Genomic DNA, 72,089 nt, shown 5'->3' with positions numbered 1-72,089 from the left:
GACTTGAATCTTCCCTCTGGAACTTCACAAACCAGGCCTCCATCATCTGCATTTTTCTCAACACTAACCTTCCACGTTCCCAGGGAAGAGCTCACCAAGCTTTGAACATTCAATAGATTTTTCTAGCCCCCAAAGTTCCAAAGTTATTTTAAAATCCTCCACAAAGTGGCACAGTCAGGTCTGACATATTGGTAACCACCCTGGTTACCTTTTATGTCTTATATAGGGTTACTATCACTGTGAAGAAACATCACGACCAAAAGCAACTTGAGGAGAAAGGAGTTTATTTGGCTTACACTTCCTCATCAGTGCTTATCACTGAAAGAAGTAGAATAGGAAAAGGCTAAAAGCTGTAGGCAGGAGCTGAAGCAGAGCCTGCTTACCCACTGGCATGCTCAGGCTGCTTTCTTATAGAACTCAGGACTACCAGCCCAGGGATTGAAAGGGTTAGACTAACTTTGTAACCTATATGTCTTTTAAAGCCTATAGTTTTGAGTTTTAGGTCCAGGTTAAGCTAAAGCCTCTTAGTACCTTTCCAGAAAGTGAAGGAATGTGACCCTATCTGTGAGGACAGATATAAAAAAAGGACAAGCAAGCAATGACCTTCACTCAGCAAAAGAAGGACCAGACCCTTGTCCTTGAGATAGCGTTTCTTAGCAACGAACCTAGACTTCTTTTGAGTAGGTTTTGACCTCCGGCCAAGAGCCCGCAGCCCTAATCTTTAAGGATGAGCTAACCACCCCCACCTTAAAGTGCAGCTGCATCCACACTTGGCAGGACTGGCCAAGCTTGAGCACCTAAGACTAACCAATTATCTTACTTTATAGCTTCCTCATCCAATCCTAAATTGCCAAAACTAAAACTTCAAATTTCCCGCAATTTTTCTTTTAAAAACCTAAAGGCCTTTGTCTCCCGGTGCCACTCTTTGCTGACCAGCAAGGGTGACCCCGTTGTACAATGGTTAATAAACCTCTTGCTTTTGCAACGAGTCTTGGTCTGGGGGAGTTTCTGGGAAGGGCACGATTGAACTCCTGAGCTGTGAGACCCCAGGTCTTACATTTTTGGTGCGTTTGGCCGGGAAAGGGCGTGCCCCTTCCCCAACCCTCATCAGACTGAACTCAGAGGTAGAGCTCGGAACAGGTTAGTCTGTTTCTGTCTTACCAATCTGTTTCTTGTCAGAGATGGCTGCCATGAGGCAGCCTCTCAATTAGATTTCTGTGGTACCAATCTGTTTCAGTTTAGGCACCTATCTGGACATTTTTGGTCATCTGATCAGTCATTGCGATTGACAGATGTGTCAGAATATCACTTGACTGGGAACTGGGGACGCCCACTTTCCGTTTGGGAGGTTGGATCTGAGACGGTCCTCCTCCCGTCTGATTTTCGTAGAGAACGACCGCCACCAGGCAGCCGTTCTATCAGAGCACTGTGGTACCACTCACAAGGGTGTCCTTGTTTGATTACTTGCCTGATTCTTTGTGTTTCTGTTGTTGTTGCCTCTCTGACTCTTTTGACAGGGAGATGGTCTAGCTTGAGAGCATCTGTAGAAGGGGTTCAAGTCCCCTGAGTGGTTTGAGGCCACTTGCCTGGAACGGTTTCATTAAGGCAGACAGACATGTCCTTAATGCCAAGTCCATGGGACATCCTGTAGGACACTCAGCTTGCCCCTTTCTGTGAACAGGGAGGAGCAGAGAGTTTCTGCTCCCCCAGCAATTTAAATCCTGTGTTTCTCATGTATGTATATATTTTTCTGTGTCTGTTTCTTTGTAGACTTGGACTGATAAAAATTTGGACAGAGGATAATTAAAATTAGAACTTGGCCCGGGAGTGCACAGGGCTGCATGGCAGGACACCAAGCAGTGTGCTCTCCCTCCCGAGGGAGCCAAGGAGGGAGTGCTTTCGGGTGGCTGGGGAGACATGTGGAGCTGGGGCTGGAGCTTGGGCAGGCAGTGCTCAGGCACTTGAGCGTCTGTGGAATAACAATGCACCCCCAGCAGGGCATGGGCTTGATGTGGCCCCTTGTTGCGATGGACGGCCAAAGAGCACGGGGGAGGGGAGAGGCCCAGCCAGGAAGCAGGTTCAGGACCTGCGGGGGAGGTAAGCTACAGTAGAGCTCACAAGGGAGCCAAGGGAGCAGGCAAGGCTCATGGGCTTGCTGGGTGGAAGTCCTTAGACATGGCTAGGCGGGGATTGGCACCGTAGCTGCTCCATGATAGGAGCTGCTCTGGCTGCCGAGAGTGAGGAAAAACTCCTCCCCCTTGCCTTCATGCCAGCTTAGCAGAGAAGTGAGCAGCAAGAGCTCACCACGCCCTCTTGCTCCTCTCTTCCCTCCTCCCACCTAGGGGGCTTGCAACTTACAGATCAAACAGTAATTTAGAAAAAAAAAAACTGCACTTGCTGTAATGTTTAGAATTACAGCTGAGTCTGTCTGTTTAAATATATGGCCATTATACAATTGTTTTCAACTGGTCTTCAATGGTAGATATGATAAAAAAAAATAATTGGGTATGTTTTAAGGTTAAATTCAAATTCTTGTTTTAAACATGTATATGTGCCTATGTGTTTGTAGGGTCTATAAATGCATATGTTTAAATAACAACAATGTAAATTGCCACATGGTGTGGCTCAGAAAAAGAACAAAGGTTACAAAATCTCTGAGTCAAAATGATTTCCTTTTAGGATAAGAAGAAAGTCTTATTCTAAGTTGATATTGGTTCTGAAGATTGGGTTGTTTTCACTGATAAATTTTGGTCTTAAAATCTGGTTTCCACTTTTAAAATTATGGTTATGCTTTGTAAATTCACTCCTAAAAAAGATACTTTGCTTTGATATTGCAGAGACGAGTTTTAAAAATTGTTTAGATGTTTAAGAGGATAAAACATTTACAGTTTATCAGATTTTTTAAGCAATAACTCTTGGGCAGTCCAACAACGAACTTAAAACAGTTTCCCAACCCTTGGGAAAAAAAAATTAATTGGAGTTTTTCTGTTGTCTAAAAAAAAAAAGAGAGAGTGAGCAAGAGATATTAAAAAAAAATAGCTTGTCTAAAACAAAAATGTCGGTTAAGCCAGAAAAAGAAAGCTAGGAATCTGAAGGTATATAGGATGTTGCAGAAGGTTAGTGGATGTATTATATAAAGCCTGAGAGTTAATATGATTTAAAAAAAAAAAAAACAACTGTATTTAAATATGTTATAATTCATTTAAAAGGCTGGTGATTCTTCATTGCAAAATGTTTTTTATGCTCTTTTAAGGGGAAAAAATTCTGGCTGATAGGTTTGGTATGGCTAAAATAATTCATACAGTTTAAAAGTGTTCTGTATTGTTCTGTTATGCAGTTGGTTCTAAAACTTATTTGATCACTATGTTAAAACTTTTGGTTGTGGGGGATTATGGATGCTCCACAGTGTTTGCTGTATCATCAACAGCACCTAATGGCTATTTTTGGTATTGTCAGTCACAACCTGTGCTAACACATGGCTAGCTGCCATGATGGTTCAGAGATAGAGAGCATATGAAGCTGTAGTTTTGCTGCCATATTTGTTTCGGACTTCCAGCTGAGTTCAGTTACACCTGGCCAGCCGCCATGCTGGTTCAGAGATAAAGAGGGTGGAGACATGAGTTTACCACCATTTTGTTTAGGTCTCTCAGTTATGTTCAGTCCTCTGATTAGTGTTAAGTGCAAAGCTTTTTACTATTCAATTTTAATACAAAGTGATAGGATCAGCAAGATTTGCTAGCCCCTCTATAAACTGTATCTAATTAAAATGTTTGCTTTAATTTTAGTTCAGAAAGAGCAGACTTAAAGCTATGCTAACGACTGCAGTTGGTTAAGATGTTGAGCTCTACCTAGTGTCTTTGTATAGGTTTTTTTTTTTTAAGGTTAAGCCTAGGATGGGTAACTATAAGGTTTGCCTATTTGTCTTAAAATATATAGTTCTAAAACATGCATCTCAAAAATATGCTAGAACTAGATTAAATAGCATTCTGTTTTATAGGACACAGTTTAAAACAGATGATAAAAACAAAGAGTAACTCAGATATGCTGGCCCTCAAGCTTATCAGAGATCTGATGAATATGACATTTTAACATATGTAAGTTTATTGTGACAGAAAGTCCCAAAATCCTGACAGTAGCTCCCCAAGGTCTCCGAGAAGATTTGGACAATGACAGATGACTGCAACTCTGGATTGTGGTATGCTAACCACTGGGCAATACTGCCCCAACTGGCCCACTGCTAGGGCCCAGCCTAAACTGTGGACAAAGCCGGGGACACCTGAAGAGCCATTGTCTCTCATTGTGAGAGGCAAGGTGAGGTCAATCTCTCCTGTTCCTCTTTCCACAGCAGCAGTTTCTCATCCTCTATGCCTGATGGCTGGACTGCCTCTGCTCAGAAAGCCAGGAGACCACAGGAGCCAGAGACACTGCCTAGGTGATGGACTAACTAGTCATCTCTGTCATTTTGATTGGTACATTTACTTAGCTCATAATTTATCCTTCTCAGGTCTCTGATCACATTGACAGCTAGGCTGAAAGGCTAGGCTTAGTTAACAGTAACTTGGCAGTTAAAGAGCAGACAGGTTCACTATCAGCTCATTGGACAGTTCATTAGTTAGTTAAAACTACTGGGTACTATATCTTTTGTATAAAACAAAACAAAACAAAACAGGTTTGCCCTGCTCACAGGCTTTACATCAGTTGCCAATGTCTTATATTAATAGTTAAATAAAAAAAATATAAGGTTTATATAGGGTCTGAGGATATAGGAGTTCAGGTTATAAAAATCTAAAAAATGTTGGTCTACATACTGATCAAAGTGTCAATTTAATGGACGTCAGGTTAACACTTAAGTAAAAAAAAAAAGTACAAGCAGTTTCCCACGCAGACAATTTTACTTAGCCAAAATATAGGAGGGTTTACTCAAGGTTACACAGAGCCTGCTGTCTGGTTACTATGGTTGCACGGAGTTTCTCAGGGTCAGAGCAGTCCACTGTAAGACCACCAAGGTCAGTCTGTGAGAGACTGGACTTTAAAAAATAGCCAAGAAGCTGAGTTCCGCTGCTCAGATGCCGTTAACTCCAAAAAGGCTGCCACATGGACACACTTAAGTTGTTTATAAAAGATATAAAACAAACAGCTGACTGGTACCAATTCTGTTGGATACAGTTTTTATCTGTTACTCTCAAAATGTTGCTGTATTAGATTTGCTGATATGTTACTTTTCTGAGTTTCCTTTTGTGTACCAAAAATTTATATGAGGTTATAATAATCAAAAGGTCATAAGACCTAGATCTGGCATAGCTCAAATGGATCCCAGAAGAGTTTTTCCCTGGTGTTGGGATTCCTCACTTTTTCCATTTAACAGACAAATCTTAACTTCTGTCTCTAGTCTAAATTTGTCTCAGCAGATTTTCACCTGGTTGACTCTGGGCTGCAAACTAAAATCTGGACTTGTTGGAAGCTGACATGACTGCTCCCTGTCTCTTCAATTGGATCAACTAACCAGAGACTGTTAAGGACTGCCTCATTGACCAGCCTTTGACTGGCTCTTAGTAATCTTTACCCATGTACTCTCCCCAACTTTTGACCAGCATTTCAGCCTCTTTTAAACTGAGATTTCAACGATCCATCATCAGCATAAAGAAATTATAGAAGACGGATCATCGGCCCATTGTCCCATTCTACAGGCTGAAATGTTGAGTCAAAAAAAAATTTTTTTTTCTTAAAATAAAATTCTCACTCTACAGCTGCTTCATGATTGAAGCAGTTACAAGGAGAAGGGGGAAATGAAAGGGTTAGACTAACTTTGTAACCTATATGTCTTCTAAAGCCTATAGTTTTGAGTTTTAGGTCCAGGTTAAGCTAAAGCCTCTTAGTACCTTTCCAGAGAGTGAAGGAATGTGACCCTATCTGTGAGGACAGATATAAAAAAAGGGCAAGCAAGCAATGACCTTCACTCAGCAAAAGAAGGACCAGACCCTTGTCCTTGAGATAGCGTTTCTTAGCAACAAACCTAGACTTCTTCTGAGTAGGTTTTGACCTCCGGCCAAGAGCCCGCAGCCCTAATCTTCAAGGATGAGCTAACCACCCCCACCTTAAAGTGCAGCTGCATCCACACTTGGCAGGACTAGCCAAGCTTGAGCACCTAAGACTAACCAATTATCTTACTTTATAGCTTCCTCATCCAATCCTAAATTGCCAAAACTAAAACTTCAAATTTCCCACAATTTTTCTTTTAAAAACCTAAAGGCCTTTGTCTCCCGTTGCCACTCTTTGCTGACCAGCAAGGGTGACCCCGTTGTACAATGGTTAATAAACCTCTTGCTTTTGCAACGAGTCTTGGTCTGGGGGAATTTCTGGGAAGGGCAGGATTGAACTCCTGAGCTGTGAGACCCCAGGTCTTACAGGATAAGCACACCCACCATAGGCTGGGACCTCACTTCAATCACTAATTAAAAAAAATCTACAGGCTTGCATACTGCTCGATCTTATGGAGGTGTTTTCTCAATAGAGACCCCCCTATTCTAAAACAATTCTAGGCTGTGTCAGCGTGACATGAAGCTCGCCAGCAGCTACTCTTTAGCCCAAGATATACTGGAAGTCACAGAAATTTTTCGTCAGGCTTCCAAGGTCTAGGTTTACAGGCATGCACCCCTGTAAGATGTACATTTTAAAATCATCATTGTTGGGGGAGGTGTATTGTGTGTGTAGCTGTGCATGCACCACAACACATATGTGTAAGCTATAGGACAACTTTGTGAAGTCAAGTGACTCCTTTCACCTTTACATGGGTTCTGGGGATCAAACTCAAGTTATCAGACTTGTGTGGCAAGTACCTCAACCCAGTGATCCATCTCTGGACAGGAAACACTTTGACTATGGAAGAAAACACTCCAAATACTTGTTACAAATTTTTTTCTGCATCCACTATAGACACCAAGTTTAAAAAACTTCTACCATGCATGTTGTCTTTTAAGCTGCCAATTTGATGAACCTTTGCTCTCCTACTTACTACCCTAGCCTTAAAGAACCTTTCTAGGCTGGGTGTATGGCACATGCATTCAATTCCAACACCTAGGAAGCAGAGGCGGGCAGATCTCTGTGAGTTCAAGGCCAGTGTTAACATAGTCAGCCCAGGACACCTAAAGCTACTTAGAGAGGACCTGCCTTACAAACAAAATTATTGTCTTCGATGGGCTGCAGAGAAGGCTCAGCAGGTAAGAATACTTGCTGTTCTTTTTGAAGAAGATTTTCCTTTTTTATTTTATTTTTCCTTTGAGACAGGGTTTCTCTGTGTAACATCTCTGGCTATTCTGAAAACTCACCCTATAGGCCAGGCTGGCCTTGAACTCAGAGAGGTCTGCCTGCCTCTGCCTCTCCAGCACTGGGATAAAAGGCCGTGTACACCACCACATATGTCATGATTTTTCATTTGTATTTTCTTCATGTTTATAGGTATTTTGCCCGTGTGAATGTGCATGTACTGTGTGCATACAGTGTATTTGGAGTCCAGAAGAGGACAAAAGATCTTTGGGACTGGAGTTACAGACAGTTGTAAGCCACCATGTGGGTGCTAGGAGTCAACTTTTGTCTTCTGTAAGATCACCAAGCCATCTCTCCAGCCCCGACACTGGCTGCTCTTGCAGCAGACCCTGGTCTGATTCTCACCACCCACACAGCAGATTATAACTGGTTTTAACTGGTTCTAGGGGGTCTAACACCTCTTCTAGGCATCCCGGGTACTAGGCACATATACATACAAGCTACTAGGCACATATACATACAAGCAGGCAAATGCTTCTACACATAAAGAGAACTATTTTTTTAAAACAGAATATTCTTGTTGGGCATGATGGCACATGCCTTTAATCTGAGAACTCAGTTTGAGACCAGCCTTGCGTATGTAGTGAGTTATGGGACGGCCAGGGCTACAAAGAGACTCTGAAAAGAAAAGGGAAGAAAAAGAGAAGGGAAGGGAAGGGAAGGGAAGAAAAAGAGAAGGGAAGGGAAGGGAAGGGAAGAAAAAGAGAAGGGAAGGGAAGGGAAGAAAAAGAGAAGGGAAGGGAAGGGAAGAAAAAGAGAAGGGAAGGGAAGGGAAGGGAAGGGAAAAGGGAAAAGGGAAAAGGGAAAAGGGAAAAGGGAAAAGGGAAAAGGGAAAAGGGAAAAGGGAAAAGGGAAAAGGGAAAAGGGAAAAGGGAAAAGGGAAGCATTTGCCTGCTTGTATGTATATGTGCCTAGTAGCTTGTATGTATATGTGCCTAGTACCCGGGAAGAGGGAAAAGGGAAAAGGGAAAAGGGAAAAGGGAAAAGGGAAAAGGGAAAAGGGAAAAGGGAAAAGGGAAAAGCTTCTCTTAATTTCTAGCACAAGGTTATCTTTTAGTTCTCACTCCATTTCTTCCTGATCATCACTTTTACCACATCTTACAGATCTCTGGAAGCTCTAAACGCTAGGGTAAGCACGGTGATATTTATGTGATGAGTTATTTGTATTGGTTATCAATATGATCACAGTACGCTTATAAGATCACCAGGAGGCAAGATGCAGCACTGATTGAGACTAGACAGTTCAAAGACATTTTTAAAAACAAACTAGTTGAGTATGAATTCTAGAAGTTAAGAGCAGAGGCCACAAGTTCAAAGTCAGCCTTTATCTATACAATGAGTTCTAGGACAGCCAGGACTACATAAAAAAGCCAAAAACTAGTCAATCATGGTGACACACATCTTTTAATCCCAGCACTAAGGAGGCAGAAGCAGGCAGATCTCTATGAGTTAGAGGCCGGCCTGGTCTATAGAGTGAATTCCAGGATGGCCAGACCTATACAGTAAGACTCCACCTAAAAAAAGAACACACACACACACACACCTATAAAAATGAAGCAACAGCTGAAGAGTTAAACAATGGCCCAAGACAAGAATCAGATACTTTAAACTGGTAATAAAGTCAGACATCCAACATGATGCTGTTGAGAAAATGTGATGTTTACTCTTAAATTTTTTGCCTAGGACAATGGGTGAAAAAAAAAAAAAAGAAAAGTCAAGTTCCAATAATTCTCCTGCTTACCTGGAGTCTTCCTGCTCTGGCACTGGAGACTTATCTAAATCAAAGAAAGAAAGAAAGAGCGTTAGGAAACATCATAAAATCTAGTGGCTCATGTCTTTTACTCCTGAAAACTAGCTTATAAATTACAGCTAGTAAAATTTACATTTACCCAAGACTAGTGACATAGGTCAGGTGTAGAGCACTTGATTAGAATACCTTGGACTCAATGTCCAGCAACAAAGAGAAAGACAAAGAAAGGAAGGGAGATAGAGGTAAGAGCCAAAATAATCTGTTTCCTATGAAAGATAGAGAGGAAATGAAAGACCCAGGAACCAAAAGGGGGTAAAGAACATTTAAAAAATGAATATATTCCTCTGCTCTTGACAGCAGAGAAATAAATTTCAACAACCCAGAAAGAACACTAGAAGGTGCCAAATATAGGACCAGATGAATCCAAGTGTCCCAAATTTCATATCAGTCATCTCTACAAAGACATTTAATATATGCACCCTCCAATCAAAAGAAGGCTCTACTTACAGTCCTCAAACTCTTCACTGCTGCTGCTTATATCCATGTTAATAATATAACTGGAAAAAAAAAGGAGGATTTTAAACTGAGGCCTACCAACAACACAGGCAATTAAATATCAATGTTCTCAAATAAATGCCGGCAACAACCAGTTTCCAAAATGCAAGGTCAGAAGTAGCTTTACGTGCTCATGTGTGTCCAGTTTGGTCTCAATAGCAAGACCTTACCTCAAAACTAAGAATAGTGTCTTAGATTAGATTCTGGGCTGGCTTTAAACCCCCATGTAGTGGAAGGTGACCTTGAAGTTTTTATTCTCCTGACTCTCCCACTTGAGGGCTGGGATTCACAGCAGTGTGTCTGCCATTGATTTATGCCGTGTTGGTGTCTAAGCCAAGTTTGATGCAGGCTAGGCAAATACTCTACCAACTGAGCTACATCTCAGCCACTATATGTACTTCTCTTTGAAAAACATTTTTTGTTTTTAATTCTATCTGTCTGGCTGTCTATATATGTATACATATATGAGCACATATGTGTAGATATATGTCTTGATAGGAGCTATGTGCTATCAAGAATGGAGTGGAAGTCATATAACAGTAGGCATGAATTTCATCAGAGTGACTTTTTAGAAATTACCCATACTTAATAAGGTATTGTGTGCTTCATGTAATTATGAGCTTCTGCCTACTAATAGAGATGTATAGGGGTGTGGAATTCTAGAGCCTAAGATCCTTGTTTCTTTATAATTCATATTTAAGACTAACCAAATCAATACAGTTGAAATGGCTCATCAGTAAGATGTGTTTGCCAGCAAACCTAACAATCCGAATTTGATCCCAGGGACCTACATAGTAAAAGGAGAAAACCAATTGTTGCAAGTTGTGTAATCTCTGATCTCTATACACCTACCATGGCACTTGCATGTCCAAACACAAAACATAAACAAATGTACTATATATATATATATATATATATGGTACATTTGTATATATATATATATATATATATATATATATATATATATATATATATTAATTAACTGAGAAAGTACGGCATAGTGGTTCAGACCTGAAACCCCAATACACAGAAGGTAAAAGCAGAAGGATCCCAAGTTCAAGGCCAGCCTGGGCTACAAAGCAAGTCTTAGTTTCACAAAACAATATTCCCGGTGTTGGTTTACAACTTTAATACCAGCACTCAGGAGGTAGGGGCAGGTAGATCTCTGAGTTTGAAGCCAGCCTGGTTCCAGGACAGACAAGGCTAAACAGAGAAACCCTGTCTGAAGAAAAAAAAAAACCCTAATAAATCAATTAAATGAAAGAAAGAAAGAATAAATGAATGAATCAGAAGGCAGAGGCAGGCCATTCTCTTAGTTCGAGGACAGCTTGGTTTATAGACTGAGTTCTAAGCCTGAGCTACACAGGAAAACTTTATCTAGAAAAAAAAAAAGCCAAAAGCATGTAGTGGACCCTTTTATCTACTTCAAGTGTCACATTAGTGAGGTGTAAAGACAAGTACAGCCCTCAATTTAACCTCCAGCATTCTTTCGACATGGACTAGTGTTTAATTATTAATTGTTCAACCCCTATTCTGAAAGCTGCTCTCCCAGCCTTGTACCCACAGCCAAACTCTCCCTGCAGTTCCAGCTGCCATGACTGGTGGTCTAGTCTGGCCCAGTCCTTTGGAATGAGCTACACCAGGCCTCAACACAGGAGGCTGCTGGCCTTACCAGCTCCTTCCACTAAGCAAAAGCCCCCTCATCTTCCCATTGGCCACTCAGCCAGGGGCTCTCCCAAGAGTCCAGTGATATTTCCCACCTCAGGCCACCCCTCCCCATGAGCCATGCCCCATCCCATTCTCCCACCTACCCTGCCTGGCTCTGCCCTCTCCCACCACCGTCCTGTCCTCACGCCCACCCTGCCCTCAACCATTAGCCCAGCCCTGGCTCCACAGCTCCAGCTGTCAGCTCTGCCCACCCTGTCTGGCCCCACCATGCCCACCACCCATTCTCCTGACCAACCTGCTCAGTCTGTCAGCCCGCCTAACCCCGCCCCCTTCAAGTACTGTCTCAGGATCCTGGCATCTTCTAGAAACAAAACTGGAGCTTTGCCTTTTGGGCCTCTGGGAGCTTCCACCAATCAGGCTTTAAGACCCCATCCCTCCTGCTGGGCCGTAAGCTAATATCCTGCCCATGGTGGCCATTAGTCTCCCCTCGGCCATACAAGCCCCCCTTTTTAGCAATCCTAAGCCCCAGGTTACTAGCTAGTCCTCCCAGCACAGCAACCTTCTCCTACCCCCTTGGGACATCCCACAGACATGCAGACCATTCTCCCACGGCCCATGAAGTCTAGGCCGAAGGCTAGGCCCCTGTCCACCCTTGTCTTCTGTCCTGGACCCAACCTCCTCTTACTACTACCCTACCCGTGTCCTGTGCTCCCTGTGTAGGGACCAGCACCGCCTGAAACTGCCTGGTTCCCCTGGTAACGGCCAAACATTGGAACCTTCTAAAGCGCCAGTCCCTGGGTTCAGGGTTCACAGCCGCCATGTTCCCCGCCGCTCCCTTCTCCTCGCCATCACCCCCTCTGCTTCTATAGTCCTCTGTGCCGTCCATGTCCCGCCCCTAACCCCATCAGAATCCTGGCCGTTTGTTCTTTTCGGCAGCGCCTGCATCCAACCCAGGGCCTTCTGCACGGTTGCTGAAGGCTTCGGCCCTGATCCCGGCCCCCATGGCTCTTTTTCTCTGTAGGGGGAGGTGTCTTACCAGATCTCCGTCCTCCTGATCCCAAGTGCCAACACGGAACCCGGCTACTCCAAAGTGGTGTTTCTACTTAAACCCGCGACACTCAAAGGAGACCGGGCCCCCTTAGCCCACCCTATACACACCTGCTTGTGTGCGTGTCTGGCGCAGGTCCCAGCCACCCCACGCTCCTCTGTTCCTCTGGCGAGCCAGCAAGGGATGTGTGCGGGCAGCGCCTTTAATAGGGCCAAGCCCCTAGGCACCATGGGAGTAGAGGACATATTCCCGCCTTTTTGGGCTCCCACCTCTCAGGAAATGCCCGTAACGACATTTCTGAATTTTCTAACCATGAGTTTGAGATACCTGCTCCAGTGCTTCTAGAATTGGACATCCCTGTTGAGATGCTACTTCTCACAGAAGGGCACCATTTCAATAGAGAGCTGTACCCAAACCGGATATTGCGGCTAACCCTCTCTAACAACCCCCTTCTCCGTGTAGTTTTTAAGAGCTGGTCCTTGTAAGCCCCGGCTGGCTGGAACTGGCCATAGTCCCACCTTTAACTTTGGAGCCCGGACCATGCCCGGTTTCTAGCAAGTTTTGGAGTTCACAGGAAAAAAAAAAAGTCTTTACGTTTATTTTTTGATGTTATTTTTGGTTTTTTTTCGAGACAGGGTATCTCTGCATAACCCTGGTTCTTCTGGCACTCACTCTGTAGACCAGGCTGGCAAATAACTCAGAGATCCACCTGCCTCTGCCTCCACCGTGCTGAGACTAAAAATATGTGCCACCTATATCTGGCTCAAACTAAATTAAAAAAAAAAAATTCTATCTATATGAGAACCTGAAGTCTTCTACCTTTCTTAAACTGCCAGAATGTTTTAAAAAGTTCGTCTTCATGGTGTTCCAGCTACACTGAGCCCTGGCAGAAGACCATTTAGTCCCCTACAGAAGAGAAAGGGGGTGCAACCGCAAACCATCTAGCAATACTGAACCGTGGCGCTGGCATCAAAACTTGTCAGATCCTGGGGTGGGGGAGTTGGGTACTTTAAGCTTTCTGGTGCCTGTTCTAAACACAAGAAAAAAAAAAAAAAACAAAAACAAAAACAAGCAGTTACACTGTACCTTTCTCTTGCAGACTTCAGTGTACTTCTGATGCAGTTGATTTTTTTATGGTGGGCATTATTCCAGGAATTTTGTGTGGGCTTAAAACTGGCACCTTAAAAAGTTCAAGAGTGGACATAGATGTGCAGGCCTTTAAGCCTTTAATCCAAGGATTTGAAAAGTAGAGGCAGGCAGAACTCTGACTTAGAAGCGAGTCTGGTCTACATCATGAGTTCCTGAACAGCCACATAGTGAAACCCTACCTTGAAAAGAAAAGCAACCCACAGGTACTTCAGTCTCCATGTGGGTCCCAAAGTTAGGGGAATAGGGGCTGCCTATGTCATAACTTAGGTTGTCTGCTCTTTGGTCACTTGCCCCTGGCGATGTGGCCTTATCAAGCCACAGAAGAAGAGGATTCAGGCAGTCCTGGTGAGACTTGATAAGATATGGGTTAGATGGCAAAGGAGGAGAGCTCCTCCTTTCAGTGGACTAGGGAAAGGGGGGATGGGAGTAAGAAGAAGGGAACAGGAAAAGATGAGGGAGGGGGATACAACCAGGATGTAAAATGAATTAATTGAAAAAAATAAAAATTTTAAAAGAGGAAGGAGTGCTAGGCTATAATTCTATATAGACATGCTGGTACCAGATTTATCTACCATGAAACTAAGATAGCTTAAGACACCTCACTGCCTGATCTGTTGGTAATGCTGATAAAATATGTGTAGCTGTACTTCCAAATCATCATCTTTACTTATATTTAAAGAAATTGGAAATAATGTCAAAATAAAACATTTTTAAAAGCTGGACATAGTGGCACAAGCTTTAATCGCAGCACTTGGGATGCAAAGGCCCAATCTCTATAAATTCCAGAATGGCCAGGCTATACAGAGAAAATGTCTCAAAAAAAAACAAGAAGAAAAAAATACAAACTTGACATAGGAGTTGTGGCTCACACCTGTAATCTTGGCACTCTGAGAGTCAGAGGAAGGGGGATTTCTGTGAGTTCTGGGCCAGGGAAAGCCTGTCTCAAAATAAACAAACACTTGTTCTTGAAGAGGACCAGGATTCAATTCCCAACATCCATACAGTGGCTCACAACCATCAATAAATCGAGCTCCAGGGAAATCAATGCTTTCTTGTAAACTCTTCAGGCACCAGGCACACACATGGTATACACACATACACATTGCAAGCACAACCGCATACATGTAACTCATAACTAAATGAAAAAATTTAAATCTAAAAAAAAGTCCTTGAGCCAGACACAAAGGACACTGGTATGCCTCCCTAATCCCAGAAACTTGGGAAGCTCAGACAAAAGAAAAGCTTGACCCTGGGAGCCAAGGAGACTATCTGGACAACAAAGTAGAACCTACTTTCTGAAAACTGAAAATTCAATGTTAGGTTGGGCATGGTGGCACATGCCTGTATTCCCAGCACTCAGGAAGGTAGCTCGGCAGACTGATCTCTGTAAGTTCCAGGCCAGCCTGGACTACAAAGTAAGCCAAGAACAGGAAAAGCTACAGAGAAAACCTATTGCAAAAATAAAATAAAAATTATTTTAAAAATCACTTGTTCTTATAGAGTACCTGGATGCAATTCCCAGCATCCACACAGTGGCTCACAACTAACAATAACTCCACTTCCAGGGAATCCAATGCCTTCTTCCAACCTCTTAAGGCACTGTGTACACATGGTGGACAGACACAAATGCAAGCAAATCCTCATACATATAACACAAATCTAAATAAAAAATTTAAAAATAAAGAAAAAGAACTTGAGCCAGACACAAAGGGTACTCATATGCCTACCTAGTGCCAGCTACACGGGAAGCTAAGGCTAAAGTATGCCTTCTGTCTTGGAGCTAAGGAGACCACCTGGACAACAAAGTAAAACCCTGTTTCTTTTCTTTTTTGTGTGTGTGTTTCTTAGAATTGTTTATTCCAATTTTAAAGACTTTTCCTGTCAAATGACAAATTGGTTGGTTTTGTTTTTTTTCCATATGAAACTTAAATAAGGAACAAGCCAACCTGTTCTGGAGTGCTATGGTCTCTGATATATTGTTTTCTTTTCACCCAAGATCAACATCACAGGAATGTTTTCTGATTTCTTGTTCCAGAGGCCCCATTTTATCCCAGAACACAAGAAAAACCTGGGGGGGTCTTGTGGATGTTGGCCCCAGACCTAAGGGAGCTTGCCTTACCCCAGCTGCTCAATTTTCTCATTATGTCAAAGAAAGAGACCATTGAATTCATTCTTCTTGAAGACATACAGGTTCTGGGAATACTTCTGTAAAAAAATCATTGCATCTAGTCAGATGGTTTCTCTCCCTTTGGCTTTTGTAGTTCAAGGCGACTTGCAGTCCAGAAGGCTTTTAGGCTCAGGAGTGCCAAGTGTGCAAGCAGGGTCACCTCGCTTAAGGTCACCCAACTTGCATTTATGGATTTGTTGTTTATGGCAATCTCCTGTTTCTTAACAGTTAAAGTTCAGTGTTATGCTGGGAATGGTGGCACATGCCTGTAATCCCAGCACTCGGGAAACAGAGGCAGGGGGATCTCTGGTCTAAAAAGTGAGCCCAGACAACCAAGGTTACAGAGAAACCCTGCTTCAAAATAATGAATAAATTAATGAATAAATAAATAAATAAGAACTTGTTCATATAGAGGACATGAGTTCAATTCCCAGCACCCATATAGTGACTCACAATCACCAATTCCAGTTCCAGATAATCCAATGCCTTCTTCCAACTACTTCAGACACCAGGCACACACTCAGCGAGGCAGAAGCAGGTGGATCTCTATGAGTTTGAGGCTAGCTTGTTCTACAAAGTGAGCCTAGGACAGCAAAAGCTATACAGGGAAACTCTGTCTCAAATAAACATATAAATAGAATAAATAAATACATATACTTATATAAATAAATTGCTAAATAAAAAGAAACATATAAATAAAGCACTTTTTCCTATAGAGAACCTGGTTTCAAATCACAGAACCCATACAACCACCAATAATTCCAGTGCCAGGAAATCCAATGCCTACTTCTAACCTCTTCAGGCTCTAGGTGCGTACATGGTAAGCAGACACAAATGCAAGAAAAACCACACATATGTAACACAAACCTAAATAAAAAAATTAAAATCTAAAAAAAACACACAAAACAAACAAACAAACAAACAAACAAAAACCCTACTTCTTACAGACACAAAGGGCACAGGTATGCCTTCATAGTCCCTGCTACACCAGAAGCTCAGACCAAGAAATCAATTGAGTCTGAGAGCCCAGACCCACTTAGAAAACAAAGTAAAATCTTGTTTTTAAACAATTAAAAAAATCAGTGTTAGGCTGGGAATGGTGACACATGTCTATAATTCCAGTACTCAGGGAGGCAGAGGCAGGTAGGTCTCTGTGAGTTCAAGGCCAGCCCGGTCTACAAAGTGAGCCCAGGGCAGCTAAAGCTATAGAGAAACCCTATCTCAAAAATAAAATGAAAAATTTTTATAAAAGCACTTGTTTGTATACAGAACCTTAGTTCAATTCCCAGCACCCATACTGTGGCTCACAATGACCAATAACTCCAGGTCTAAGAAATCCAAGCCCTCTTGTAATCTCTTTAGGCACCAGGCACACATATGGTACACAGACATAAATGCAAGCAAAACCTCATACATGTAACACAAATCTATGTAAAAAAAAGTCCATGAGCCAGACACAAAGGTCACTGGTTTGCTTCCTTATTCCCAGATATTTGGGAAGGTCAGACCAAAGAATCCCTTGACCCTGGGAGCCCAGGTGCTCATATGGACAACAATGTAAAATCTTGTTTCTTTACAATTATAATTTCAATGTTAGGCTGGGCAAGGTAGATTGTGCCTATAATCCCAGCACTTGGGGGAGGCAGACAGATGTGAGTTCCAGGACAGCCTGGTCTATAAAATGAGCCCAGGACAGCCAATGTTACAAAGAAACCCTGTATCTAAAAGCAAAAAAAGGAAAAAAAAAATATTTAAAAAGCACTTGTTCTTTTAGAGGACCTGGGTTCAGTTCCCAGGAGCCATACACTGGCTCACAACCACTGGTAACTCCAGTTTCAGAGATTCCAACGCTGTCTTCCAAAATCCTCAAGCACCAAGCACACTCATGGTGCACAGACACAAATGCAAGCAAAACCCTTATATGCAACACAAAAGTTAATAAAATCTTAAAAACAACTTGAGCCAGACACAAAAGGTACCATTATGCCTACGTAGTCCCAGCTATTCTGTAAGTTGAGGACAAAGGAACCTGGTAGCTCACTTTCACAAACAAAGTAAAATCTGCTTCTAAAAAATAAAAATTCAATGTTACACTATGCATGGTGGCACTCAGGAAGGCAGCGGCAGTGGGATCTCTCTGAGCTCCAGGCCAGCCTGGTCTCCAAATTAAGCCAAGGACAGAAAAGGCTACAGAGAAACCCTGTCGCAAAAATAAAATATATTTTAAAAGTCACTTGTTCTTATAAAGGAACTGGGTTCAATTCCAATCACCCATACAGTGGCTCACAACTACCGATAACTCCAGTTCAAGGGAAGACAATACCTTCTTCCAACGTAATCAGGCACCAGGCACACACATGGTTCACAGACAAAAAATGCAAGCAAATTCTCATACATATAACACAAATATAAATAAAATATTAAAATCGAAGAACAAAAAACAAAAAACCTTGAGCCAGACACAAAGGGCATGCCTCCTCCCTATGTGCCTTCCTAGTGCCAGCTACAGAGGAAGCTAAGGCTAAATGCCTTCTGTCTGGGAGACCAGGAGACCACTTGGACAACAAGGTAAAACTATGTTTCCTAACAATTAAAGTTTAGTCTTAGGCTGGAAACGGTGACACATGCCTGTAATCCCAGCACTCAGGGAGACAGAGGAAAGGGGATCGCTGTGATTTTATGGCCAGCCTGGTCTACAAAGTGAGCCCAGGATAGTCAAGCCTACATAGAAACCCTGCTTCAAAACAAATAAACAAATCAATAAAGTTATTTTCTTACAGAAGACCTCAGTTCAATACCCAGAATCCATACAAACACCAATAATTCTACTTCTGGGAATCCAATGCCTTCTTCCAAACTCTTCTGGCACTAGGAACACACATGGTACATAGACACAAATGCAGGCAAAACCTCATACATGTAACACAAATCTAAATTTTAAAAAATTAAGATCTAAAAAAAAAGTCCTTGGGCCAGACACAAAGAACACTAGTATGCCTCCCTAGTCCCAGATACTCAGGAAGCTCAAAACAAAGAATCCCGTTTTGTCTGCAAGCCTAGGAGCAAACATGGACAACAAGGTACAATCTTGTTTCTTAACAATTATAAATTAAATGTTATACTGGACATGGTGGTGCATGCCTGTAATTCTCGCACATGGGGATGTGGAGGCAGGTGGATCTCTGAGTTTGAGGCCAGCCTGTTCTAGAAAGTGAACCCAGGACAGCCAAGGCTACAGAGAAACACTGTCTCAACAAAAAAATAAATAAATAAATAAAATAAAATAAAAATAAAAAAAACCCGCATGTTCTTATTGAGGACCTGTTCAATTCCCAGGACCCAAAGAGTGGCTCACAGTAACTCCAGTTCCAGAGAATCCAATGCCTTCTTCCAACCTCTTCATGCACCAGGCACACATGTTTATGATTATTAATATTTAATATTATCTTTTAGTTACACAGCAGTTATTCCTAAACCAGCTGTATACACAAATCACCACACAGGCTAGGAAATAATTAATTAGCCTAGAGTACAATGCTGGGCAATAATTACTCTATCTGAAACCTCGAAGCCTGCATAGCTTCTTCCCATTCAGATTTCCCACAGTATACTTGCTTTTCAGTCATGTTTTTAGGCCCAGTTCATTTCTTCTGATGTTTCCTGGTCCTCTCCTCTCAGATCTCTCCTCCTACTTCTTCTTTGTCCTCCCCTCTGGACCAGGATGTCCCACCAATTGCTTGTCATTGACTAATGGTGTTTATTGGCAATACAGAGAATAAATCATAGCATGTTTACACAAACTTGAGTCAGGAGATGCCTACACAGGCTAAACTTTTTCCTGCTTATCTTAGGTTGATAGATCCTGAATCTGTTCACTTATTTGTGAATCAATAGGAAAAGGATAGAGGAGAAAAAGTAAGCAATGATCATTCATGAACACATGCTGAAGGGAAAAGATGGATGAAGTTAAGAAGTTTAACTTAGCATTCCCTCTGCAGAAACTGCAGCAAGTTTAGGCTGCCTGTTCCATAGCATCACCCCATAGGTATATAGACAATCAATCAGACATATAGTCCTGTATATATTCATATACACATTCAATGGACAATACAAAAGGAGCTCCTTATAAACAGACAGTTGATGTATACTCATGTAACATATGTACAAGATGAAAATATCCACATGTAGATATGTGGATGCAAATTTTTACATGTAGATATTTGGATGAATTGAATTCCGGTGGGCTATCATTCAATGGGCTTATACCACTGGGCTTCTGTCAACAGGGTTCTACCAACTTTATTGTGTATTCATAGCCTTATACCTCTGAGACAAAGCTCCTAGAAACAGAACAGCCTCATAGTCAAAAAGGTAATTAATCACAGAAACAGATGAATTCTAAAATACAACAGGTTACATGTTTTAAAACTAAACATTTCTTATCTATGTATACATAAGTGAGTTCAGAGTGACAAAAATTGACAAAGCCTAAAGGTTAATAGGGCCTAAAAGTAACAAGAATATATGTCTTTTAAATTCCAGCTGTCTCTAACTTTATAGTGAGTTCAGGACAATAATTATATTTGTCTTTCATTCTGAGAGAAAAAAGTAAATTTAAAATGACAGTATTTAATGCCATAAAGTGACAAGGTATAAGGAATTACAATAGAACAGTTAGTATATATTTTGAAATCAAGGTTTGTACTTAGATATTGCATGGTAGACCCATTAAATTTTTGGGTTCATAGAAAGTTTAAACCAACTTACCTGTATTTATGGTGTATATCAGGATTCATGAGTGAAGGCTCTCTGAGGCTACAAATCTGCCTTAAGCCTGTCTCCTAATGTGGTATCTGGAGGTCCACGCAGGTATTTATTGCAGCCATAAACTTTATAAAGTTGTTTTAGAACTTCTAAAACAATTTAACTTTTAAAATTGTTTGTATCAAGTCAGGAATTCCATAATTAGGAATTCATCTGCACAGCAGATGGATCTTTAATAAGATCCCATAGGAAGTTTGTTCAAAGTGTGTAAAAACCCAAAAAGTGACAATTCACACCATACCAGGTAATAGAGATGAAGCAGTACAGAAGGAATGAGTGCCAGGGATTGAAAGCAATTCTGGGGTATATCATGGTACAGACCTTGCAAAATACCAGATCCCCTTCTGGAAGGCCAACCTGCCTAATGAACTCCTTTAACAGAATAGTGCCTGACACTTGGGGCCTCTGGAAGGGCTAAGTTCTCTCTCCAGCTCCATGTTTCCCTTTTGTGTTATGGTTAAATTAATGGTATGGACTCATAACATGTATCAACCCTGTAATTATTTTGACAGTGTATCTAACCCACTATCACAATCAATAAAAGACACACACACCTAATAGATTTTAGAATAGCCTCATATTATCTGGGGCAAGGCAGATATTAACCCTCTAAACTACCTTTACCTCCCATCCATAATTCCATAAATACTTGTATAGTCTCTTATCTGGGCTGCTTCCTCCATCCATGCTGGAAGCCAGATTCTCTGAATCCGGAGTTACAAATTGCCAAGTAGATACTGGGAATCAAAACTGGGGCCTCTGGAAATGCACCCAGGGCCTTCAACTACCAAGTCATCTTTTCAGCTCCAAATGTTTCCTTTTTATATCTCTGAAAAAAATTGGAGAACAAACTTGTGGCCGAGTTCAACCATTGTACACAGTGGAGGGAAAATAGTTCTGTCTATATAATACTAGACAAGACTAGTCCACATAAAAAGTGAGACTCTATGGGCTGGAGTTGTAGCTCAGTGTTAATGTGCTTACTTGATATGCATAAGACTCTGCTCAGAAAGGGTTGTAGGTTATATCCATGCATGGTCCTTGGTTGGATAAACAGTCTCAGAGAAGACCCCTGTGTCCAGATATATTTGGACCTTGTGGGGCTCCCTGTCCCCTCTAGGTTATACTAATTCCTCCTTCCTTCATATGATTCCCTACACTCTGTCGAAGGCTTGGTTATGGGTCTCAGCATCTGCTTTGATACACTGGTAGGTTAGCCCATTGTAGCTCAGTATCCAAGTGTGTACCCTAGTAAGGGGGACAGGAATTATTTCTGACATGAACTCAATGTCTGGCTTATTGAGCATTCCCTCCCCCCTGAGGGAGGAGCAGCCTTGCTAGGCCACAGATAAGGACATTGCAACCATCCTGAAGATACCTGATAAGCTAGGGCCAGATGGAAGGAGAGGAGGACACCCCTCTCAGTGGACTTGGAAGGGGGCAGGGAGGAGATGAGGGAGGGAGGGGAGGTTTGGAAGGGAAAAAGGGAGAGCGCTACAGCTGGGATACAAGTTTAATGTATAAAATTATTTAAAAATTGTTGGGAGCCACTGTTCTAGCATCTGCTTTGATATTTAAATTTCAGCAGAAAGACTGGTTTTACCAGGCCTTCACTGAAGCCAGGGAAGAATTTCCAAGTCCATCTCCTTTTGTTTATGACAGCAGGTGGGAGAGCTTGTCAAAATCACACCTCTTGTTTCACCTCCTTGTAAATTTAACCCATTGTTTTGAGCTGTTTTTACTCTGGCTTAAAAGCAGTTGGCAATAAAGCCAGGATGCTGGTTGAGTCTACTCTCCACTAGAGCCTCTCAGAAAGGTCCCATGTGTTGTGAGTTATTTATTTTAATCCTCAAGGAGTAGCTATGGCTGCTACCCTACAAGGAAAATCTATTAAAGAGGCAGCCTCTCAGTTTTTCCAGTAAGAAAGCTAATGATTAATTCTGCTACAAAGCTTCAATGGTCATAAAAAATTAGATTCAACAAATAACAAGATGTTTTGTATGTCTGTCTTGAAGATATAAGTTTACCATTTTCAGTAGGTCTTGGTTATAGATTATTGGTCATTGGCTGTTTAAAATTTGTAACAAAGTTAACTTACTTAAAACCTAGGGTTAAAACCATTCTAAACAACAGACAGACATTACTCATATCCCAAAATTTTAAAAACTAAAATGTTTTGCTATAATTGGTATTTCTTCCATTATAAAGATTAATAATGGTACTACATATTAGTCAAGCTTTTCAACATTTTTAAAAAGTCATAAAACAGGTATGCCATATAATCCTTAAGGCTAAAAACTTATGGAGCCTGCCCATATGAATCTCTTAAAAAACAATTGCAAAAAATAAAAAAAGGGGGGACTCATATCCCCAAATCTTAATCATGCTCTTTAAATTTTTTGAACATGGATATACAAGGCTGTTCTGTGGCTGATCAATTGTGGCATCCTAATACCAAAGATAATTATGCCCAAGTAAAATGGAAAGATCTGATTACTGGAATATGGCAGGGCCCTGACCCTGTAATTAATATGGGGAAGAGGGCATGTTTGTGTCTTTCCATAGGACGCAGAAGGAGCCAGGTGGATCCCATTAAAGGCTGGTGCAATTTGCAGTTGTTCCCCAGGAGGATGTTCCTGATGCAGACAATCATAAATTCTGCCCTGACTGAGACCGAAAAGCTGCATTGGACTTAAGCTCCTGACCTAACTTTTGTTTCATTCTGCTCCTGGGAGAAGACCTCATACAGAGAAACTTCTTATACAATGGACTGGACTTGATCTGTTAATAAGGATAATTCTCAACAAAATCAGAAAGAATGAAAAAGAGGACTGTGAAACAGACCAAGCTTGCTTCAAAAACTCTTGGGAGGCCCCGTAACTGCCTATGTAAATTCTCCTTTTGCTTTGTTGTTTGGAAATGTTAATAAGATTCAAACTTTTAATGTTTCTTGCCTTCAATGTAAACTAACAAACTGTATAAGTAAGCTTTCAAATGGTTCTGATTGTTTGACAGCCTTTTACTATGGTTCCTGTGAATGTTTCTCAGACTTGGTAATTTACACAAGGAGTGTTATTTTGGACTTGGCTTGTGATAGGAGATGCGCTCCTATCGGCGACAATGAAAACCTGCCTGAAAGCCTTTTAGAATGTTAAAGCTGAGCTGATCTGCATAAGATCAAACCCCAGTGTCTACCCTAGCAGAGGTTGGTAGTCAGAGATGGGTAATGTTTCTCTGGGATATATTCAACCCAAGACAGGGCATGAATGATGGAACTCATGTACCAATGATAGATAAGAATATATCTTACGAGAGAAACAACCTAAGACAGGCAAAATCTTCTGCTCCATAACTCTAAAGTTATGGTCAAATTTTTAAAAAAATAAAAAAGGGAGACCTGTTGGGAGCCACTGTTCTATAGCAGCTGCTTTGATATATAAATCGCAGCAGAAAGACTGGTTTTACCAGGCCTTCACTGAAGCCAGGGAAGAATTTCCAAGTCCATCTCCTTTTGTTTGTGACAGCAGGTGGGAGAGCTTGTCAAAATCACACCTCTTGTTTCACCTCCTTGTAAATTTAACCCATTGTTCTGAGCTGTTTTTACTCTGGCTTAAAAGCAGTTGGCAATAAAGCCAGGCTGCAGGTCGAGTCTACTCTCCACTAGAGCCTCTCGGAAAGGTCCCGTGTATTGTGTGTTTATTTATTTTAATCCTCACTCCCGACTCAAGAACTGATTTAATTTTTCTGCTGGAGGGCCCCAGCAAAAAATTTAAAAAAATATTAATAATAATAAAAAAAAAAAGATCCTCTGCTCAATCCCCAGAATGAAAGGTGAAAAAAGAAAATGACCCACAAAAGCCTATATGGAGCTCTGTTGTCCGGTTAATGCATTATTTGCCAACTCCAAATCTCCAATCAGAAAGAAAACAAAGTTAATTCCTAGCATCAACATAAAACAAGGAAACACTTCTGGTTGTGCTATTTTGACCTATTCAAGAATACGGTTATCATAACAAGACAAAACACACCAAGCCACATTAAGGGGAAATCATCCATTTATTGTTTAAAGATCACAAGACAACATCTGAATTTCTGGAGCACAATTTTAAATGCTTTACTTTTTCAATAAAGCAGAATATAATAGAAAAAAAAAAACAAATTAGTTTCCAGTAATATCTATAACTCTGTTCAGAATTAAGTCTTCCACAGACATGTTACCTGGAAATAAAAGCCTTTTACAATAAGCAAAGCTTCAACTGGAGCAGCTGCTTTTCGTGCCTGGATAAAATTCATCCCTATAGGAGGAATGATGTGCTATGTAAATGGCCACAGGTCACAGACTCAGTGGCACTGAAAGTCTTTTTATCCAATCCCACATTTAGTTCAGTGAAATTTGAAAATCAGTTTACCTGTAGCCATGCTGGTAATCTTTAACTGATATTTATTCAGTTAAAAAATAAATTAAGAAACTGATATTCTTTAACTGATATTCTTTGATTTACATTATTAAAGGTATACAATTCATTTCAATATAATTCTGCTATCAGAATTACATGAGACTCCTTGCTTCAGTTTTAACTAGCAGTAAGAATTACAAATTCAAATTCTTAATTATCAATAATTTTTCAGCTAAGGTACATTCAGGCAATAGCTGCAACTAGAGAATAGGTGCACTGCCTACGTGCTTTGGAAAGACATAATCTACAGCACTACTAACAGAGAAAACTCATCTGTGACTGAAGAGTATAAGTGCAGTAAAGCAGTACAAACATATTCATATGTTGGCTTGTTTGTGTACCCCTCCAGCCCTCTACCCTTTTCTGAAATGCAATTTTTTTAACCACCAAGAATTCAAGCTCCCCAAGGGCCAATGTCAAAATGTGTACTCCAACCCAAGTAGTATAAATTCACTACTACCCAGGCTGAATCCATAGACTTGGAGAATAAGTCCAGAAGATATAACCAAACACAGTCTGAAAAATAACTGCCTGTATAGAGAGATGATCCATCACAGCTTTTACCTTTAAATCTGTCAGTGACCATTATTTAATGTACTGGAGAGAACTGCAACTTGCTAGTCAAATATTTGAATACTTATACTTACCTGGGATTTCATTTCTGCTGAAAGAAATAGGAAGAACAGGACTCACTTTAAAAAAAAACAACAAACTTTAGAAAGGAAGGTAAAAATCTTATCACACACTATCACTTTTGGAAGCAGCATAGGAGGGGCAATCAAAGGGCTTAAACACTGGTGAAATAGGTAAAACTTAGGCAAAAAATCTACATTATTATCAAGAACAGTACCACAACTGTGACCTTCATGATTAATATTCACTCCTAAGAATTTTCATTTGGCACCAGATGGCGTGTTTGAGAGAAACACTCTGGGATGTCTGAAACCAGACTTGGTTTTCTTAGCAGTCACAGGAGAATTTAAAGGGAGGCTGGGGGAAAAGAAATGGAAAACAAGCTGAAAATCTCGAGTCATCATCTAAATCAACAAAGCACTGACAGCGCCAAGCTAGGTCAGACTCTAAAATGACTGATATAGGCTCAAGTGGTTTATAAAACCTATAAAAAGACTACACCAGCAAGGTTCCTGTCACCCTGTCAAGAGTTCAGACACTAAAACAGGAAGCAACATTTCAGTTTAAAACCTTATCTCAGAAGAATCAAGACCACTTCACATAAGTAAAAATACCCAAAAGCAGACATTCTTAGTTCCAATACCCAAAATATAAAGAAAAAAATAAAGGATCAGAAGACTTGATCAATCCATGGAACCACAAAATGGCTGGTCAAGCTCTATCTTCCTCCACATTAAGCATCCCATGGAAGACCAAGGGAGACCAGACCTTCCAGACCTCTGTACCACCTGGTTGCTGCAAAACTCTACAGACATTCCTTGTGGAATAGCAGTTTCTTATCTCTTGTCTCTCCCTATCATGCAGGAAGCAAGTCTGGCTGTGCTATTCTATTATCAATAATATCACCCATCTGCAACACAGTACTGTACAGATACGCACAAAGCATGTTAATCTAGTTCCCTTTCCCCCAAAAGGTTGAGGCTCAGGTACAGGGGTAATTCTCCTGTGTGCAGTCTTTATTCAGGCTGACTCAGTGACTTCAACAGGCTTAATCATGTGGTCAGGTTTGTTGCCAGCTGCATAATGCTCCCACATTTGCAGATAGAGCCGCTCTAATTCCATTGTGTATTGTTTGGTGTTGAACAGAGGGCTAGATATTCTCTGCTTCCAGACCTTGCCACGAATTTTCTTCAGGCTAGGTAATAAAAACAAAGAGAACCAATTTTACACATCAGAACAAAAACTCAGAACTAGACTCAATAAACACTTAAGTCACATTTATGACAAAATAATTTGACCAAAGTTTACAATTTTTCCAATTGGCCTGTTGACTTAACACAAACTAAAGTCACCTGAGAAGACGGAACATCAAGTAAGAAATTGTATCCATCAGATTGGTCTGTGGGCATATCTGTGGGACAGTTTCTTCATTAGTGATTATTGTGGGAGGACCCTGACCAATATAGGCAGTGACACCCCTAGAAAGGTACTCCTTTGTTGTGTAAGAAACCAGGCAGGCTGAGCAACACATTGTTCTGCTTCAGTTCTTGCTTCCAGGTTCTTCCCTTGGCATCCCTTCATGGTAGACTGTAATATGGATATATAAGCCAAATAAACCCTTTGTTCTCCAAGTTGATTTTGGTCATGGGGTTTGTCGTCATTGCATTAAAATATGAGTATGGTTGGACTCAACACAGCTATATTCTTACTAATGCTTGTTATCTAAGAAAAAGATTGTATGGGCTCTATCTGTCTATTTGGATACATAAGGATGTGTGTGTGTGTGTGTGTGTGTGTGTGTGTGCGTGTGTATGTATGTGTGTAGACCAGAGGACAACCTTGGGTGTCATTCTTCAGGTACCTTCAACTTTCTTTCTTTTTCTTTTATTTATTTTTATTTTATTTTTTGAGACAGATCACTCCAAGAAGGCTAGGCTGGTTATAGATAGATATTCGATTAGTGTGTATACACACACACACACATATACATACATACATATATATATACACACACACTAACTAGTACTAGCAATCTGCCAGTCTCCTACTTCCTGTGCTGGGATTATAAGCATGCACCACTATGCCCAGTCTTTTCAAAAGCAAAAATAAAAAAGAAGAAAAACAACACAGTGCCCAGGGATAAAATTCATGTCTTCTTTGAAAGCACTTTGACAACTTGAGCTATCTCCCCAGCTGTGCTCTATTAGTCTTTAAAATTCTGTGTCTACAAGAGTGGCTATACTGTAATACACCTATACAGTTAAATAGTACATAGCAAGAAAAAGAATGAGGGTGACCCTAGCTAAGACTCCTAGCAATGGAGGATTTGGAGCCTGAACTGGTCGTCTCCCATAACCAGGCAAGAATTCCAATAGAGGGATTGGGACACCAACCCAGCCACAAAACCTTCACACCATACAATCTTTAAAAGGAGAGAAAAAATAATAAAACCTCTGACCCACAATTTTTCCTGCCTATAAAATATGCAGGGACAAAAGATGGAGCAGAATTTGAGGGAATGGCCAACCAATGACTGACCCAGCTTGAGCCCCATGCCATGAGACAAAGTCCACTCCTGACATTATTAATGATATTTTGCTATATTTGCAGAGAGGAGCCTAATATAATCGTCACCAGAGAGGCTTCATCCATCAACTGATAGAAACCAATGAAGAGACACACAGCCAAACACTAGGCTTGGGGAATCCTGTGAAAGAGGGGAAGAAGGACTGAAGGAGGCAGAAGGGTCAATGACAACACATACAAAAAATATCTATAGACTCAACTAACCTGGGCCCACAGGGTCTCTCAGAGACTAAACTGCCAACTGAGCATGCATGGGACTGACTCAGGCCCTCTGCACTTAGTTGTGTCTTGGTCTTCAGCAGGAACAAGGGCTATCTCTGACTCTTGCTGCCTGCCTTTGGGACCCTTTTCCCCCTAAGGGCTGCCTTATCTAGCCTCAACAGAAAAAGATGTGCTTAATCTTACTGTGCCTTAAAATATTGGGGAGGGGAGTTGTTGATATCCACAGGAGGCCTCCCAAAAAAGAAAGGGAGGAGTGGATGAGGGGTAGAAGAGGTGGGTAAGGACTGGGAGGAGAGAAATAGGGCAAACTGTGGTCAGGATGTAAAGTAAGTAAATAAAATAACTAAAATAAAAAAGAATTAAGATATATTCACATAGAAAAAAATTAATTTGCGAAATAAAAACTACCTATTTATTCACCTAATAAAACTGCATACTGCCAGGTGCAATGGTACACATTTTAATCCCAGAACTGTTCAGGGAAGCATAAGCAGGTGGATCTCTGTGACTTTGAGGCCAGCCTAGTCTACAAAGCAAGTCCAAGACAGCCAAACCCTGTCTTAAAAACCAACCAATCAACCAACCAACCAACCAAACAAAAAACCCAAAGGAAAAAAAAAAACAAAACTTCACACTGTACAATTCAATTCCACTGGCGTAAAGTTCTAAAAAGATAAACTAATTTTCAATGTAAAAAAAAAAAAAAAATCCAGACCAATAGTTGTCTCTGGCAGTTGGTGAGAGGAACATCTGAAAACATGAATGAACTTTCTTTTCTGGAGTGATGATTAAATTCTTTATCTTGATATAAGTTTAGATTACCAAGGTAATTCTTTAAATTCACTGAACACTTGAAATTTGTGGACTTCACTGTGTATTATTTTTTTCTTCTTTTTAGTTGAAACAGGATCTAATATTCTATAGTCTAGGCTTGCCTAAAATTTAAAGCAATCTTCTTGCCTCAATCTCCCAAATGCTGAGATTATAAGTGTGTGCCATCAAGCCTGGCTCTCCATATCTGTATCTAGATATCTAGATATCAAAATTCTGTCTCAAATATAAAGTACTGGGATGGCAAGATGGCTCAGTGAATAAGGGTGTTTGTAGACAAACCTTAAAATTGGAGCTCCATGCTAGGAACCCAAATGACAGGAGATAACCAACTCCTGAAATCTGTCCCCTGACTTACGGTTTGTGTCTGTAAGATGACATGCGCATGTGTACCCACACATACAAACCAAGGGTTAGATAAATGGCCCACTCTGGCAAAATGTTTGTCTACTATATAGAAAGTACTAGGTTTAATTCCCATCATCTCCAAAATTAATTAAATTCTAATTAATGATACTTGTTCTGAAATATTGCATCCTTATGTCTACCATTTACTTAAAAATGCATTAAGCAAAATGGGTGGCTCATTGAGAACAAGAACAAGCAGAAAATATTATAATAGACCAAATAAAATTATATATAATGGCATGATCTAAGTAGTGGATAAAATAATGTTTATTATAAAATTGGAATTTTTCATGACTCGAATGTTGGGATAAAAGTATTTTATGGAGCCAGAATGGTGACAGACACCCTTAATTCCAGCACTTGGGAGGCAGAGGCAGGAGAATATCTGAGTTGGAGGCCAACATAGTCTACAGAGTGAGTTCCAGGACAGCCAGGGCTACACAAGAAACCTTATCTCCAAAGGCCAAAAGAAAAGAAAGCCAGTCCTCAAAGCAAAGCATAATTTTATCTTAGTATGGTGGTACAGTCATAATCCCCAAATTTAGGAAGCGAAGGCAAGGAGGATCAAGTTCAAGGCCAAGCTGAGCTGCCTAGTAGAACCTTAACTTTAAAAAAAAAAAACTACATTATGAGGCTAGAGAGATGACTCAGAGGTTAAGAGCACTGCCTGCTCTTCCAGAGGTCCTGAGTTCAATTCCCAGCACCCACATGGTGGCTCACAACCATCTATAATGTGATCTGATGCCCTTTTCTGGCAAGCAGGTATACATATAGACAGAATGCTATATCTATATAATAAATAAAATGTAAAACAAAACAAAACAACTACATTATGGGGTTAGAGAGATGGCTCAGAGGTTAACAGCATGAGCTATGTTGGAAGTATCCTGCTGGCTGAGATTGCAGTTCTTGCCTGGACCAGAGAGCCATTATGAGATTGGTACTAAAGGCAGAAATCCCTCCCCTCAGCGGGGTCTCCTGCTCTCTGCCTGACTTCATCTGGAAATTGTAGGAATCAGAGGGGTTGAAGACATAGCCCACAAAATCAACTAAGCAGGGCTTACAGGGGCTCACAGAAACTGTAGTGACAACCAGGAACCTGTATATGCTAGGTCCTCAGCATATATGTTCAAGTTGTATAATTCACTGTTCTTGTGGGACTCCTAAGAGTGGAAATGAAAGATGTCTCTCTTTTGTCTGCTCTTGGAACTCTTTTCCTCCTAATGTGTTGTCTCATCCAGACTTGATGTGAGTATTTGTGTCTAGTCTTACTGTAACTTAATATGCTATGTTCAGTTGATGGCCCTGGGAGGCCTTGCTCTTTTCTGAAGGGAAACAGATCTGGGACAGGGGTGGGGAGAAACTGGAATGAGTTGGGGGAAGGGAAACTGCAGTCAGGTTGCATAGAGAATACATTTTAAACCACACACACACATTTTTTTTTTCTAGACAGGATTTCTTTGTTAACAAAGCCTTTAACTGTCCTGGACTCCCTAGGTAAATCAGGCTGGCCTCAAATTCACAGAGATCTGCCTGCCTCTGCCTATCCAGTGCTAGGATCAAAGGTGTGCACCATGAAACAAACAGCCGCTCTTTCATTGAATGAGTGAAGCTCCATTTGTGTTAGCATGATCCTTCTATTTCACACTTATTTTCAGGCAACTGAGTTTTGGTGTTTTTTTGTTGTTTTTTATTTTTAAATTATCATACTGTGTGAAAAAGTAAAATATTAGGCTCAAACACCTGACACTTTGGAAAGTTCTTTATTAAAATCTAGTGATTACCTGAGAGTTGCAATCATGTCCTCCCATTCAGAGACACAACTTAATTTATCCATTTTATATTATCCTTAATTTATGGCTTCATTTTAGCCACATTCTTAAATATAGTTTATTCCTGGCAGTTTACTTACTATTCTAGATCAGTTCCCAGTTTCACTGCTATGTCTTCATATTCTTGTCTGCTTTTAGCAATGAGCTCAAGACATCCTAGACAAGTGAGTTGAGAAGCTGCAACTCGAGAGGCTAGAGTCTCTCCTAGAAGGTAAAGACAGTAATTGCACATCTTAGAACTGTAAGTCACATCCTTCACTGTTAATTGCATTTAAGTATCCACACGGTACATACGGAGAGTGGTGCCAAGTGTTCAGGTTTGAATAGATGCCATTTTCTATCATCCTGCCTTAATACTTTTACTACATACAATTTCACCTTCAAGTACTCCCTCTCTTGACCCAAAAGAAGTTTTAATGAATAAAGAAAAATAAGATGATAAAACAGCCACTTACCTGGCATAGTCACCATGGGTGTTCCTGCCCAGAGAACATCCATTCCTGTGGTGTGCCCATTACACAAGGGTGTGTCCAAGCAGACATCAGCCAGTTGACCTCTCCTGACATGCTCCTCTTTAGGAGCCACCGGTGAAAAAATGATACGGTTCTGGGGAAGGCCCATATTTTGTGCATATTGTTGAATGTTGGGTTCTCCTACTGCTGGAAATCGCAGCAGCCAAAGCACACTATTAGGTACACGTTTCAGAATCTTAAAAAAAGAAAGGAAGAAAGGAAGGAAGAAAGGAAGAAAGAGAAAGAAAGGAAGGAAGGAACGAAGGGAGAAAAAGGGAAAATGAGAGGATTAATAGTACATCTACCTTTTCCCAAAATCATTCTATTTCACTTTATTCTTTCCACTGAGAAGTGTATTGGCGTCTGCTGATGTAGCTCAGCTAGGAGAACTTGCCAAGCACTCACAAAGTCTTGAGTTTGATCCGCAATACCACAAAATCCTGAGCTGAGGCAGGAGGTTCCTAAGTTCTATGAGACCCTGTCTCAAACAAGTGGAGAAGACTACTTGGCACCTAGGTCTTTCCATTAAAGAGGTAAATCAAATCATTTGAATTACTCCTTTTCTCTTAGCTGTCCCCAGAATTTGAAGACAGAAAAAATAATATTAATTAGAAGACAAAGATGACTTAACTAACTGGTACAATTTGAGGCAACTATATCAGGGAAGAATTAATATAGGCAGTGGTCTTTCTTAGAGATGGGAATTTGGGGTATCTTTGTGTTTGCTTTGTTAATTTCCATTTAAAAAATCTTTTAACAATTCCATGTATGTATTATGTATTTGTGTATAGATAGATGTCATTTTCACTCTTCATTACTCATACCCTCCCCATTTTAACTGAGCTCCTCTTACCTTGATGTTTCTTGTAATTTTGTGTGTTTAATTGAGATTGCTTACAGAAGAATGGGTGATATACTGGGGTATGGTCAAATTACCACTACAGAAAATGACTCTTCTTCCCCTAGTAACCATTACTACCAATAGTTCCTAAAGGAAGGGTGGGGCTGTATAGGCCTCTCCCATATTTTTGTTTTTAAGGGACAGGGTCTCATTAAGTTTTCCAGGCTGGCCACAAACTCATGGATTCAAGCAATTCTCCTACCTCTGCCTCCAGAGTAGCTTGAAATGCTGGCACATTTGATTATAGCCTGTACCTCACATTTTAAATCCCACACCACACCACATGAGGCATAGTAACTAGTATTTGTTCAAGTTGCCTAATCTAGATCAGGAAGCAGCAGACTTCTATAAATGATGACACAGAAAATATTACTGGCTTTTTAGCCATATGAACTCTTTCATAACTGCCCATTTTGTAGCTTCAAAGCAGTCATAGATAGTAAGTAATACATGTGTGTGGCCATGTGTCAAAGTTTTGTTTATAAAAAGAAGCAGTGTGGGGCTAGGGATGTAGCTCAAAGGTAGAGTACTTGCCTAGCATGTCCAAGGACCTGGATTCTACCCCAGCATCAAAAAGAATCAACCAACAAAACAACCAGTGGATTTGGCCTCCAGACTAGTTTACCTACTCTTGATTCAGAAGTGCATTCATTCAACATATCACAGAACTTCACACTTCCTTCTCTGAAAAATGTGAGAATAGACAAATTTCCAAATTCAGACTATTTCACATTTTTAAATGTTGCACAATGTACATACATTTATCTTACACTCTTGGAAGCAACTTTTTGTTGTATTCTTTTTTAAAGCACATTTGTATCTCTATATTGAGATGCAGAAATGTTTATAAACAGAATTTAAAAAAAAAAAAACTAAAACTAGACAAATGTTTGGTAAATTTTGCTTTCAGAATTTTGGCAATAGTGAGGATTCATGGATAATAGAGGTTTACTCACCCACTTCTCTTTCTACATGACCCTTCCCTTTAAGACAAAATAAACACTGAGGGGGTGGATTAAGCAAGAAATTATTTCTTTCTAACAACCTTAAGGTAATAATCCATCATTTCAGTGCTATAGATCCAGGGCCAGCTAGCTCCATATATTCAGTGTTGTGCTTCTGCAAACCAGGCTCATGACCTGACTGGAGAATACAGTCATCGACCAAATCTTCCCTGGTTTAACTTTGCAGTATTTCAAGACTATTACAAGAGGGGTGTACACACAGCAAGTTTGCTCTCAGGTTAGGCCAGGGGTTGGCAAACTTTGTCCTGTGAGCGAAGCATGAGGCCCTGGGTTGATTTATAGAATATCTAAAGTATTTTCATGATGAATAGGATGAATAGGAGAGATGACTAGATTACTAGTCACAAAACTGAAAATTTCATTTACTATCTAACCCTTTAAGAAGAAAAAAAAAAATTGGCCAGGTAGTGATAGAGAACACTTTTAATCCCAGCACTTGGAAGGCAGAGGAAGGTGGATCTCTGCGTTTAAGGACAGCCTGGTCTACAGAGTGAGTTCCAGGACAGCCAGAGATACACAGAGAAACCCATTCTCAAAAAAAGAGCTGAGAGATGGCTCAGTGGTTATTAGCTGCTCTTTCAGAGTTCCAGGTTCAATTCTCAGCACCCACATGGCAACTCACAACTGTCTGTAACTCTACTTCCAGAGGATCTGGCATCCACATACAGATATGCATGCAGGTAAAACATCAGTGCACATAAAAAATAAACAAATCTTTAAAAAAAAAAACTTTGTTTATGTCTGGTTTGGACAAAACACTTTGAATAAATAAATGTTTTAATAGTACGGAATGAAGAATGGTGGTACACACCTTACCTCAGGGAGTTCTAGGACAGCCAGGGCTATGTAGAAAGATTCTGTCTTAAAAAATGAAAATAAACAACAAAAGACCATGGATATAGCTTATTGGCACAGGGCTTGTCTACTGTGTATCATACCCTGAGCTTGATGCACAAACACTGGGGGAAAAGAAGACCACATGGCGAAGGTAAGATCCAAACTGAAAATGGCTATGGACATAGCTCAGCTGGTAGGGTTCATTTTCTATCATGATTAAATACAAGCACCATATTAAACAGGTGTGGTAGCAAACCTCTGTAATCCCAGCACTTGGGACGTAGAGGCAGAATGAACATAAGTTCAAAGTTATCTTCTGGTATGTAACAAGGCCAGCCTGGAATACATGAGACCTCATCTCAAAACCAACAATACAAGTAACATGATGCAGACTGAGCGGGTTGTATTTATGCATTTAAGAACACACAACATACACACACACGCACACACACCCCACTAACAACAACTACTACTAAAGAAAAAAACAAAAGTAACAACAACTACTTAAAAAAAAAAAAGCCATGACTTTCAAAGAGAGAAAAGGGAGTGCACATGGGAGATTTTAGAAGGAATAAAAGGGGAAATGATATTAATTATAATCTCAAAAAATAAAAAAAACCCACAATGATTTAAAAGAAATGAAAAAGTTACAACTCTTGAAGATTAGAAATGAGTACACATTCCATAAACAAAAAAACGGAGGAGGTCCAGCTTCAGCAAGATGGCCTATATACATCATCTTTACTCATCGATGGGCATTAATAACAAATCTACACATACTCACATTTGCCCACATCTGCAGGGTAGAAGGGTCAATTTTATATAACTGATTAAAGTTACAATACACAATGGCATCTTCTGGCAGCCCGTACTGGGAACGGGTGGTTACAATAATGGTACGGGGAACCTCCTCTCCAGTTGCAGCCTTATTATTGATCTAGAATAATGAAAAGAACATGATTAAATTTAGAGTTAATAAAGGCCAAGGGAGGTGCGATATAGTTCAGTTGGTATAGGGCTTGCCAAGCATGCAAGAAGCCCTGGTTTTGTTAAAGTGTATTTAAAAAGGAATGGCGGTATACATCTAAATTCTAGCACTTAGGAGATGGAGGCAAGAGGATCAAAGATCGAGGTTTGGGCCTAACCTGAGCTATATGAAACCCCTACCCAGCAAAAGCCTTTCAAAAAAGAAAAAAGAAAGAAAGAAAGAAGGAAAGAAAGAAAGAAAGAAAGAAAGAAAGAAAGAAAGAAAGAAAGAAAGAAAGAAAGAAAGAAGGGACAGGCTAAGGGATAGGGGTATATCTATATAGCAGTATGCTTCTCTAGAATATACAACGTTCTGGGTTTGATTCAACATCATGCATGCACATGCACGCACATACACACAACGCACAGTTCCTCTTTCTCTTATTATAAATATAGTCTAGGATAGCCTCAAACTATGTAAACCAGTCTGGCCTCAAACTGTGTCAACAGTCAGGCTTCCCAAGTGCTAGGATTACAGTGGTATGCCACAATGCCTGGCTTGGCTTTTCTTGTTTAAGATAGGGTCTCATTATGAAGCTTTGGGTGGCCTGGAACTTGTTATATAAATTAGGCTGGCTGGGCTCAAACTTGTAGGCAGGTCGATCTCTTATGACCTTGGGCTAGCCTGGTCAACACACAACACACATACAGAGAGAGAGAGAGAGAGACAGACAGACAGAAACAAAAACAAAGATAGAGACAGAGAACAAGAATGGAAAGAGTACAAGAACAAGTGAGCTCGCTGGAGGGATGGCACAGCAGTTAAGAGCATTAGCTGCTCTTCCAGAGGACCTGGGTTTGAGTTTCAGCAACCACATGGCAGCTCACAACCATCTTTAATTCTGGTTCCAGGAGACCTAATGCCATCTTCTGGCCTCCCTGGGCACCAGGTTATGTACATAGTACAGACATATATTCAGGCAACATCCGTACACATAAAATAAAAATAAATAAGTACTTTTCAGAAAAAGAATGAATTCATAAGACACAAAATGGTATATGCATTTCAAGTCCTTTCCCTGAACTATAATGAGAAAATGTTTCTGATTTAGTTCATTTTTAATAAGTAAAAATGTTATACCATTATTTTGGGTTTAGGAAGAACTAACCACCCTAAGAAAATTCTTGCTTTTGTCAAGATAGTGAAAAGACAGGAGGGCTGCAAAGTTTGAGAACAGCCTGAGCTAAACCAGATCCTGTCTGAAACAAACAGGGCCAGCAATGGTGGCTTGTAATCCCAGCACTTAGGAGGCAGAGGAAGGTAGATCTCAAGGCCAGCCTGGTCTACAGAGCGAGTTCCAGGACAGCCAGGGCTACACAGAGAAACCCTGTCTCAAAAAACCAAAACCAAACCAAACAAACAACAACAACAAAAAAAAACCCAGAAATACTTAAAACCCTCTAACCAATAGTAAGCTTTTACTTTTTTACTCTGTTCTTCATGGATTAAATGCCCTTCTTCAAATCATACCCACTCTCCAAGGCAAATTTCAATTACTTCTCTCCAAAGGGCCTCTTCTCCTAAGACTCCCCTCACACTGATGGTCAACTTTAACTACAGTATTTATTTCCAAATCCCATACATTTGAGTACTGTCTTACACTCTCACATGCATATGAACATCTCAATAAAGTTGTTAACACCTCAGAGGTCTAAGATCCCTGCCTTTTTACACTCTTATGGATAGAGCTATATATATTTACCAATGCAAGTATGCAATATACACTCGTGGAATACATACTGTATCATTGTGGCTAAGAAATGAGCTCTCAAGTAATTCGATTTACTGACAGATAAAAATACAGGGAATTACACTGCACTGTGTTGAATGTAATGATGTAGCCCCAATATTACAGAATCACAGCAAACAGGTACCAATGAATATGGAAAAAGAGACTATAGATTAATAAAGAAACTGGTTCCTTTAAGAACTATCTGAACTAAAAGGCTGTACAGGATTTAGCCAGGGAAAGGGTGAGTTTACAAATCATGCGGTACCTAGTGATAATAAGAGAGTAACGGCACAGACAGGCAAAAACAAAGCATTAGCACAGGTGCTAAGAAACCTGATGGCTGAAGCCAGATGACTTTTAAAACCAGGCACAGCTAGTTTCTAACAACTCATCTCCTCTATAAAATGGAGTGGCTGTAAGACTTAAAAGGAAAGGTTGCATGTATGTGATACATAATTACGGTTTATTCCACCTGTGTAGTTGCTAGTCCATTGCTAATACTGAATCCATTAATTGTTATCTGAATCTGTCCTCTGTTAATCATTTCAATAACTGCTTCTGCAATCGTGTTCATGGGAATGACAGGCATATTAAGAGCTGTGTTACTGCTGTCTGCATTGTCACCTCCATCAGGACATTTCATCTGAAAAAAAAAAATCAGTAAGACAAAATGCATTATAAGAAAAACACATCCCAAATTAAGTTGGCTTTAATGACAAATGCTGAGTAGGTTCTGACCTTAACAATCTTCACATCTGGTAGACTATCAAGAAATGCTTTGAGATCGATGCCATTCAGAACTATCCGATTGTCATAAATGTGCCCATTGGATTTAAAATCGATGACTGCTTTTTTCTAATGGAAAAAGTTTGAAATACTCCTTTTAGTGCATGTGGACAATAACGAAGGGAAAAACAAACACGGTCCTCTGAATCCTTTCCCCAACCCATAGTATTTTTTTCTGCCTACCTTCAGGTGAGGGAACATATTAGCATGATCGCCAATAAAAAAAGTATGGGGCATATAAGCCAGTTTCTCAGAATACTGCTCTGCAACTTCAGCTGGGGAAGTTTCCTGATCCGTGATTATATAATCCATGAATAGGGCACCGCTAGTTCCAGGGTATCCCAGCCACATGGCCTTAAAAAAAAAGAAAGAAAGACAGAAAGAAAGAAATCTAAGAACTTTTATCTATTTGTAAACCCACCAATTTACTGCAGGTTGTGTGTGTGTGTGTGTGTGTGTGTGTGTGTGTGTTTGTAGCAATCATCTCCCAAAGAAGTTTTTTTTCAAGAGAGGATTGTCATCAAAAGGCTCCCAAATCATGTATGCAAATAACTAAGAGAGGTTGGCTTCTTTAGCCAAGAACAAGCCAGCAGCCTTTCAAACTAACCTTGTAAGTGTTAAGGTGTTCTTCAAATTAATTAGATATAGGAGCTGTTTATATGAAACCATGAAATGCCTGTCTCCACTGACATTTTACTGGTAGGCACTGACTGTGTCTACAACCCAAAAATCCATCCACATGCATTCTAAGAACACTCTTTAAAATCAAGAATGTCTATCCTGTTGTTTTCAAGAGCAGTTAGCCAGATGGAGATAAACCAAATACCACTGTCTTTTTAGTCCAATAGATATTGTGAGTGATTATTCTTTTACCTGAATAGGAGCTGGCCTGAGAGCAAAGAGCTCATTTCGAGCACCCTTTGTGTACCCATTCATATTTACAAGGATATGAATTCCATCTTGGTGGATGCGGTCAGCTGCTTTTCCATTACACGGTATCTATGGAATAGACAGTAAGAACTTGTAGAACCTTAGATTAATTCCATTTGTTTTAATGACATTAAACAGAATTCGGAGACCGAGATGGGAAAGTTGGGTATAGTGGCTCACTCTTGTAATCCCAGCACTTGGGAGGTAGAAGAAGATCAGGAGTAAAATACCAGCCTCAGGTACATGAGACCCTGTCTCAAACAAGCAAACAATAAAAAGGAGATGAGAAACACATCAATGAACTAAGTTAATGGAGACAACATAGGGTTTAACACCACTAAAATAACATCAAAGCATTACAGAAATAGAAAATAAAGGAAACAGAGTTTCCTTCTAAATTGAATGGATTAGTAACAGAGTTCAGAAGGAGCCAGTATTTGAAATGTGCCTTCAAAGATGAAAGAGAGGCCAAGCACATTGTTACAAGCCTGGAAGCTCTAAGCATTCAGGAAACTTGAGTCAAAATCAGGAATTTGCAACAAGCCAGAGCTAAATACTTAGACTCTGTCAAAAGAAAGAAAGCAAGATCACATAACAAAAAAAAAAAAAAAAGACTAGAAGCTTGACATAATATAATCTCAATGGAAAATGTTATAAACAGAGGACTAGAGATGACTCAGTGAGTAAAAGCGCCAGCTATGCTAGCAAGAGGATCTGAGTTTGGATTCCACCATCCATATCAAAAGCTAAGTGTGGCCACACATGTACCCTTGTAACCCTAAGTCTGTGGAGGTTGGAGACAGGAGGATGAAGGATTTGCCAGCTCCAGCCAAAATAAGGCCCAAGAGTGTTAGAGCAAGATCTCCACAGTTAGCTGGGCATGGTGGCACACACCTTTAATCCCACAACTTAGGAGGCAGAGGCAGGTAGATCTCTGTGAACTAGAAATCAGCCTTACCAGTCCACAGAGGAAGACAATGAAGCCAGTCCTGATAAGACCTGATAGACTAGGGTCAGATGGAAGGGGAGGAGGACCTCTCCTATCATTGGACTGGGGGAGGGGCAAAGAAGAAGAAGACGAGGGAAAGAGAGTGGGATTGAGAGTGATACAAAGTGAATTAACTCTAATTAATAAAATATAAATTTAAATTAAAAAAAAAAAAGATTGGTCTACAGAGTGAGTTGTATTCCAGAACAGCCATGGCTATGTAGAGATACCCCGTCTCAAATAACCAAAAACCCCAAAGATATCCAAAGTCCTACTCTGATCGTTATATGAACCTGCATGTGTACTCGCATGTGCATGTGTCACATATACCACATTCACATATACATATGTACCATATGACAAAAATAGAAAAAAAAAAAAAAAAAACACTAGGGTGACATATGCCTATATTCCTAGCACCTGAAGACCAGATTGACTACCTAGTCAATCTATCATAAAAAAACAAAGAGGTAGCTGGGCGTAGTGGTACACACCTGTAATCCTAGCACTCAGGAGGCAGAGGCAGGCGGATCTCTGTGAGTTTGAGGCCAGCCTGTCTATACAAAGAGAGTTCAGGACAGCCAAGGTTACACAGAGAAACCCTGTCATGGCAAAACAAAAATAAAAACAAACAAGCAAACAAACAAAAAACAAACAAACAATGGGTGGCAGGCTAGAGATGGCTTGGTGGTCAGTAGCACTTGTTGTTCTTGCAGGACTACATGTGGAACTCAGCACATGGTGGTTAATAACCATCTGTAACTCCAGTTCCAGCGATTTCAACTCCTTCTGACCTCCAAAGCACCAAGCACATACATGATGTACACACGATTTACTAAACACATGCCTAACATTCATACAAATAAATCAATCAAAAAAATTTAAGGCAGGGAGAAGGCATGGTGGTGCATACCTTCAGGATGAGCACTTGGAAGGTAGAGGGAGGTAAATGTCTATGTATGAGGCCAGCCTTGTCTACAGAGAGTTCTAAGGCAACCATGGAATGGACACATGGTGAGCCTATAAATAAACAAAGATGAAACCATCCAGGGTGCTTCACATCTGTAATTCTAGCACTAAAAAGGCTAAGATCAAGGCTAGTGAGGCTACACTGGAGTTCACAGGCAGTTCTGATTACACGGTTGAGGTTCTGCCTCAAAAAAAAAAAAAAAAATTCAAAGCTGGAAATGTAGCTCAGTTGGCAGAATGTTGGCCAAGTATGCACAAAGCCCTGGATTTAATGACCAGAAATGCATAAACTGCTCATGATTAAGGCCAGCCGGGCCACTTTAAACACTGTCTCAAAAATAAAACCCAGAACACCGGGCATATTTTTCAGTAGTGACTATACTATAAAAGATACTAGTGTATAAACCTTATTAAATAACATGATTCTCCCCAAAACTTCAATTACTTACTCACTCAATTATTTATTTGTTATTGATTAGTTATTTTAAACAGAGTATTCCTATGTAGCTCTGGCTGGCAAAGAACTGCTAAGTAGACCAGGCTGGCCTCAAACTCCCAGCGATCTGCCTAGTAGGACAAAAACTATGTGCCACTGTGCTTAGCCTTAAGTATTTTTTGAGGCAGGGTCTCTAGCCCAGGCAGAGCTTGAACTCTATGTAGCCAAGGATGACCTTCAACCCTAATCCTACTGTCTCTGCCTCCACCTCCAAAATGCTGAGATTATAGGTGTGAGGCACGGCACACAGTTTGTGCAGTGCTAGGAATCAGACCCAGGGTTTTGTGTATAATAGGCAAGCACTATACCAACTGAATTATGTCCTCAATCCAATGATTTATATTTATACATGTGTATTTACATGCAAATATACACATATTTATGTGTATTCATGTCTAAATGTATGTTTCTTTAATAGTAACCCATATGACAAATAGAACCTACAGGAAAATTCTATATATTTAGCAAATTTAATTCTCCCATAGGTTTCAACTTTAATTCATCATAAAATTTATAGAGAAAAGAATAGAGCCAAATACAGAAATAAAGACAACCAACCAGGTTGGGCGCAGTGGCACACGCCTGTAATCCCAGTACTTAAAGGAGGCAGAGGAAGACAGACTGGATGTGAGTTCCAGGCCAGCCTGGTCTACAAAGTTAAGTCCAGGACAGCCAAGGCTACAGAGAATCCCTGTAAAAAAAAAAAAAAAAAAAAAAAAAAAAAAAAAAAAAAAAACAACAACAAAAACAACAACAACAACAACAACAAAAAAAACCTAAAAGACACCAACCAGTAGTGCCATATGTCCACAATCTTAGACCTTAGAGTAGGTTAAATCAGGAGGATTACCACAAGTTCAAAGCCAACCTGGTCTACATAGCTACGTACTGTCTCAACACTCCCTTGGGACCCCTGCAAAATAATCATACACACACACACACACACACACACACACGAAAACTCAGAAACAGATAAGTGGCTGCTGCTGCTGCTGCTTCTGCTTCTTTAATGAGATGGGACCTCACATAGCCTAGACTATCCTTAAACTAGCTGTTTAGCTAAGGCTGCTTTAAAAAAAAAAATCCTCATCTTCTTGACACCACAAGATGTATATTCTTTAAACTATTTACCCTTCTTTTCTTTGTTTAGCATATATTAAAAGTGTCCTCTGCCTCAAGTGCAAGCTCACTGTCTAGAATAGTTATACAGCCAACACAGTTATATATTTCTATTTTATATGCAACTTCATCAAATGTCATGCCACTTATATTCTTTAAACTATTTACCCTTCTTTTCTTTGTTTAGCATATATTAAAAGTGTCCTCTGCCTCAAGTGCAAGCTCACTGTCTAGAATAGTTATACAGCCAACAGTTATATATTTCTATTTTATATGCAACTTCATCAAATGTCATGCCACTTATAAGTGTCAATGACCAAAGAAATAAGAACAAACTGCCCATATACAGTAGGTCCTCCTGTTTAATACCCATCATCAAAAACTACAAACTATCTTACACATGAGGCCCTTGGTTCAACTCCTCATACAAATAAACCCATTTTGTATCAATAGTTTTTTGTTTTCAAATTTGCTTGAAAATTTAAAACTAGAGAATTTAAGGCACTTGCTCATTTGCTGAACCTGAATTTGCTCCCAGGACCCATGTAACCACCTGTAACTCCAAGCCTTGGAGACCAGACACTCTCTTCTGACCTCCTAGGGCACCTGCTCTTATACATGCACATATGCATACACAAACACATAGATATCATTAAATACACTTTTTTTAAATGAAAAGGATCAGAGTTTTACATACCTGAGAAAGATCAATGAAATGATTTGCCTCTGCCATCACCTTCACTCGGAAGTTTGTACCATCATCTGGGCTCAAGGCATAGCAGAATACCTGAAAGGCAGGGCAGGGGTGGGGGTGGGGTATATTTAATAACTTGACTCCAACCTTATCAAAAGACAGTGACCTTAATATTCAAAATGACAGAGGAAAGCCGCCAAAAACTATTCTTACCTCAAATTTATCAGGATTGTGCATGCCTGGAATAGACTGCATGAGGTGCGAAGTAGGGTGATTTCCAAAGTCAGAACTTACATATCCTACACGCAATCGTCCATCACTGAGCTTCAAGTCTTTTGGATGTTCATATGGTGGTTTATGAAGGACATTAATCTACCAACAGAATGCAATGCTCATTAGTAAATTCAAGTCATGTAAATTTTTACCTTAAAAAAAAAAACTCAAAACAGAGATTGGTGATGAAGCTCAATGGGTAGCATGCTTTGCTAGTACATATAAAACCTAAAGGGTTCTGTCCCCAGAACTATAGAAAAACTAGGCATGATGGTGCCCTTCTTTAATCTCAATCCTCAGGAAGCCAAGGCATATGGATCTCTAAGTTTGAGGCCAGCCTGGTCTACACACCAGGTTACTGACCAGCCAGTGTGACACAGTGAAACAGAACAAACAAAAGTAAATGGGCATGTTGATGCACCTCTATGATCCCTGTAACTGGGAGGTGGAAGCATAAAGGAACAAGAGGTTCAAGGTGATGCACAGCTACACCTAGGATACATGAAGCATGTCTCAAAAACAAAAACAAAAACAAAAACAAAAAAAAACATACAAGAAATGAAGGTAGAAATCTATGAAAAAAAATTTGGACAGCAAACTTCATTTAATTCATGTGGCCAGTTTGATGCCATCTTTGCAGTTTAGATCAGCAGTTATGTGATGGTTACACAATGTTCGTGATTCATACCTGACCTGTTCTGAGACATAGAAAACAGCCTACACAATTCTCAAACTTCTAGGAATGAAAAAAAATGTGAATAGAGTATGATAAACCCTATGGTATTTTAGGGAATTCTACAAAGAAGCAATTTTGAAAGGAAAAAAAAAAAGAAAGAAAGAAATTTATATCTACCACTCCACTCCTTGGAGCAGATTCCAAACTCAATCAAATCATGTTCTAATTCTCAAAGTTGAATATATAATACCACAGGCTCTATTTAAACACCACATAGAGCTTTTATTTTTGTTGTCTTCAGTTTGCTTTTTAGAGTTTATTAGGTAGACAGGTTTTGCTTGTATTTGGTTGAGGCAGGAGCTTGCTATGTAGCCCAGGCTGGCCTCAGTTCACCATCCTCTGACTCTAAGTGTTGTGATTACAGAAGTACTAAGATTACAGGTTTGGACCACCATGTCTAGCCTAGATTTCCACCTTAAAGGAAAATCTTACCATTAGAAATGAAGGTCTCAGCCAGGTATAGTGGCACATACTTGTAATCCCAGCACTAGGGGAGACAGAGGCAGACTGATCTCTGTGAGTTTGAGGTCAGCCTGGTCTACAAAGTGAGTCCATGACAGCCAAGGCTACATAGAGAAACCTTCACTCAAAAAAGAGTAACAACAAAATACGATAGATAGATATAGATAGACAGACAGACAAACAAACAAATAAATAAATGAATGGAGGTCTCCATCCTTTGGAGTGAAGAGAGTTCAGCTGACACAGTGAAGAGTGGCTCCTGAGGTAGCTAGGAAAGTTTCATTTCTCAACTCGGGTGAAGATATACATTTGATTTATACAATGTTTTTATATGCATTTTAGTTTATAACAAAAAGATTAAAACAAGGATTACCTTATCCAAGCAGAGATTCCCGTGCCTCTCTGCAATAGCCTTCCTGAAGCCATGGGAAAGAGGGTACAGCATACTATGATGAGGATGTACAGAAGGCAGCCTATTCTTCTCTAGCTGCTCAGCTACAATACTAACCAATTTCTTCATTCGTTCATCATAGTCTGTCCAATCACAGACAATCTAGAAGAAGCGAAAAAAGAAATTATCATCCAGAAAACTTACCTAAGGATCTCTTTTACAAATAATATTTGAGCTCCTAAAATAGTATTAGATAACCTACTAAAAACATGGTCTTGTGACTGGCTCAGTAATTAAAGGCCCTGTCAATGCCTGCCACCCATGACTCCTGAAAGCTGCTCTCCACTTAAACAAACAAACAAAAACTGTCTCCAGCCAGGCTTGGATTATTATGGCATACAATAATACAGAAAGAAAATCATTGAAATCAAAGAAAATCACTGAAATTCTTTACCTGTAGGCAATGAGCCAAGTTACAGTATGCATCAGGAAAGTCAGGCTTAAGTTTCAGAGCTGTGCGGTAAGAAGCTATTGCTTCTGGGATATTCCCCGAATCCTGGAAAGAAAAAAAAAAAATCTTATAAGGAATTTCCTACAATGAAACTTAAATGTTAAAGTGGCCATGTTAGAATAAAGAGCAGTACCTTATGAATGGAAGCCAGATTGCTGTGTGCATCTGCAAAAGCAGGATTAATCTGAATGGCACGAGTGTAACACTGCAAGGCTCCTTGAACATCCTGCATCTCCTTTAGAGTGTTTCCCATATTAGAATAAGCATCAGCAAACGTAGGACTGATTCTGAAGAACACAAAAGTTTCATTATCTTATGTAAAATCTTTGTTGTTACTAAACCATTTGTGGATTTTGGCATGTTGTTTGGTGGTATAGTGCTTGCCTACCAAGCATGAGGCCAGAAGGAGGGGGCATCATTTTAGTACCTGTCAAATGCCAAACCTTTAATTATCAAATTATTATTATTATTAAATAAGAAATTATTAGATAATAATAGTACATTGTTTACTAGGTGGGGATCAGCAGTTAAAAGCTCTCACTGCTCCCAGCATCAATGTCCAGCTCTACCCCAGAGCACCCTCTTATCAATTTTGAAGGCATTTTATACACGTATACACATAATTCAACGTAAAATAAATCTTTTTTGTTTTCTGTTTTGTTTCTGGAGACAGGGTTTCTGTCCTGGACTCGCTTTACAGACCAGGCTGGCTCTCGAACTCAGAGGTCCACGTGCCTCTGCCTCCCTGAGTGCTAGGATTACAGGTGTGCACAACTGCACCAGGCTTAAAATAATAATGACAATAAGCTGAATGTAGTGGATCATGCCTTTGATACTAGCATTTGGAAGGCAGAGGCAAGCAGATCTCTGTGAGTTCAAAGCCAGCCTGGTCTACAGAGCTAGGACAGCCCAAGGCTATACAGAGAAATCCCACCTCAAAAACAAACAAAACTATTTCAAGAGGCCAGTGAGATGGCTCAAGGCTATACAGAGAAATTCTCTCCAAAAGGAAGAAGGAAAAAAAAAAAAAAAGTCAAGACTATTTTTAAAAGTCCAGTGAGATAGCCCAAGGTGATACAGATAAAAACAGTCTCAAAAAATAACAGGTCAACGAGATGACCCAAAGCTATATAGAGAAACCCCAGTCTCAAAAAACAAAACAAAACAAAAGGTAGTATTTTTAAAAGGCCAGTGAGATGGCTCAGCAGATAAAGGCACCTACAATCAAACCTGACAAAATGAGTTCAATCCCCAGGACTTAAATAAAGAGATAGAGCAACTCTGATAAGTTGTCTTCTGACCTCCACATGGCAACTGTAGTATTTGTCCACATACCCTCCACGCACACAAAATAAATAAAATATAATTCTTAACAATTTAAGCAGGACATTATACAAGCCTTTAATCCCAGTACTTGGGAGGAAAAAGACAGGAGTATCTCTGTGAGTTCTAGGCTAGCCTCTTTAACATGGTTCCAGAACAGTTACGGCTACATCAAGAGACCCTTTGTCTTGAAAAAATAAAAACTAAATAAAAACTAAAAATAAGTAAATGAATAAACAAATAACAAGGGGGCTGGAGAGGTGGCTCAACAAGCTGCTCTTCCAGAGGAAGTGAATTTGGTTCCTAGAACCCAAATCAAGAAGCTCACAACTGTCTTTAACTTCAGCTACAGGAGATCTGGTGCCCTCTTCTGGCCTCTCTAGGATCTACATGCACTACATATACCCCTATACAGATGAATAATTTAAAATGATTTGTTTTGTTTTGTTTTTGTTTTTGAGACAGGGTTTCTCTGTGTAGTCTTGGTTGCTCTGGACTCACTATGTAGACCAGGCTGGCCTTGAACTCACAGAAATCTGCCTGCCTCTGCCTCCCCAAGCACTGGGATTACAGGCTTGGGCCACCTCATCTGGCACTTTAAAATGATTTTTAAGTTTAAAATAGAAAAGCCAGGCGTGGAGGCACATGCCTTTAAACTCAGCACCTGGAAGGCAGAAGCAGGTAGATTTCTATAAGTTCAAGGCCAACCTGATGTACATACAGTTCCAGAACAGCCAGAGCTACATAACAAAACCCTGCAATCAATCAATCAACGAGTAAGTAAATAAAAGTTTAAAAAAATAGAAATATATATGCATATAAATATGTATACATGTATGCATGTCACAGCAATTAATGGGGAAAGAGGCCATGAATTTGACAGCAAGGAGTGGCATATGGGAGGGTTTTGGATGGAAGGGAAGGGGGAAATCATGTAACTATATTATAATCTCAAAAATTTTTTAAAAATTAAAATAAAATTAAATAAATAAAAACAGAAAAAAGAAGTTTCTTACCGTATGGCTTCCTTGTAATGCATCAGTGCTTCCTGCAGCTTGCCCTGCTGTTGCAGAACACTTGCTAAATTGGAATGTGCAGCAGCAAACTCTGGGAAGACCTACAGAGTCACGATCAGAGTTAACATTAAATAGCAGAAAGAGTCTCCCAGTTACCTCCCACAACCCTGACAACTTTGCAACATACTTCAACTTCTCTCCATCTTTTCCAAGTTTACTCATTCTTCAGGTCTAGTGGCTCTAATTCTACGGCTTCCTCCACTTTATATACAAAGGTGAGGTACGCCTCTCTTCCTGTTATTCATGCTGATTAATGCAGCTTCTTTACTAAACTCCTACCTCACCTACTAATCATTAGACACTGTCCTGAGTTGTTCACTGTAATAGCTTTACTTGGCTTTCTAGTCTTTGTATACATCTCACATATGCATAAAGTAATGAACTCAATGTAGGGGTGACTGGCATGTCATAGGACCTTACATATATAATGAATGAACCTCTTTAAGAGGTAGAAGACAGCAGCAAAGTGGTAGCATACACCTTTAATTCCAGCATGTGGGAGGCAGAAGCAGGTGGGTCTCTGTGATTGAGGCCGGCCTGGTCTACAAAGTGAGTTCCAAGGCAGCCAGTTCTACACAGAGAAACCCTGTCTCAGAAAAAAAAAAATGCTTTCTACTGTCACACAGGCTAGGCTAGACACTCAGATAAAACATACTTCCAATGCTTTGCGATATAGGCGGACTGCCTCTTCAATGTTGCCCTGTTCCCGTTTGATATTGGCGAGGTTATTCAAAGAGTCTGCATGAGTAGGACATAGACGAAGAGCTGTGTTATAACAATCTTCTGCTTCAGCAACCTGGAATATAAAACAAACCATTCAAAAACTATACAGAAATCAGAGAGACCACTGCTTTTCCAGCAATTTAAGTAACTGCATCATTGAATCTAACCGCTGGTAAAAATGGATACTTCTCAGTATCATCCTTCCCACTAACCGAAACTCCAAAATAAGCCAATATAACCAGCTCAATACTTAATAGGTACAAGAAAGACTTTTCTATCACACAACAAAGAAGTAAAAAGAGACTGAAATTCCTTACACTGCCCTTCTCTTTGAGAGCATTTGCTAGGTTGCAGTAAGCATCGGGGAAATGTGGCTGCAGTTCTATAGCTCGTCTGTAGGTATCGATGGCCAGGTCTATTAGGCCTTGCTCATAGTACACACAAGCCAGGTTGCCATGCACCACCGCATGATTGGGGCTCAAACTTAAGGCACGAAGATAAGCTGCCACAGCTCTGTGAGAAAAACAAAAACATATAAACACATATACACAAAATGCAACTAATATAAATATATTATTAGTGTGTATCAGGTTGGTATAGACCACAGTACATATGTGGAATTTAGAAGACAACTTTGTGAAGTTGGTTCTCTCCCTCATTGTGGGTTCCAGGGATCAAACTCAGGTCATTAGGCTTACACTTTTACTCACTGAGCCATCTTGTCCCCTCCCCACCCCCCACAGAGTCCAACTAACTTTAATCTTTATTACAATTAACTCCAGACACACTATACTAAAAATGTCAATTAATTTTAATGAATGACAATTAACTTATACTTTGTGTACCAAAATCTCAGTTTTATAAAATGTATTTTTTTGTGTAGTGTTAAGAACTGAACTTAGGGCCCCATGCATGCTAAAGAAGGGCTCTACCACTGAACAAACTCCATGGCTCTGCATTTTTATTTTGTTTTGTTTTGTTTGAGATAATATTTTTACTCTGCAGCTTAGGCTGGCCTTATCGATTATGAGCCTTCTTACTTGGCCTCTCAAGTAGGGAATTACAAGTGTAAGGAATTATACACAGGTCCCTGCTATATTTTTTGAGATTGGCTCTTGTTTTATAGACCAGCCTGGCCTTGAACACACAACAATCCTTCTGCTTCAGCCTCCCAAGTTTTCACAGGAAAACACTTACGTAATCCCACTAAAGAAAGACTTTCCTCTGACAACAAAAAAGTTTTCAGTCAAGGACTGGAGAGATGGCTCAGCGAATAGCACTGGTTGCTCTTCTAGAGGACTCTGGTTTTAAACCTAGAACCTACTCAGTAACTCCAGTTCTAGAGGATCTGATGCCCACTTCTGACTTCCCAATATGGTTCACAGACATACATAAAGGTAAAACCCATGCACATAAAATATTCAAGGGGATGGGGAGATGATCAGTGGCTAAGAATACTTATTATGTAACTATAGGAACCTGAGTTTAGATCTCTGTACCAACCTAACAAGCTAGGTATGGTAATGTACTAGCATATAACCTCAGCACTGGAGAAAGGGTGCTGTAACTGGAGCTCACTGAGGCTTATTGACTGCCAACCGAGCCAAATATGTGAGCCCCAAGAAACTGCCTCAAAGAACTAAAGTGGGGAATGACAAGATAGGGATGGACACTCAATGTCCTCTACTAGATTCCCATGTGCCATTCACCTGCACACATGTGTGCATACAACCATTCATATGCAAATGCACACAAAATTAGAAAAGCAGATTAGATTTTTCTGTTGTTGTGAAAAACACCAGGCCTGACACCCTCCAAAGTCACCAGGAACTAAGCCATAGGTCATCAATTCCAGAAACAAGGCCATAAAATTCCCTCCCTAAGAAATAGCATGAGGATAACCACAATAATGGGAGGGTATCTTATCTCAGGGTGGGGCATCTGTGCTGGGCAGCCCACTGACCTAACATTCCTGAGGTCTATAGATAGCTCACTCAAAGTTAGTTATGTTAGTTAGCCAATCACTCTGTAACACCCTTGCCCTTGCTGAATGTCATCCAATTGTGAAACTGCTAAGCTGGGAATTCCAGGTTCTTGCTCAAACCCCACATAAAAACCCTGTCACGAAGCTGCTTGAGGCTCTCCTCTCTGAGCCACTGTATTGGAGAGACTGAGCTTAAGCCCGAATAAAGCTTTTTGCTCTTGCATACTCGGTCTGGCTCCTGGAGGTTTTTGGGAATCTTAAGATCTGGGCATAACATTTGTTGTTGGCTTTGGTTTTGATTTTGTTTGTTTTGAAACAAGGTTTCTCTGTGTAGCCTTGTCTTGGACTTGTTTTGTAGACCAGGCTGGCCTCAAACTCACAGAAATCCACCTGCCTATGCCTCCCAGAATGCTGGGATTATAGGCATGCACCACCATACTCAGCCTAACATTTAATTCATAATTGTTAAGAAACGAGATTTTACTTTCTTGTCCATTTGGGCTTTTAGGCTCCCAGACACAAGGGATTCTTTGGTCTGGGCTTCCCGAGTATCTGAGACTAGGGAGGCATAGCAGTGTACCTGGTTCAAGGACTTTTCTTTTTAGATTTTTTCCCTAGCCACACCCAGCTAGAAATGCAGTTTTTTTTTAAACAAACAACAAAAAGTTAAAAGTCAAGTTTTAACTTGATCTTTCTGAATCAGATCAAAGGAACAATTTAGTCTAAAAGGTACTCATTTCTAACAGTTTTACAATGAAGAAAATTTCAACTGAACTAAGTGGTAGGATAAAAGCATTCTGAAAAACCAAAATGGAAAAGTTATCCAACAACATCTTTAAGTAAAACCTAATAGCAGACACCATGAGGGAAAACTATACTCTAGAAAAATGTACTTCAGGAAGCTGTTGTCACATTTTTAACCAAACTCTACAAAAACAAGAAAATTATCAAAGAGAACATTCTCACCTGTCAAAAATGCGTGCCTCTTTCAAGACATTTCCTAAATTGATATAAGCATCCAGAAAATTTGGATCAAGGGTGACAGCCTAAAATTACAAGACAGTTACTTAGATTAACTTCTCATTCAACTTTTATTCTAAAGTCACTTTAGATATCCAATTACATTTTCTAGAATAAAGATGTTTTTAAAAGCATTTCTTGTTTAGTTCCCTCTCATCTATAAGCCTTCATTAACATCAAAGTAACTGGAGGGTGGGACTAGGCTCAGTGACAAAGCATTTGCCCAGCATACTTAAGGGGTTCCATGTCCTATATCATGAGAAAGGATAAAGCAATAACCTTCTCAAGAACAAAATGGGTCCAATTTAACTGAGCAGAGTATTTATTTTGTTTGTTCTTTGAGACAGGGTCTCACTATGTAGCTCTGGCCACGCTGGCTTCCAATTCACAGAGATTTACCTGCCTCTGCCTCCTAAGTGCTGCCATTAATGGTGTGTGCCACCATTGAGTATTTCAGTATTCCCTATTTTATTCAGTCATTTCAACTCTTCTAAGAGATACTGGCAGAAACAATCAGTGATCTCTTAATGAAGTATGTTATGTACCTATGTTCCATAAATACAACCAGCAAGTTCTCAGTAAAATATGTAATTAGAGTTATAACATTATGGCAGGCACGGCAATGTCTATAATCCAAGCAGTTGGGAGGCAGACGTAAGAGGATGAAGAGTTCAAATTATTCTCTGCTACACAGTGAATTTGAAGGCAGCCTGGGGCTATATGAGACACTAGACAAGCAAATGGAATTCTGGTGCTAGGGATTAGCTGGGTGGTAGAATTCTAGCCTAGTACATCTAAGACCTTAGAAAGATATTCTTCTAGAAAAAGCAAATTTAACTAAAACACTGAAAAGATGAAAGTAAAAAATAATTTCAAGTATTTTAAAGAGTCCTAGAAATACTTCCTCTTTATATAGATAACAAGCCTCTATCAGATAAAGAAATGACACATTTAGCCTAGATTATCTACAGTCATAGATATCTACCCTGAAAATCTTTTGAATTTTTATTTTGAGGTAAGGTCTAACACTACAGCCAGCCCAGGCTATTCTAGAATTCACTATGTAACGCAGAGTGGTCCAGAACTCAAAACAATCCTCAAGCTTCAGCCTCCCAAGGGCTGAAATTACAAGCATGAGCCACACCTGGCCCTTTTAGGAAAAAAAAATCATAGAAATTTTCAAAAATACACAAAAGCAGAGAAGACAACAAAACCAAGTCTTGGCTCGTCATCTTTAATAATTCATAAATCATATTGGCTTTTATTTAACATGCAGTACAATCTATTCTCCTTTTCTCCAGATAATTTTGAAGCAAATCTCAAACATCTCATCCCCTTTAAAAATATGGATCCTAGGAAGGCAACAAGAATCTTTTTTCACTCCAACATAATCACACTATCATTATCATACCTTAAAAAAAAATAAGCTGAGCTGGTGGTACATGCCTTTAATCCCAGCATTTGGGAGGTACTTTTACCCACTGGGCCATCTCATCAGCCCTCTTTTAAACAGCCCTCCTTTAAGACTTTGTTGCTCTTTTGCTATCTGATACAATCTTTCTATACAGCCCAGGCAGCCTTGAACTCTTAATTTCTCCTGCTGTATGCTCCTGAGTGCTATAATTACTAGCCTGTGCCAATACATACAGATTTTTCTTCATTTTGCTTTTTTTTTTTTTTTAATTCTTCTCAGTCTATTTTGTCAAGTGAAACAAGTTCTCACTATGTTGTCCAAGTTCACTTTGAACTCCTGGGCTCAAGCAGTCAGCAGTTTTGAAATATACAATACCTACACATGCAGTCACCATCCAGTATGATAAAGAGCTCACTAATTCCACAGTCAACTACAAATGTATAGCCTTTAGCCAATATTTTCCTGCCTCTACATTAACCTTTATTCCCAAAAAAAAAAAAATCTGTTACCCACCTTTCAACTTTTTCTGTGAAAGTGATGCATGTGAAGGGCATGTGTACACATGTGTTTGATGTAGTAGATATACATGTTTGTGCATATGTTCACGTATGTGCCAGTGTGTATGTATGTGGATGACATTAGACTGGATCTGCATGCCTTCCTCAATCACCCTCCACCCTATTTCTGAGCCAGAGGCTCTCACCAATTTGGCTAGGCTGGCTGACTGGTCACTGAATTCCAAGGATCCTCCCAATAGATACTGAGTTTTTTTAGATTCCACAGCTAAGTGCGATCACATATTGTATTTGTTCTCCTTGCATTTAAAATAAAGCATGGGTAACAAAAAACAAAACACAAACACAATCATTTAAAACTACATAGCAAAGAAACAGAGAAATAATTCATGGTGGCTAAAAATATTGCAAACCACACTTCTAAGAAGGGTCTAATAATAGTATGTAAGGACCTAAAACAATACAAAATAAGAGAGCAAATAAATTTTAAATTTTAATGGGGGCAAAAACTAGTGGTGATATAAATAAAAAAACTTTCTTTTCTTTTTTCTTAAGATTTATTTACTATGTATACAGTATTCTGCCTACATGCCAGAAGAGGGCACCAGATCTCATTATAGATGGTTGTGAGCCACCATGTGGTTGCTGGAAATTGAACTCAGGACCTTTCGAAGAGCAGCCAGTGCTCTTATCTTAACCTCTGAGCCACTTCTCCAGCCCATAAAATGACATTTTCAATGACTAACATATACTCTCCGCACAAATCTCAAGATCTACCATATCATATGTCATCTATCAATGTTGCAATTCTGTCAGGGAAACAAAAATATTCCTCAGGCTCGTTAAGCAAATGCCTGTTTTATTCTAGTAAGCACACTCTATACATATAAACATTTCATAAATATAAATTATTAATGACTAACCTTTTCAAAGTGATGAATTGCCAGCCAAATCTCCCCTTGTGCATTGAAAACACAGCCGAGATTACTCCAAGCTACTGCAAAGTTTGGTTGCGTCTCAATTGCTTTCAAATAACATGCCTTAAGGAGGGTTTAATGAAAGAAGACGAGAGGGGAAAGGAGATAAGGGGAAAGGGGAAAATTTGTAAAGGGAAAACAAAAAAGATTGGGGAGGGGGAAGAAGGTGATATCATTATTTCTTCTCTGACCAGCCAAAAGTGACCCTGCAGCATAGGCTCGCTTGCGCTAAAACTAATGCGCTGCCACAGCTGGCTGCTCCTGCGCCTGCGCCACCAGAACCCAAGTGCAAACCATCATGTTCAGTTCTGCCAACCAAAGAGCAATCTTCATCCTGGGACCCATGTGGAAGGTAGGATGGTGCTAAATACTGATGGTAGTCTTCTTTTATCTGAACACCTATGGACTCTAGAGACTGATGTTCAAGAGAACACCTGAAATCTAAGGTCCCCAGCCCACATTTCCCAAAATGTGTTCTGCAAAGTGCTAAGACATCACAGGAAAACCAAAAGCAAAACACCAAAAACAGACAAAAACAAAAAAACAAACAAAAAAATCCATCCAGATTTCTTAATTAAATCAAAAAGGAAAACAGAAAACAGGTCTGGTTCTTAAACTGTGTATGGGGGACCAAGCCTGTAATCCAAGTTCGTGGGAGGGGGAGGCAGGAGGATCATAAATTTAAGCTCATCCTCAACTACAAAGTGAGCTGGAGATGAGATAAGGCAAACAATAACAAAAAGTTTCTTTCCCACAGAACTTCACACCAAGCCTTCAATCTCTCATCACACATTTTATTAGAAAGCCAAAAAGTTGAAGGGAATGATGCTCACGACAATAATGTTCTTTTTTAAAATCAAAACTAAGCTACTGGGCCATACCAAAAAATATTTCTGCTAAGTCAGTCATTATCATTTAGGCTTTAAGTTTCAGACTCACAACACCCCTCTTTTCTGAGGAGGAAGAAAATAAAACCTCACATGACAGGATTGCACCTAGGTTGAGGTCCCTGTAATGCGAGCGCAAACATCGCTGGCGTCACCTAATACTGCGCAATCGCTGCGAACTGCTGCGCTACATAGACCACCCCTAGACGCAGCAAACGGCCAACCAGATCCATTAATCTACTAGACAGGCCCGTAGAGAATATTTGCTTAAGGAGATTACTTGGACTCAAGGTACGTTAAAACCCAATTTTATCCAAAAAGGCTACAGAATAGGGCTGAGTGAGCCAGTCAATCAGATTACTCATCTAGTCAACCGTTCACAGGGGCTCATTCGCACGCAATGCGCATTAACGCTGCGCAGCCTTTGCGCTACTGCAGGGTCACAGCGCATCATCAGAAGAGCAGAATGCTGCAATCCAAACAAAGAAGAAAAAGGAAAAAAAAATGAACAACAAGAAGAGTTAGAAGCTTTTACTAGTAAATTATCTAATCATTTAAATATCTTAATTAACTTTTACTTATTTTTGACAGAATTGTGGCTATAGTATAAAACATTCTTTTACATAACTTGCTTGTAAATAAAATTATTTTAAGCTGTTTCTGAAGCCACAAGACAGAAGATTCAGGCATGGAGGCAAATTGTTTTGCTGTGGCAGTTACAAACCCGTTACCATATTTCTCATCATGTGACTTTTCGGTGCGTTCCTTGCTGGAAGAGGAGGAGGAGGTTGTGTGTCTGCCCTAGATCCAGGCCTCGAGCTCCCTTCAGCGAGGCACCTTACGCATGGAATAGGAGGTTTCACCCACCTGAAACCTTCTAAATACAATATCAATGGTGAAAAACCAAAAACAAGAGAGAAAATAAAAACAAGATCATTAGTAAAAGTTCAACAAAGCAATTGAAATTCTTTGGATGTCTATTACATATGGGAATGAGGACAGTCTCAAGTCTGTAACATGGGAAACATGCAGAAGGGAGAGGGTTAATCAGGGCTATTGCATACAGCAGGGGGTTTTTGCTGGAAGAAAGGCTCTTTGCTTTCTACAAAGAACTTAATTTTGATTCCATCTACTAGGAATGTATGCTGGCTTGAATCTTCAAATGCACTGATTACAAAAGAAAGACATTGCATTTCACTCAAGAGTATTTTCTGGTTTACTAAGTTCTCACAAAAAAATAAAACAAAAAACAGAATGACATTTTTCAAACTAGGTGTCTCCAGAGCTCTGAAATAAAGAAGTCAGCAACCTAAGGCAGGCGCAACGTCTCAGCCTAAACCGATGTCTAAAGCTGCAGTGAAGTGCAATTCATGTTAGCTGTCCGCTTGGTGGGGTGACAATTGATAGAAGTGTATATTTGTTCTAGAAATCACCAATTGCTTTATCAGCTAAGATTAAAATCAACATAGTTCATCAGCTGGAAACCTACATAAGGTTAATCCACAGTATTCGCAGAATTTACGAGTTATGCACTGAAAGCCAGTGCTTTTTTAACATTAGGTGGTACTGAAAAGCCTTTTCCCTCCCTGGATGAGCAGTCAAACAGACAGCTACGCTGCGCATACACTCCACGCATTAGCATGCGCGTGGGGCTCAGAGCAACAAGTGGGAGTTTCAGAAGCATTCTGGTTTCTCCCCACTCCTCACCCCTGCAGCGCGGTTGCGTAAGGTGGCTTGTAACAAGACAACTGCATTTATAAATTTAATTGTAAATTATACCAAAAGCTTTAATTAACCCAACCTGGTGTTCAAATTCATTATTTGGAAACACAGAATGCTAAAAGCCACCTTTCCACTTTGGCAAGTTTTCTTTCGATCAGTCCATTTCCCAAACAAACCAGCTTTGTCCTTCTGACTTTTTTTTTTTAAGGAGGTGGGGTGGGGAAGAATAAAAGGAAGTGAGGAAGAAAAAGAAGGTAGACAACTAGGATTAGGGAAAAGAGAGAAAGGAATTTGGGGAGGAGGTGGGGACAAAGGGGGCAGGATGTTCCAATTATTAATTTGCAATATTTTAACAGCCTTTCTTCCACTGTAAAAGGGTGAGGAAGATGAAGGGAGGAAGGTTAAATAAGAATTTTAAATGCCAGTATTACAGGGTAACATTTGGATGAAATTCCTCTCCACTTACAAGCCACAAAGGACTTAGAAGAGCAGCGTTTTCAATGGCACCTGCATCATATAGGCGTCTTGAGCCAAATCACAGGCACTCTGCTTGTCACTAGCAGGCAAGCCTCAGATTTGAAGGAATGTTATTGATTCCTACATAAGATCACGATGGAGCCCATTATTATAAAGATGATCTAGCTCAGCAAAAAGGCTCCACAATCCTTATGGTCTTGCTTTACCCCCAAATTGAGAACAGATATGCCAAAGCCTGATCCTGCTCTAGTCTGAGGCAAGTCATGCTGACAGTTTTCCTCAGTTTTATAGTACTATTTTGTGAAGATAGCTCAATGAGAGTTGAAGACTTGGCAAAAGGTACAGGTTTTCATAACTAATGCTTAAATGTGTTCTAGCAAACACCTACCTTGGCTTCTTCCAAGCGACCCAGGGCTTTGAGCAGGTTCCCCAGGTCACTGCGAACACAGTACAAATCCTAGAAACCCAAGGACAGTATCACTAATTATTCCATTTTCTCATCAAAACTGTCCCAACATCATTTCTACAGATCTAGCTCTGTCATTTTATTGTCAATTAAAAGCAGCATTTTGACAAACTTAAGCTTACAACTCATCTCCTAATTCCCAGAAAATCCAAAAGTAACTTGATGGTGAAAAGCTAACCTGAGCTTACGAGCCCATACTTACAGAATTTATTTCTCTTGCTTAGTATGAATACTATCTTTAGCTGCACAGATATAAATGTGCTTTGCTATAAGCCGCTCCATTCCTGGCTGGGAGATCTGTATATGACACTATTGTCTAACATCCTTTCAAATGCAGTTGGCCTCAATTATATTCAAACACAAGACTGCAAGACCTTTCTAGAGACTCTCTACTCTCCAAATGTAACCCTTTGGGGAAAAAAATTATTGAATATTTATTCAACTCTTTTATTCAAGGTTATGATGAATCACTCCTGTATCAAGGACCAGAAATTTTCCACAGTGAGGAAAAACAGCACTGCACTTAGCAAGTGATCAGCTATCAACAACAAATCTACCCTTTGCCTCTCAGGCTTATTTAGAAACCTTGACTTCATTTCATGCCTAGGCAGAAGGATTACCACTCAACCACACAGCCTCAATACTGCCACCTGCCACTACATTACTCATTAGTATTAAGTGCCATCAGGGCTGAGTGGGCGAATAATGAAAAGTGGTTGACACTGCTTTTTTTTAGCAGCTCAATTGTGTTGCTAGTCCAGTCTGTTCATCCATATGACACACTCAACAGACAGTAAGCTTAAATTTTTATTTCATAGTCTGCTTGTCAGTGGAATTTTTCAGGCAATAACAAGCAGAAATAATGGCAATATGAGGCACGTTTATCATCCTGAACTGTTACGTGGGTGAAAGAACCTTAAATTAAATCCTACAAAGTGAAATTTTATCAACTAGTCCAAAGAATTATCATATATTTTGTTCTTCCAGCAACTATGTAATGGGTTCCAGAATTGGTTTGTTTTTACTGATAAGCTGCTTCTGTACTGTTCATTGTCACCCACTGGATAAACCAAGAAGGCTGCCAATAAGGTAATGGCTAAACTGGGATAATTCCATGATCCACCTGACTTAGTGCTGTCCCTCAAGCAGTGACTAATGCTTTGAAAGGCTATAGCTATCTTCTCATGACCTTAAGTACAGGCTGATATTAATCCACAAAGCATCACATATGCCAAGCACAGTAACACATACCTGTAATCCCAGAACTTGGGAAACTAAGTGAGGAAAACCATCATGAGTTCAATCAAGCCTGCAGCCCCCACTCCAAGTAATATTGTAGTGAGTTTCAGGCCAGCCTATACTACAGGATCAGACTCTGACTTTAAATAGATGAATGAATAACTAACTTAATAAATAAAACAAAAACTCATGGGTACCATTAATCTTTTTTTTGTTTTTTTGTTTTTTTTTTTTAAGATTTATTTATTTAGTATTTATACCGTATTCTGCCAGCATGTACACCTGCAGGCCAGAAGAGGGCACCAGAACTCATTATAGATGTTTGTGAGCCACCATGTAGTTGCTGGAAATTTACCTCAGGACCTTTGGAAGAACAGCCAGTGCTCTTAACCTCTGAGCCATCTCTCCAGACCACCATTAATCTTATTACAGACTAATCGACTTCTGTAATTAGTCTAAACATTTTGGAATCCCATTTGCAGTCTGTGAAATACTGAGTTCTATCATCTTGCTACCTACTTTGTGTAGGTTTCTTCCTTTGAACCAAAAGGGTAACCCTCTGCTTGGCAAGTTATGGCTAAATACCCCTTCCAATCTGCTTACACAAGTTCCTTCTACTACTTCTTACTGGGTGATATGTATCTTTAGACTTTCACCAATTTCTATGGCTGTTCTGAGCCATAAAAATCAGAAATACTACAATAAGTAACTAATGACTGTACTTTTAAAAGATTCATTCATTCATTCATTCATTTTCTATACAACATTCTGTCTGCAAGCATGCCGAAGAGGGCACAAGACCTCAGTATAGTTGGTTGTGAGCCACCATGTGGTTGCTGGGAATTGAACTCTGGACCTCTGGAAGAGCAGCGAGTGCTCTTAACCTCTGAATCACCTCTCCAGCTCAAAAGATTTATTCTTTTAGTTATGAATATGGGATGTGCATATCAGTGCAGGTATCCTCAGAGGCTAGAGGTGTTGGTTTCTCCTGCAACTGGAGTTACAGATGGCTGTGAACCACCTGACATGTGTGCTGGAATAAGAAATTCGCTCCCCTAGAAGAGCAGTATGTGCTCTTAACCACTGAGCCATCTCTCTAGTCCCATCTATATATTTTTATCCACTGTTACATAATTTTACCAGCTAGTTTCTATAAACTCATAGATGGATCATATTCTATATTTAGTTGTATCATCTACATTCATCACAGCATAGTACAACAAAAATAGATTATTTTATGGATTAGCAATGTAAGTCAGTTGGTAGAAAAATTACCTCGTATGCCAAAGACCCTCCAGAACTGTAAAAAGATGATGAGAATGAATATAAATACTGTCCAGAATACATTAAAATAATGAGTCTACTTTAGGAAAAGACAAAACATGTCCTGTTAAGTAGAACAGAGTGGCTGAGAGTAGAGCTCTAGGGCAGAACATTTCCCTGGTAATCAAGGCTCTGGGTTTTATCCCTAGTATCACAAATACAAATAAAACAACTATCTTCAGCTCGCATGGTGGCACACATCAATAACCCCAGCACTTGGGAAGTTGGAGCAGGATAATCATGAATTCAAGGTCACTCTCAGCTATAGAATCAGGTCAAGGCCAGCCTATACTATGTGAGAATCTCTCTCAAAAACACCAAAATAGGACTGGACAGATGGGTTAGTGATTAACAGCACATGTTCTCTTCCAGGGAACCTGAATTCAATTCTTAGTACCCCTATAAGGCAGCTGTAAATTGCCTATAACTACAGCTCCAGGGTATCTGAAAAAGTATACCTTCTTCCAGCCTCCAAGAGCACTAAAGTCATGTGCACGGATACAACACACATACATACATACATACATACACATACATATACTATTTTTCAAACCAAAATAATAAACACAATCATGAAATCCAAATGCACACACATACACACAAATACTTAATGTCTACAAAATACAAGAATGTTAAAATTCTCCAAAAAAAAAAAAGGTCCATTCAAAACCCTGTATCAAACTCTGCTTCATCTGTCAAATCAATATAGTATCTGCTAAGAGAATCACTTTGCTTAAACCTCGCTCATTCTGTCCATCCCTAGCTAATACCTTTCATGGAAACCTTAAATTAATAATACATCTAAAACCAAGGAAAATACATTAGACACACTCAATGGAGAGATTTAATTTAGGCCTTCAAAGCAGAGTAGAGTAGGAATAGGGCATCAAAACAAGGAAAAACACTATAATTAAAGGTAAGGAATCAGAAAAAAAGGTGTTCCTGTGTAACAATCCCTCCCTACTATAATATCTGCTTCCCGACTTTCCTTTTAAATTTCCACCTTTAGACCCCTTAACATCCCTCTACATACGTACACATTGAGGAAAATCAGACTGATAAAAACCTACAGTGGTTCTCAACTGCCTCTCAAATTAAATTCAAACTCCACAGCCTCTATTCTTTTGAAATCTTCCAATTGACTCTGCTCTACTGCACTCACTTGTTACTACTTGACTTGCCACTTCAGCCTGCTAAGTCTACTTGCTGTTTACCTTCCTACAGAATGCTTAGGTTCTAAGCACCCTCTCAAGCAAATCTTCTGATTAATACTCTCCAGCAATGATCACCCAAGGAGCATACATCTTTTATTCTCCCTTTATGGGTCAGGTCTGTCTCACATGATAACCCCTCTAGAACACATTTCCCAATTCCTCACCAAGCATCATACACAACAATAAGCACTTGACTATTTAAATGCAACCCTTGCCAAACAACCTTACCAGAAGCAGAGTGGAGGGAAATAGAAAAAGGTTTTCTCACCATGCAGCTATCTGGGACTCTTTGCAGCAACAAAATCAACAAGACAGTAACACAGACTGGCATGGCAGCAGCTATCAGCACTGTGTATCTCACATCACAACAGAAACATCTCAACAACTTACACAACAGAGCAGCTCAAGCTCATAGCTATCACACAAAGGAGAATTGTATGCATGATTTGTAAAGGAATTGTCGAGTATCAGCAATTCTACTGTGCTAACCAAAGAAAGATCACCAGAAGAAACAGCACCTTAAAATATGACAAGCTAAAGTTTCAGCAAATGGATTATGCCATAGAACATTGCAAAAGTCAGCTCCAAATATAAATATATGCAACATATCTACTCAAAACTTGTATAACCAAGTCACAGACTAAGTTTTAAATTGTTTTATCTTATAAACTTACAAGAGAAGCACTGCTGAAAACCACTAAACGAACCTAACGTTTTCATTTTTCACTGCTAAAAAACCAAAATAACCTGAGTTTCTTTAACTAATTTTCAGACTGCCAACTGCACCTATGATTCCAGCCCATGCTAGAGTAGCAATTCATACATCACAAAGAACACATTGTATGAGGCAGACTCAAAACACAGGCAGCACTGAATCAACAGGCATTTCACAGGAAGTTTCATCTAGTTAGGATTAGATATCCTGAAAACTTACAACACAACCACTGTGGTGTATTTAGGTAAAATTGAGAGTTCACACAACCCCACTTTCATTCTTACTGTTAAGAACAGAGAAATAAAGGAGCATCCCTCCCTACAAGAAACAGGTAGACAGGGACCCACCAATGCCAACAAGAAGTAAACTCGATTGATTTTAGTGCTACCTTGCTTCTTTGGAAGGACATGATGCTAAGTTTCCTGTTACTAGGTAAGATATTCAATAATATAAACTATACATAGCCTATATTTAGAAAGTAGGATAGTTTGTCTCTCACGCTTCTTTTCCCTTCTCAATATAATCCTGTGGTAGATTGTTATCGAAGTTAACTGTTTTGCTACACAGACAAGCAACTAAAAACCTGAGCTAAGCCAGGCACCTGTGCTAATCCCAGCACTCAGGGTGGTAGAAGCTGGGGATCTTTGCGAGTTCCAGGCCAGCCAGGTCTAAGTCTTAAAATACAAAAACAACAACAACAAAAAGAATCAATGAATACTTGGAGGTGGGGTGGGGGCAGCAGCAGCAGCAGCACACCTTTAATCTCAGCACTTGGGAGGTAGAGGCAGGTGGATCTTGTGAGGTCAGCCTGATCTACAGAGCTGAGTTCCAGGACAGCCAAGGCTACACAAAGAAACCCTGTCTTCAAACAAACAAACAAACAAACAAACAAAAAACCAATGAATAAAAATTATACTGAACCCACAAATAAAAGCACCATGAAACTAAACTAAGGTAGCTATTCCAACGAACACTTGCCCAGCCTCAAACTCTATACATATCAAAGAAAACAGCCATCCCACACAGTGATTTTTATCTTTAAAAAATAAAAACAGAAACTTACACATTTTCAAAATTAACTTTAAAAATAGTTGTTAAAAAGACATTAAGATGAAAAATGATCACAGAGCTCTGGCAAATTAGTAAAATAAGCTCAAGTTTTCTAAACTATAAAATTGGAGTCAAGAGGCAGGCTGATATTCTGGTCTCCAGGTTGTGCTAAAGGGCTGCCTTTGGGCTCAGAAGGCACTTTTTCTCTTTCATTTCTTATTCATGTCAACATTTGCTTCAATAACTTCAAGTTTCAACATCTCCTTCACCATTGCTTACTAGCTACATGATCTCAAGAAAGTTACATAAGCTTGAGTCTATTGAGATTTTTATTATTGGTAAAACTAGAAATAGTGCCACCCTCATCAAAGAATCATGGTAAAGATTCAGAAAGATATTTATCTGAAGTAGCAGGGTGTGAGCTTGTACAAGACTTTTGATAATGGCAGCTGTACCAATTATTAAGCACTTCCCAGGGTGATTCAAAACCCATGTAGCTCAAATATATGCTGATGCTGCCAAGACCCATGCCTCATCCCTACGTTCCCTAGCACTTACTTCTTAAAGGTTTACAGCCACTTTCCCTCTATCACATCAACAGTTTCAAGAGCAAGCTCTACATCCCTGCATCTTTAAATTTTTATTTGTTTGTTTCACACACTATAATTTGATCTTTCACAGACTCTAATACAGTATGACCTTGACATCTGTCAACCAGGATACATTTGCTCCCTGAAAACTCATGCAACTTAGATTTAAAAAGAAATGAAGAACAATTCCAAGTCTGGTCTGGACCTGCATGCAACTGCCTTAATTCTACTATTCTAACTATACTGGGAAAATACTGAGTACGTTTTGTAATCTAGTTTTCATCTCACTAATATACTAGCTCCTTTAAAAAAAATTTTATATTATATATTAAGACCATTTACCAAGTGTTCCTTAAAAAAGAACTGCTGCAAATACCCATCAGAATTTATCCCAAGTTCATTAAAATAGCACAAAAAAACCATCGTGAGTCTTAAGTTTAATTAGCATTACAAAAAAATTGATGAAAATTTTTATGCATTTTAGCTTCCTAAATAGGATGGATTTTTTTGAATGTTACACAGACCATATCAAAGCAAATGCATCATTTCAAGTGCAACAACATCTCTCAACTCTTGACTTTCTTTCATGAAAAAAACTATTGTCTAAATTAACAAGCAACATGTGTTTGTTTTCCGGATTGCTTTGAAGGGAAAAAACTGATAAACTTTTACTTACAGGATTGTACTGAAGAGCAGAGACGTACGCTTGCACTGCTCCTTCCATGTCACCTGCTGCTACCAAGGCTGCTGCCAGGTTAATATATCCATCAATGAAATCAGGCTTGAGCCTCAAGGCATGACGATAATGCTCAATTGCTTCCTGCAACTGCCCTCTTTCCTTGTATACATTTCCCAAATTCGAATAGGCTTCTGCTAGAAGAGGATTCTGTTTAATTGCCAAGGTGCTAAAGTGAGCAGATCTGGAAAAGTGGAAAGTGTTGATGCATGGATAGGCATGTTAGAGAAAATGAGGCATGGCTCATATGCAACTGTTAACAGTTCCCAAAAAATCCTGTGATACAGAACATTATCCTTTAGCTAGCACACAGCAGGAAAAAAGTGTGAAAACTAAAACTTTTTTAAGATGAGAGTATCCAGATTTCATATAGGAAAGCTAGTTCTTATGCAAGAACATTCATATTAAACTCTACTACCAAACTGTCGCATCATATAACACGATCATTAAGATCAAGAATAAAAATGTTAGGTGCATGAGTCTCATTTTCCATTTGTTGGCAAGATTTAATGACACACATCGTCAACTGCCTAAATGTGCCAAAATGATAATTTACTAAAAGATCCACAGCACAAATTCTTCTCTTTTTCGATTAATTCAAGAGATTAGCTAAAAGCGGCAACAATTTGATTAGAGTATTTCCAACCTGAATATACATACATAGCCCCCTCCTACCACAGAATTCCTCAAGCTGACAGGTATGGATGCTCAGATGTACACTAAAAATAATTACCTGAAAAGAATTAATAAAGCAGCAGCCCCAAGTAATATAATCTAGGGAAAAAAAACCTAGTCATACTGATAATATGCTCACCCCCACAAAACAGGGGGAAAAAACTAGCAGCTAAGCATGTCAGAAGTGAGCAAAAGAGCACATGTGCAGTGGTGGCTCAGATGAACCCAGCGCTGGAAAACTCCGAAGTTCAAATATTTAATTATTTTTAAGCTTAGCACCCAGAGGCAGGTTACCCAATTATCTCCTACCTGTCCAGCCTTCGACACTGGAAGTGTATAGATGAAAGTAATAAAAGGACACCAGTATTGTCAGGCTCTTGTCTCCAGAGCTGCATGCAGTGTCTTTCAGCTGCCTCAAAATCTCCTGCCTGATATTCTCGATGTGCCAACTCAGCTAACCCTTGGAAGGAAAGCATACGTTTCGTTGGTTCTGGAGAATCATCAAAACATTTGAGGGAAGGGGGGGGAACAAAAAGTTAGAAATGCAAACCAAAAAATGTAAAAATATGGTAAATTAAACTTAAAAGATGAAAATGCTTGAAATTATGTAAAGCACTAGAGTGTTCTGCTTATTATTTTAAATCCCAGTCTACAGAATTGATCTCCTTTAAATTTGCCCATTATTAATGCTTCCTATTCTAAACAACACAGTAACATTTACTTCCAAATGAGTTTTTTTTTTATTTTGAACATTGAAATTATAAATCATAGGTAGATTCACTAAACTAAGTTACTATACGGACTCAAACCATTAAACAGGAAATCTGCAAGAGTTACAAGGATTTATTATCAGGATAACCTAGTTTTAACAATACTTCATCCAACATTTCAGGTTGAGTTTGCAGGGGTTGAAGTATTGTAACATTCTTCTAAGTGTGGGGTCGGTACACCAGGTGTCTCTTTTATTCTTTATGTTTATGTTTGTGAGTTTTACAGCTTGATTTTTTTTGAAAGAGCCAGCCTAAGAAAAACAACTTTTAAAGCAGCTGATTAACAAGATGATCTATCTATCAGTCAAGGGCTAAAACATTTAATGGGTTCAAACATTTTAAACAAAGACCCCAGTGTTGTTCTCTAGAATTACAAGGAGACCAAATCAGCTAAATCCCACCCACACTGCCTTAGCGCTAACATTTTCCACTATGTTCATGACTTTCACTGAAGGATTAAAACATTAAAAACAACTCTAGTCAATAACCAGGCAACAATCTACAATTAGAATAGCTTTAAAATGCTGCAATATAAAACAATGCATAAAATATAACATAATAAATTACAAAAAAATGCTTTTATTCCGTGGTACCTGGTTTAGATAACATAATAAAAGCCAAAATTCAGGTGCATGCCTAAGACTCAGCTGTAAACATTTAATCTCCACAGTAATACATTATTAGTTCAACCGTAACACTCTTCAGTCTGGATGCTTGGTCTGGGAAACCAGACCTAGTACTCAATTTTACCAAGGTCATGGGAACAAGCTCAAATTTGAGGCAAGCCTCCCCCATACCAGAGCTCTGAATACTCCAGAAAGCAATTTCCTGACAGAATGTACAGCTGACCACAAAAACAAAGACCAGAAAGATGTGTCCAAATCTGAGGTTGAAGCTAGACGATAAACTAGAAAATTGCATTTCAGACAAGAACATAGATAGCACTTTTAGCTCCTAAATCTAGCACTTTGCTCGTCACTTTTCAAAGTTGCTTATCTGCTCTTTTAATACTGGAAATGATCATTTCCTCAAATAAAGATTAACAGTCAGAAAAGGGTAAGTTCTAACACATCTTTGAAAATCTCAGTGGAGAAATGGGGAGGTGGAGATCGGACTAATTATTAATCCCACTCCCATCAATCATGGATGAGTTACTATAGAAGATTCATCTATTATTTTCCCAATATCCAAAACCAGCAACTAAAACCTTGACACACCACAACTGTGAAACAACAAAAAACAATAACCTCTTGGAAACCTTAGAACCGCATCCAGGTTCCCCACTCTCTCCCGCCCCAAGTAGCCTCAATCTGGAAAGGCAGTTGAAGGACATTCCTATAATTTGGTTGTTTTCTTATTTTCAGTAGAAGGCTCAGGAATGAATTGTCGAAAAGGGGCAATAGCTTTGCACTTGCGCACCTACACTCCAGTTGCTTTACAAACTCTTCAAGCAAGAATGGAAACTTTAAAAAAAAATAAAACCCTATGAATAAAGAGATATTGGGCTAAAGAATGGGTATGAAAACCCAGAGGCGGCGGCGGAGGAATACACTGAGAAAGTAAAACAAAGAGAGAATTGGGCGGGCAGGGTGGTCAATGCCAAGCAATGCAACGAGGTGGTTTCTCCCCCAAGGATAGGAAACGACAGTTGGGCTGGCACACTCACAGAGGAAGGGTGTGGTTGCCACAAGCGGGGAGGGCCGGCGGGGTGGGAAACTCAGGACGGGGGTAGCGGATGCAGTTGGGCGATGGCTACGAGAACCCTTGGAAATTTCCAATCTAAACTGGGCCATTCAACCAAAGAACACCACAAGCCGCTGACCGGCGGGATCCCCTCGTCAGGCTACTTGGAAGCACATCGACGAGCTTTCGCTAGTCTTTACCTGATCAAAGTGAGGCTAGGATTCCATCGAAATAGCACCCCCGCCCCAGACTGGCAGAAAAGGACCAAATCTGGCCAACGGAAAGGGGCTTGGGGAGAAGGTGGAAGCACACGGGTGGGAGCGACAAGCTGGAATTGAGGGAGAAAGCAGTTGCGATGGAGACAGAACAGAGATTCCAATACAGTCCATTCCAAGAAGAGTCCCAAAAGAGAAGACTAGTACATTGATGGGATTAAATAACAACGAAAAATCCCCCAAAGCAAGCAAATGTAAGCAAGCAAAATGTAAGCAAGCAACTAGGGAATATTTACGGAACGGACGACAGCACCAAACCCGATCAGATGGCAGAACTCGAGAGCTTAGCAATGCCACTGATGTAATGGGGATGGTTAGAGGGAAAGGAGTGATGAGAAATACAAAGCGGCGCCAGACCCCAAAGGGATGTCTGCCTAAGAAGAACGGGACACTGGTACCTGTGCTGTCGGCCACGTTGCCCACGGAAGACGCCATCTGGAGCTTCTCGAGATAGAACAAGAAGGGGGGTAACTGACTTCTAAGGCCGCCACTACTGGCGAGAACGTTTCTATAGATAGTAGAAAAGGGGCAGCAGCCGTATCACGGTTTTGGAAGGCTTAAGGGGAGGCAGAAGATACTAGACTCGAATCTTAAGAACTCTTGTTAAGACATCTACCTCTCACTGTCTTGAAATGGCGGCGACGGCTCCCCGAACGAAACAACACAGGCCGGAACTACTTTCTGTTACAATCAAGTACCCCGCGGAGGTAGCCCGTAAGCACACTACGACAAAATGACTGTAATCAAATCACTTGTTCTTACGTAACCTTCCGCCTAAGATCCATTGCGACAAACATGACTATAGAGAGCGCATGCGACAACCCTGTCAAGGCAACTCCGTGTTAAGGACACCCAGTGGGGCAAGAGCCCACAAGTTTTTAAGAGCTAGGCGGAAGGGCATAAAATGCCCGTCGATTACTTTTTTTTTTTTTTTTTGGCAAGTGCTAAAGTAGGAGTCTATTACCTGGTCAATAGTGTAGAGGTTAGTAGGAATGTTAGAGACGTCTACAAAAGTTTAATCAACTCCGTTCATAAGAAAATAGGTAGTTTACATGGCCAGCGTGTTAGTTCTAAGCTAGTAAATGCGAATGTTTCAGAGACAGAACAGTTTCAAAGGATGGGAGAGCTGGTTCCGATTTAAATGCTTTTTGATTCGGACTCCACCCATGAATTCAACTATTTTGATGAGAAACACTGATACTTTTCATGAGCTGAATGAACCCAAACGTGTCCGATTTGAACCTTATAGTCCGAAAATTCAAAATCGTTTTGCTATTCGGCAGAGTAAGTCTACGGTAACGGTAAATGCTCAGTTATTCAGGGACTTGCTGAGTTCGCATGCCAAAAGCAACCCTAAAAATGTTAAAGATGATTCGTTTTCATCAAAATTCCTGATTCTGAGTTGTGATTTCGTTTCGCCAAACAGCTCTGCAAATCGTTAAGGTCCGCGAATGCCATTAAACTTAAAAGGCAATTCAACAAAGCTAACTAAGTTCATTTGCCATCTGCTTAAACCACACATCTGCATTGAATTCCGAATTGCCTTCCTTTGACAAAACAACTCTTAGGACCGTCTTGGGATTTCAAGTCCGGCTTTCGGACATTTTTTTTTTTGTCACATTATTATTAATTTATAGCTCCTGCTTTGTTCTTAGATATTTTTAAGATAACTTGTCAAAACAGCAAGAGATTATTACAAGCCACAGGAAATCGCATTTGTATCTCTTAGAATCTTTTTGTTTCAAAAACACTTTGATTCAGGAAAAAAAAAAATCAGTGAGCTTCAGGAAAAAAAAATGTTTGCTGTCTAGCCCCTTGGCAACATGAGATATTAAAAAAAAAATCCTCAAATGCTGCTCCAGTTTCTTGGAATCACAAACAGTGAACTAAGGATATGAGTGCAAAGAGAGTTGATAATATCAATTTCTTCTGCCTCATAGAATCACCACACGTAATGAAAAGGAAAGTTCACCACACAACTGTCCCACTGATCATTTCATTTGATATACCTGGCAAGCCCCTCCCCCATCAAGTGTGCCACCTTTGGTGAATGCACTCAGCTTTTCTGCTTTAAGAACAGGGAGCTCAGTCTTACCAGGCCACAGAGGAAGACAATGCAGCCAGTCCTGATGAGACCTGATAGGCTAGGGTCACATGGAAGGGGAGGAGACCTCCCCTATCAGTGGACTGGGGAAGGGGCAGGGGAGAAGAGGGAATGAGGGTGGGATTAGGAGGGAATGGGGGAGGGGGCTACAGCTGGGATACAAAGTGAACAAATTGTAATTAATTGTAATAAATAAAAATAAAAAAGACAAATAAATAAAAGTGAAGAAATTGTAGAAACCAAAAGAAAAAGAAAAAGAACAGGTGTCCCAGAGTCTACTAGCAGATGTTTAGGCCCTTTTGATTAGTGCTGATAGTTAATTAAGTAAACTTGTTAAATGTCAGGTCATGCTTCCAGCCCAAAAGCTATTTGATTCATAGAAAACCAGACGGGGGTTCTCTCATCTGGGAGAGGCGTCTTGAGGCTTTTATTACACATTTAGCTGCTATGAAAAATCGGACTGTGACGCTCATGTAGCTTAGCATGGAAAACATCAAAGAATCGATTCCAGGAGCTTTCCAATAATAGCACCTTGGAGGTTTGGTTCCAGGGGCTTAACAGGAAAAGCATACCTTCTTTAGCCAATAAAGTAATATTTACTAAAACCTCTGTATTCAAGGCACTGTGGGAAACATAAAATGGAAAAGACAAAATCTTTGCCCTCAAGGAACTTTAAGTCTCATTAGGTAGACCCAAAAGGTCACTGAAGAATAATACTGAGGATTATTTTAATGAAGTACATTTGACTCTAATGTCTGGAAAGGTAACCTCAAACTAGAGGGGGGGTCAGAGGATGAAGGTTAGTTAGTGCTGGACATTTCCTGGAAGGTCGTGCTTTTGAGTTCCTCTCACTTTTTTCTTTTCCGGTTACTCCCCCACCCCTGTCTTCCTTTTTTATGCAGCAATTCTAAATTTGGAGTCATTTGTAAAATATGTCAACTGCTTCAATTCTTATTCCAGCCTCTGCTGCTCTAACATCGTTGATGGTGTATTACCTTATTATACCTTGTAACACCCCGGAAATCTATTGACTTAAGCTCACTTTTTGCAGCAATACCATGAGCACTGGAGGAGGAAGCCAAGAGGTGCGCACCCAGTTGTAGTCATTGGAAGACTGTTTCATAGGTTAAATGAAGCTGAACAAAATGCATTGGCAGCACCCCAGCCTCTCCAGATGTGTGAGGATACTATTCTAGAGCCCCTTGGATTTGGTTACAATGAAGAAAACTGGTCTTGAAACCTTCCAGAAAGAAAGAAAAAAAAAATCCAGAAAACTTTCTTTAATATAT

At 39.9% G+C, this 72,089-nt stretch overlaps 1 protein-coding gene and 1 long non-coding RNA gene across 6 annotated transcripts in view; both read right to left on the bottom strand.

The window, feature by feature from the left end:
• Nucleotides 1-9,698, bottom strand: part of LOC132650088 (uncharacterized) — a 10,671-nt gene extending 973 nt beyond the window's left edge. The window contains exons 1-2 of the long non-coding RNA XR_009588449.1: nt 9,581-9,698; nt 9,065-9,098 (exon numbers count right to left, since the gene is read on the bottom strand). This is a non-coding gene — a long non-coding RNA (uncharacterized LOC132650088). The remainder of the gene's footprint in view (nt 1-9,064; nt 9,099-9,580) is intronic.
• Nucleotides 9,699-24,521: 14,823 nt separating this feature from the next.
• On the bottom strand, nt 24,522-69,402 carry Ogt (O-linked N-acetylglucosamine (GlcNAc) transferase). Of its 5 annotated transcripts, none has more exons than XM_060375041.1 (22): nt 69,313-69,402; nt 66,278-66,458; nt 65,234-65,477; nt 58,349-58,417; nt 54,821-54,937; nt 51,915-51,994; nt 49,282-49,477; nt 48,897-49,037; nt 48,182-48,282; nt 45,976-46,129; nt 45,786-45,887; nt 45,314-45,493; nt 43,683-43,841; nt 43,473-43,562; nt 39,147-39,272; nt 38,457-38,627; nt 38,226-38,342; nt 37,960-38,130; nt 35,513-35,665; nt 31,909-32,161; nt 31,534-31,657; nt 24,522-26,769 (listed from the first exon to the last, which is right to left on the bottom strand). In XM_060375041.1, the coding sequence occupies exons 2-22, from the start codon at nt 66,442-66,444 to the stop codon at nt 26,595-26,597; spliced, it is 3,090 nt and encodes a 1,029-aa protein (XP_060231024.1). In that variant the 5' UTR covers nt 66,445-66,458; nt 69,313-69,402; the 3' UTR covers nt 24,522-26,594. The 5 variants fall into 5 exon arrangements, with proteins under 5 accessions (XP_060231024.1, XP_021483384.1, XP_021483385.1 ...); XM_021627709.2 differs by having other exon boundaries at nt 69,095-69,373; XM_021627710.2 differs by having other exon boundaries at nt 66,278-66,428; nt 69,095-69,361.
• Between the last annotated feature and the right edge of the window lie 2,687 nt (nt 69,403-72,089).

The sequence above is a fragment of the Meriones unguiculatus genome, chromosome X (assembly GCF_030254825.1).
Source record: "Meriones unguiculatus strain TT.TT164.6M chromosome X, Bangor_MerUng_6.1, whole genome shotgun sequence".
NCBI lineage: Eukaryota > Metazoa > Chordata > Mammalia > Rodentia > Muridae > Meriones > Meriones unguiculatus.
Note: the sequence above shows the minus strand (reverse complement) of the source record. Positions and strands in the feature narration are given on the sequence as shown.

What these genes read in the sequence shown, in the direction of transcription:
- Ogt (XM_021627709.2), bottom strand. Translation starts at nt 69,131, where the DNA reads ATGGCGTCTTCCGTGGGCAACGTGGCCGACAGCACAG. An exon ending in CAACGTGGCCGACAGCACAG is followed by an intron (nt 66,459 to 69,094) that starts GTACCAGTGTCC and finishes ATGATTCTCCAG; the next exon opens with AACCAACGAAACGTATGCTT. An exon ending in ACAATCCTGATAAATTTGAG is followed by an intron (nt 43,563 to 43,682) that starts GTAAGAATAGTT and finishes CCTGCCTTTCAG; the next exon opens with GTATTCTGCTATGCCTTGAG.